This window comes from Talpa occidentalis, unplaced genomic scaffold (assembly GCF_014898055.3).
Source record: "Talpa occidentalis isolate TD23 unplaced genomic scaffold, MPIMG_talOcc4v2.1 talOcc4.3, whole genome shotgun sequence".
In the NCBI taxonomy this organism is placed as follows: Eukaryota; Metazoa; Chordata; class Mammalia; order Eulipotyphla; family Talpidae; genus Talpa; species Talpa occidentalis.
The window spans coordinates 136302953-136375041 of record NW_023603184.1 but is presented as its reverse complement, the minus strand read 5'-3'; positions in this window follow the sequence as shown (position 1 = coordinate 136375041).

Below are 72089 nucleotides of genomic sequence, written 5' to 3'. Positions count from 1 at the left end.
GTGATGGGAGCTATGTATTTGTGTTTAAACTTCAGGAGCTCAAATGCATTTGAGAACAACACCATTTAATTTTTAGTACTCTGCACAACCACTGTTCTTTGGATTGGACTTTGGAAAATGGATTGGACTTTGGTAGGGTGAACTCTGCCAGTGAAAACTGCTGGTCTGTGTCTTCTTTGCTATACCTTGCTCAGGGTCTAGGTAAATGGGATTTTCTTTCTATAAAGAAAATCAGGGCAAACATGCTAACATTTTTGTTTTTTGAGTGCAATCCAAAGGTGGTGAGATTGAGAGATAATAGATCAGCTAGGGAAGGACGAATGAAAATCAAAAGTGGTACATTATGGGGTTGACCATGGCTTTACAAGAAGATACACAGTGAGTCTTTTGGTCTTGGTATATCATGGACAGTCCTTTGGGAGAGTGGAGATGAAGGAAGAATTTACCATCTTTGCCTTTTACTACCCAGACTATTTCTTTAGGCAGCTTCTGGGAAGCCAGAAACTGTATGTATCCAACTGGTCAGACCTGGGTGCGGGAGTTAGAGTCTCCATACCATTATGACCTCCCACCTTAGCAGGCATGCTGGAGACAATGTCAAATTCCAGCTCTGACTCTGGGGAGGCCGAGCAGGCTGGCAGTCTTATTTATTTTATTTTTAAATTTTCTTATTTGAAAAAATATTTGAGATGGCTGTTCGTTTTAGAAGATGAGGTGATATAGCAGATCAGCCAAGACTCTCTGCTGAGCAAGCAACCAAGATCCAGGGGGCAGATGGGGCCAGGGAAAGTAAATTGAGTCTGGGAAAAGAACTATATTGAGAAATAGAAATGGATATGATCCCCCTCTTGAAGGAGAGTGCCCCAAGTTACTTTTTTATCCAGTGTCAGACCTTGTGACCTAGGCATAATGGTAGAGAAGGGACAAGACAAGGCAGATAGTCAGAAAACCAACCTGTTATCCATCCCACATCACTGGTTGGCATCTTGGTAAGGTCACATGCAGGTAATGGAGAGTGGACATGAGTCATTTTATGTTGTCTCCCAAAGTACTGATCTCTACCTGGGAACCACCCTCAGGGAGGCCACAGGTTGCTTTGCGAGTTCTGCTTTCAGACTATGACAAGTTTATTTTGGTTTATTCTTGGATTATCTGCTTCTGGATACCCATGCCTCCTTTGGGCGGAAATCCTCCTTTTCTTTGTGGTCTCTGGCCTGACACTTGGCTGGCCTGGCCCAGCTGGGAGGCCATCTAGAGTTACATCTTTGATGGGGCTCACAAAGATTGTTTTCTCCAAGCTTCTCAAGTGTTTTGCAGAAGAAAAACAAAAAGAAAAAGAAAGGAAGGGAAAATAACACCTCCTCTTTTACCACATAACTTGGGCAGGGACTCAGTGGCTTCTAACTACATCTGTGATCTACAGGGACAGAGTGATCCTCTCCTTCTGGAAGAGGGTTGTCTGAGAACCACATGGCAAAGCAAGGCCAGGTGAGGACCAGAGGCCTGCCATTGGTCATAAGGTTCTAGGGTTAAACCAAGTTGCCTGTGGAACTCCTCTCTATTGTCATTTTCATACTGGAAGCTGCTGGGGAAGCAGCATTATCCAGAAGCTTGGCTGAGGTCACACAGAGCTTGCAAAGAATTGTATTCAAACATAGAGATGACTGAATCCAAAGTCTGTTAGAATTTCTTCCTTATCCTATAGGTTGATATCTTTCCTCAAGGCTCTCAAGCTTGGCAAGCAGTGATAATGGGAGGCTCCCTTAGGATCTCAAATTCTCTATAGATTGAGATATACTAGTGTACCTGGAGGTGAACATTACTGTGTTGAGATAAATTTAGAATTTGAGAAACTTGACATATGTCAAGGTTTTCTGCACTGTGATCCTCTCCTTCTCCTCCTAGGAACTGCCCCTCCTATCCATCCACTACAGAGGTCACTGGGGCCATTCCATGGTCTCTGAGCACGGTGGTTTCTAAAAGAAAATCACAGTAGAAGGAAATGGTCTTATTTATTCTCGCTCTGGTTAGTAATTTTGGGATTCATCAAAGTGCCATTTACTAATGCCCCCAGATACACAGTCACAGCTTGTTTAATTGCACTTCACTTCATTGTACTTCACAGATACTTCATTTTTTGACAAGTTTTAGGTTTGTGATAACCCTGCATTGGCCAATCTAGTGGTACTATTTTCCTCATAGTGTGTGCTCACTTTCTGTCTCTGTCACATTACTACTCATTGACAATGCACCTGGTCACTTAATACCTCTGATGTTATATGGAAGGAGATTCATATTTTCATACCTACCAACACCTCATCCATCCTGCAGCCCATGGATCAAGGAGGAATTTTAATTTCCTGGCTTTATACTTAAGATACATATTTCTAAGGCTATAGCTACCATAGGTAATGATTCATCTGATGGTTCTGAGCAAAGTAAATTGAAAACCTTTTGGAAAGGATTCACTATTCTAAATGCCATTAAAAACATTCATGATTTGTGGGAAGAGGTAAAAATATCAACATTAACAAGAGTTTGGAAGGAGTTGATTCCAACCCTCGTGAATAACTATGAGGGGCTCAAGACTTCAGTGGAGGAAGCAACTCAGATATAGCAGAAATACTAAGAGAACTAGAATTAAAAGTAGAGTCTTGAGATATGGCTGAATTGCTGCAATCTCATGACTGAATTGTTGGATTACTTCTCATGAATGAGCAAAGAAAGTGGTTTCTTGACATGGAATCTACTCCTGGTGAAGATGCTGCAAACATTGTTGAAATGACAGGAAAGGATTTAGTATATTATATACTTAGTTGATAAAGCAGTGGTAGGGTTTGAAAAATTCCCTCCAATTTATAAAGGAGTTCCACTGTGGGTAAAATGTCATCCAACAGTGCTGTATGCTACAGAGAAGTCTTTTGTGAAAGAAGAGTCAATCAATTCATGTAGCAAATTTCATTGGTGTTTTATCTTAAGAAATTACTACAGCCACCTCAACCTTCAGCAGCAGCCCCCACTCCATCAGTAATCAGCCATCAGAAATGAGGCAAGACCCTCCACCAGCAAGAAGATTAGGACTTGCTGAAGGCTCAGATCCTGGTTAGTATTTTTTAGCAAAAAATATTATTTAATTAAGGTATGTACATTGTTATTTTTAGACAATGCTATTGCATGCTTAACAGACTACAGTATAGAATAAAAAATCTTTTATATCCACTGAGAAACCAAAACAATCCCTGTGACTTACTTTTTGCTTTATTGCAGTGGTCTGGAAGCCAACCTGCAGTATCTCTGAAGTTTGTCTGTAAGTTAGAAAACATGAAAAAAAAAAAGCTTTAATTTTATTTTGCTTTGTAGTACCTCCCAGTATTGCTTGACAGACAGTTCAGGATATTTTTAGCATACTTGTTATCACATCTAAAAGAACCCTAGAATCAAAATTCTCTAAAGAAGGTTCTTACCCCCTAGATATGCAATATTAGCTAGAAATATCATGAGTGTCCCTTGGTATTTCTTAGATGCTGGTTTATTTCAGAGGCAGAAGGAGTTTACTTCCTTTTTATAAAGACCAATATGACTTCCTTTTGGAAAATTAGAAAACTATACAACAATAAAATGTTGGCTCTGAAAAGGATCTTTGAGAGCATCTCATCTAGTAATTTTCAAATGTGTTTCATGAAAACCTAGAGCCTCAGGAAAGAGTTTCAGGGATACCACAAGCATTGATTTTATTTACATTTTATTCTGAAAATTAGGTAAACTATTTAAAAGAGTCTAATACATACAACACATATATACCACATTTTAATGCAGTTGAAAATGCCAAAAAATTAACATGTCGCCAGGTTGTTAGGGTAATGCTGGTTGCTATAAAAAAAATTAGACAATGGATCAAGTACATTAGGAGAATAAATTGGTGGTTTTGAATGTGGAAAAAGTCTCCTTCAAGCAGAGATGCAGGGGCCCAGGCTGCTTCCAGCCTGTGGCTCTCTTCTCTTTTGGACCCAGGTTTGCTGTGCCCTCCGCATGGAGCAAGCAGAAAGACAAAGAAAGTGGAGGACTGTGTGTCTAAGGCTCTCTGTGGCCTGTGCACACCCCTCAACTCACATGCTATTGGGTAGAATCTGTCACATGGCTACAGTAGCTGTGAGGGACTCTGGGAATTGTAGGCTACCTGCTAACCAATCTCTGCCTACCAGGTCACTTGGAAATCAGATCTGTTTATCTGAGGAGTAACCATGTTTCAACCATTTATCTGTGTGAATCTGAATCTTGACACTGTGTAATTAAATCTAACATAAGGTGTCAGCTTTTATCCATAGCTCTGGATCTGATATTTTTATATTCATCAAATATAAAGCCTCATTAGTTTCATTGCTTATCTCATTATGAAGTGAATAGTGTATATTTGAACTTAGGCTATATGGTATGTTAATAAAATGCTACATTTACCTATTCTATAAAATATGAAGTTCTGCTGCTGAAAGATCTTGGAAAAAATATTGATCAGGTTCAGTCTCCTCATTTTATAATAAATGGAGACCCAGAGAATAGGATAATTGCTCAAGGTCATATATTGATAAAGACACAGCTGATATTTGAACACAGAGTTCCTAACTCTTAGTCCAGTGTCTTTTCTTCTATTTCAACTTGTTCCAAGGCCTCATGGCCTCATAACTTGGATAGTTTCAACCCATTTTCATTTTCTCAATCTGCAAGTGAGAGAACAGCTGAAGCTTGAGGGTCATTAATTCATTGTTAAAATTAAATGTCTTGCATTTTTGGTCCAGCTGCTTCATGACTCAACACTCTAGGAACATTTATTGGGCATTTATTTTGTCTGTGCCGCACATTGTGCTGGGAGCCGAGGGTGAGATACCTTTCCATAAGAGGCTTGCAGTCTAGCAGAGGAACCAAGCAATAAATAATGGGACAAAAGGGTAAATGTATATATTTGCAATAGGTGCTATGAAAGAAAGAAGCAAGAGGCTGAGACAGAGAACAACTGGGTAGGTGAGCTCTTTCAGATGGGGTGATTAGGGACCAGTGGGCTCCTTGGCCTGATCCCGGACACATTCCAAACTTGGCCTTGTCAATGAGCCACGTTCCTGGAAGGAATGGCTTCCTTCCCCTCTGGACTTTCCCAGTGAGATTCTTGGCCCAGGAATGTAGGTTTTCAGTGTTTTGTACAACATAAACAACATAAAACTGTCAGAAGCTGCAGAATGTGCACAAATGTGAAAATAAGCACAAATAATTAAAAGATGAAAGTGAGTCAAGATTCTTATAAGAACTAAGAAAAGGGCTCTCCCTGATGGCTGATGAAGTAGCTAAGCAAATAGGAAAGACAAATAGCTTTTCTGTGTGTTTTAAAGGGGTAGGTCGAGGAAAATTTTTATTGAGTACTTATGGACACACTCGTCGCCTTTCCCTTCTCTCTGAATTTTGACTTCTGCAACCTGTCCAGAACCTTCCTATGCAGGTGAAAATGAAGACTGAGGAAGTGAGACCATGCAGGTGATGGGGTACTGAGCAGACTCAGACTGTGGAGTAGTGAACACAGAAGTATGTGTGCTATGTGTGCGCATATGTGAGGTGTGTGGTACATGTATTGTGTGGTGTATGAGGGACGTGTGTGTGGTGTCTGTGTATGGTGTATAGGTGTGTGTGTGTGGGGAGTGTTTATGTGATATGTGTGGCGTGTGCACATGGTTTGTGCATGTTTTTGTGTTTGGTATGTGGGGTGTGTGGGTTGTATATGGTATATGAGTGGTGTGTATGGCATGTGTATCTTGTGTCTATTTGGTATGTGGGTGTGTGGGGTGTTCACAGTGTGTGTGTGGTCTAGGGTGTGTGTTGGGTTAAGCACATGCTGGTGAGCTGACCAAAGGACCTGAGAGCTGAGGCTGAGGAGGAGAGTGTCATGGGTGTTACCCTGAGCTTTGCTAAAGGAAGATTACAAAGGGAGGAAGCATGTGACATTTAGGGTATCCAGATGCTAGCTATGAAAGATACTTTAAAGGGCACCTGGTTGAATCTCCTGTTTCCTTTGTGGAACCACAGAGGCCAGAGAAGGAAGTGATGCACTTGGGGCTCCATGATTGTCAGTGATTGGAGCCGTGAGTGGACCCTCGGTGTCCACATTTGCACGCATCCTGTGAGGGATGCCAGGGGTCTGAGTGAGGACACTGCTCCTCAGAAGCCCTGGAGTAGGGATTAATTTCAAATTAGCAACAAGTTCTATTCCAGCAGACAGAGTCACACCTTTCACTGCTTTGGGGCTGTAATGATATGGCTGATTTGGAAAAGTGTCAGAGACTAAAACTAGAGCCTGAGGTGATGGAGGCAGCCTGGTGGCTGTGGGGGTTTGTGGTAGCAGATGGAAGGCTGGGTGAGAGAGTGCTGTTGTCCTAAAACATCTCAAGTGAAATTGTGACCCTGGTGAGATCCAGGTGTGTACCCATACTTTGTGAGTGCCGAGATACACTTGCTATTTTAGTAAAATTGACTCTTTTTTCTCCTCTCAAAATATTTGAGTAAGTCATTTTATTTTGGATGAAGGTAAGAAGTCTAACATAATGATTTTTTTGAGCCTTTGAGGGAGCCACGTCATATTTTTTTCTCTCTATCCACCCTTCTGACTTCAAGTGCCACTCTCTGTGGGGGCCTCCTAAGTACACACTCCTCTTGTGGGCACCCCCAGTTGGATACCCATCCTCACTCCTCTCAGAGATCTCAAAGCTAACATCATTTCCTGGTCTTAGGCTGAGTTCTCCAGAAAGCAGAGTCTGAGACAGAGTTTCATCTGTTGTGTCAGGCAGGGTTCTCCAGACAAACATGACCAGTAAGTTGTGTATTTTCTATAGTAAGTTATTTTAAAAAAATTGGCGTATGCCTTTATGGAGACTGTAAAGTCCTGAATTGACAGTGTGAGCTGGCAGCCTGGAGATGCAGGGAAGAATTTATGATTCAGTTCAAAACCCAAGACCATCTACCCAGAGGATCCCCTCTTGCTCGGGAGAGGGCAGGCAGTCTTTAGTCTGTTCACCCCTTCAACTGGTTAGTTGAGGCCCAGCCACATTATGGAAGATTATGTGCTTTCCTGGAGGTTCATGGATTTAAATGTAAATCTCATCCCAAAACAGCCTCACAGAAACATCCAGAATGATGTTGGGAACACATATCTGGGCATCATGGCCCCACCAAGTTGACACTTAAAACTAACCATCACATGTATGGATAGTTTATTTGGGAGATGGGCACAGGCAGGAGGGACTCCAGTACAGAGAAGGATCTCTGGCCATGGGCAAGTGGGTGATTCAGCCTGTGGGTTCTTCTTTGCTGGGGGAGCACTTTTCCATCAGTTGCCATCCTCTACTGGCCACCCAGTGGCCATTCAGTCTCCTGTACTTCATGCGAGTATTCAGTGGTTGCCTGGCAGAGAAGCCCTGGTGCCAGAAGCCCAGGGCAAGAGCTCAGGCTGGAGGGGAGGTGCACCAGGTTGCATCTGCTTGAAACTGGTTGTGCTCCCGTAACTGCAACTGAAATCTTGGCTGAAGTCAAAGGTGAGGCTGAGAGGCTCCAGAGGGAGTGTGGAGGGTGGGCAGTATGTGGGGGGGTAGGGGTACAGATGTCTTTCCCCCAATAGTCTGCTTCCCCTGAAACTCCTGTTTTGGGGTCTGACGCTGCAACTTTTGGCCACCAAACCTTGGAGCCATTCTTGATTCCTCCATTTCCCTTACCTGTCATATCTGATTAATGCCAGTTACTTCCATTCTTGATCTCCTTAATATCCTTCATATATGTTTTCCCTCTCTCCAAACCCTGTCTTGCCACTGACATCCTTCAGAGCCTCATCAGTTCTCCTCTGGATTCTTGATGGATCTCTCTGCCTCCGGATTTGGGCACCACCCAGAGGAATCTCTCTAAAATGCCTGTCTGATGATGGAAAGTCACTTGCTTAGACCCCCCTCAACAGCTCTGAGGGTTGAAGACTACATCCTTCAACCTCCTCTGTGGCCCACAAGGGCCTTTATAACCTGACCCCTGTCTGCCTCTGACTTCTGTTCCTTAGATGCTCTGTGCTGCCAGGGAAGAAGGCTAGGAGGCTGCTCAGGGAAACTTGCTCTGCCATGTTCGGATGCCCTCAGCCTGGAATGTTCTCCCTCGCCTGTGCTCCCCTGCCCCCATTCCTGGTTCACTTGGTCAACATCTACTTTTTTTTCAAGATGGCTCCTATGTTACCTTTTAATGAAATCTTTCTGAGTCTTCCAGATGACTCTCCCTGCGTCTTTAGACATCTTTCATCAGTTTCATAGTATTTAACTGCACTCACTCTTTACATAGCTGTCTTTCTCCATGATTGGGCTGTGGTTCTGGCCATCTCTTTGTATCCACACTGTGTGGATACAGCCTGGCACATAATGGATACTCAGTAAGATGCTTGCGGGAGAAGTGAGGAGGGCCCAAGAAGGGGCCACCAGAAGGGCCCGTGGCCAGACCTCCTGTCTGAGTTCTGGGAACCGAGGCACATTCTGTCCCATGGAGCAGTGTAAGGACAGGTGAGGGGCTTGTGCACAGGAACGGAGTGAGGGACAGACCATGCTCTACAAAGGGGGAGACGTGTGCTGCTGGGGAGCCCCCTCCCTGACGGCCCAAGTATTAAGCAGCTGGTGCAGGTCAAGCAGCAGCCGTTCTAAGGCCTCGTGGGGCAGGTTGTGTTGGCTGCATCCCTAAGATCCCTGGGTTTTAGGTTCTGAGAATTTGTTCCCTAATCTCTGCTTACAGGACTCGAAGAGGCTGGAGTTTGCATGAAAGGGGCCTTTGTCTGATATGGGAATGGCTTTGGGGGCTAATCTCTCCTTGGATGCATTTTAATTCACTTTAACGACTCTGCCTCCTGTCAGACTTTGCTTCAGCGAGTGGGTTTGTTAAAGAGATTAGAAAGAGTGGGCCTGAGCTCCAATCTAGCCTTCCTCCGAGGGTGCTGTTGCAGGGAAGACGGTGTTCTGCAAACTCCATCAGGGTGCTCTGGGAGTGAGCGGGAGGCAGCCGAGCAGAGAGAAGGAAAATGATCTATCTAATAAACACATGCGTGTATAAACCCTGTGTGAACCTACACCAGGCACGTCCCCGGCCGGCCGCCCCTTTCCAGCCTCCCCTCCTCCTGCAGACCCTGGTGGGAGCCCAGCAGACAAGACAGGATGATGTCATCCCCCGACACTGTCGTTTCTCTCCCTTTCTCCCTCTCCTCTAGTTTTGTATAAACACAGCTGTTTGTGAGGAATGCTGGCTTGGGAAAACATAAACCAGCACATTAACGACCTTTCCCTACCACACAGCCCTTCCTACTGAATGTGGGAGATTGGAATGCTTTCAGCCCCGCAGACCCATTGTCCTCCAGTCTGCAATACCAGGCCTTGCAGCTCTCTGTTTGGGGCCTGGGGTGACTGGACTCAGGGACCGTGCAAAGCCCTGCAGGCCAGACTGGTTGCAGGTGACACCTGAGGTCACTGGCGGGAAGATTTCTAGAGGAAGGCAGAGAGGGGAGTTGGGCTTCTCTCTGAGGCTTTGGGATACAGGGGGAAAATAGGAGGTATGAAAGGACTCCGCTGGAGATGCCAGCTTTGCCCACACAACTGCCAGCCTCTGGGAAGACAAGGGGAACAAAACAGCTTTGGTGGGCCTTGGCCCCCAGCCTCAGTGTTGAACTAATTGAACAGGGCAACTCCACACTCATCATAGCTGCCCCTTCCCCTTTCCAGAGTATTCAGAGACACAGCGTGGGGCCAAAAGCCTTTTGTCCTTTTAAGAAGTAGAAATGGCTTGGGCTTTGGGCACCTCTAGCTGCTAGCTAAAGGGTGAATGAAGCCTGAATTCATGCTGCCCGATTTCTTCTACAATCCAGTGGTCCTGTGGTCACAACAATTTATTGGTGGTGGTTTTCCATTTCCAGATGGTCACCTCTGGCCTTGGAGGTTAGGATGGTTTTTACTCAAGCTACTGAACTTGGCATTTTGGTCTAAAGCATGCTTGCTTCCTGTCCCCTGCCCCCATCCCAGATACTACATCTTACGCATGCCCTGTTTTCCTGCTCCACGGTAGAAGTAATGAGTTCTCCCTGAACCTCCTTTTCCAGGGCCAGACTCCCTCGAATGTGTCCCAGAGTAGCGGTTGGTGGAGAATGAATAGGCCACAGTGCTAGAGAAATGGGCTGGGTGGTGAGTCAGTGGACTTGAGTCTCTTGTTGGTTTCCCTGGGGTTAGAAGACAAGCCTTTTCCATGTTAAGTGCATCTCAAAGGCCAAGTTCCTGGGGGCCGCTGTGTAATGTTTGGCTCCTGGTTCCCTCTTTTGCCTGCAGTTTGCCAAGGCAAGTGTAAATCTACATCCTTACACTTTTACTTGGGCACCTGCCACATGTCAGGCAGGGTGCTGGATGCTTTGCATCTGTTCCTGTCTTCTCCTTGCAACACCGCAGTGTTATTAAACAGTGCTATTTTATAAAGCCACTAAAATGAAGGTTGTTTAAGAAACACTACCCAATGAATTCATGATGGAGCTGGGATTCACACCAGTTTGAATTTCAACTCCACGCATTTCCAGCAATTCAGGAGGAGAGAGAGAAAGGGAAGGAATGCTCAGAACACACCTGAGAAGCAGAGATGGCCGAGGCTTATGTGAGGTGATTTGAAGGATAAAAAGAACATCTCTCACCTCCCCAAATGTCCCCCCACCCCAGCCTGAAATCTGACATTACAGTCATTCCTTTGAGTTAAGTGTTGCCCTCTGGTTTTGCTCTGTTTTTGAAAGCAAGTATTTCTGGGATGGGAAGTCATGTAGTCAGTAAAATGCCCTGTTTAAAAAAAAATATTTTCTTTTAAAATGTTTTACTTTAAACTAATTGTGCTCCTTGTAAAGTAATCCTTAACAGTACAGGGTTTGTATCAGAATAAATGTCTGGGAAGGGGCCTCTTAAGGGAGCTGAGAAGTGTTATTCTTTGACATTTACTACTGTAAGCACATTTTAAGTAATTCCTAGGAACTGATAAAATCTGTTAAGGAAAAAGGGTTTTTCTCTTTTTTTAAAGTAGAATATCTCACTCTTCTGAGCTGGAAAAAAGATAAATCTGGGTGTTAACTTTCTGAGATATACCTACGTCGTTGTAATTGCTTGCAATTCTACTTCAAAGAGGGGAAAAAGTAGAAATGTGAAAGATATTTTGAAAACTTCAAATATTATAAGATGACATTTCTAAAAGCACTTGGAAAAACCCTGGCATTAAATGAATAGAAGCTATTATTATTCCTTCCAGAAATTATATCGACAACAAAGGAAGAGAGTGAGAAGAATAGTGTCCTAAGGCAGCACTTCCCAAGAATTTTCTGCACAACCCTAGGCCCCAGGCTGTCAATATGTGCTACATGAATGCAGAGTTTTCTCATTAGATGCATTTGGAAAACACTGGGTTGTGCAAAGTTAGGCACGTTGCTTTGCCATAGGAGTAATCAGAACTTTCAATAAATAATTATGTGTGTAATTTCCCCAGAGGGTGAACTGTACAGCGTAGAGGGTTTCCTAAACCACCACAGAATCCTTTTTGGGGGCATTGGGGGAGCTGACATTTCAAAAAACCAGTATTCCCTGGGACACTGAAAAACACAGCCTTATATATTCATATTTATTCATAGGCATATTTAGACTATAAGCATTTTGGGTACTCAAAGTTTTAGAAAAGCAGGGCATTAGATGCCTAATTAAGCAGGATGGAGGAGCTGTAGATCTACAAAGGAATATTCAAATGCATTCCAGTGAGTTAGAATGGGGATTGGGATAAGGAAGCTTTTGACTTGGCCATTTCAGTCCATTTCATCTCTTAGATCTGCCAAGGTCCCAAGCTTTGGTGGAATTTTGTGGAGGAGACAGACACTAGGCAATTAGTAGCCCAGTCCCCTGACCCTGCTAGGTGAAGGCTCTGTCTTGGGTTTCTCTCCCCTCCAACCCTACCTAGACATCAGTGTTGTTAACCTTAGCAAATCCCCACGTCTGTCAGGCCGAGCCCTCCGCTGTTGGACCTGCTCTATGATGTGGCAGTTCAAATGATCTGTATTTAAATCCAAGTTTTGTCACTTAGATGAGATGTAAGCTTGGCAAGTTATTTCTCCATGCCTCATTTTTTCCTCATCTGTAAAATGGAGGCGCAACAGTACCTATTTACTTAATCTTGAGGATTAATTTATATGACGAGTACCTGCCATGCAGTGAGAGCTCAGTAACTATCACCTACTGTCCTTATACAACGGAGATACAACTGAAAGGGAAAAACTCCCCTACTTTTCTCTAACTATGTGCATGTGACTCCTTCCACATAGAATGCCTGACCCACCCCCTCCTATGCCCTCACAAACAACAGCAAGAAGTCTCTCAAGCTACTTGCCTGTGAGAACTGGTTCTTCCAACTTTCTCTCCTCTAAATCACCAAGGCTCCGAAGGTTTCTTAGCTTCTAACAGTAGGCTTGTATTATTGTGTAATTTATTTTATCCTTGGAAAGATGATTTATTTATCTTTAATTTTCTGGTGCTTTTTATGATACCTTCATTGACTAGATCCCATAAGTGTTGTTTGAAGATCTCCCTTAGTGAGACTATCCCTTAAGTCCTTACCTGTGCACTCATCACCACACTTTTTCTAATTTGGCAAGGATTGATGAAAACAGGCCCTGGGATAGGCTCAGCGAGGAGGTAGGGGCAGAAGTTAGGAAGAAAGAAGAGGATGAAGTATGCACTATGATTGTCTATGTCCTACCTGCCCCCCATGACCAGCAAGTGTCTGTGTATTTTTTGGTTATTGTTAGAAAAGTAGAAGTCAATCAGAGATTATTCCTGCCTGCAGTCACACTTTTACTTTTCAGACTGTGTGTCTCCACAGCTGTTGCATCATTTCTTTCATTCATTCAATAAGTATTTCCCGGGAACCTATGTGTGCTCAGCACTGCACTGGGGTAAGGACATAAGCAAGAGCTAGTCAACCCTCATCTCTTGCCCTCCTGAAATTGCAATCTGATGAGGTTATGATCAAATAAATAAAACCTGACATTTCCAGGTCTCATCTATAGTGTTTATTAACTGTCTGACGGGATAAAAAAAGACAGTTATTGTCCCGCTCAACCCACGTTAGGTAGGGCTGCTGTGTTGGGTCATCGGGCCATTATCCTGTGCAGGATGTGAAACTTTACCCTGATCAAGGGTTGAAGAACAGTTCTGGAAATCATGTCTGGTACCTGAACTGGTTCTGCTTCCAGATGGAAGAGTGCATTTCTTCCCAATTTCTCTGCCTTAGGATGGACAACTTCTCTGACGTGTCTCGTAGCTGAGCTACCTCTCTCTGAGCTCTCATAGCCTTTCACATGTACCATGTACCGCTGTTAGTATTTTTGCCAGCATTTGTATGTCTGTCCTCCTGCTTTGGGCTTTTTTTGGGCTGGTATCCTGCGCTTGACATGGAGTCTGGAACATCGAAGGTATTTAGCAAATGATTGCTGGGAAAATGAGAACTTGTCCAATATGATGCTTTTAAACACAGACCCAGAAATTACTTCTCAACTTCCCCTGTGTCTGAAATCTGAACCCCATTAACAACCCCCTTTCCCTGACCCTAACTTGAACTTTAGTCTGCTAAGCTGAAAAGAGGGAGAGACAGAAAGGGAAGAAGGGCAGCCGCTCACTTAGCCCCATGGGCCATTGCCCCCTCTTGCCCATGCATTCCAAGGCAATCAGGAGCCAGGTGGAGATGGCTGCTGTGCACCCTGATCCCTGATGGGGTTGAGAAGGCCTTCCTGGAAACCTAGGGGGCCCACAGGGTGAGCACAGGGCCTGCTGTGACCTGCAGCTGAACCCCTGAAGTCCTGTCTTAATACCCAAACAGCTGCTCCTGGGTTGACTTGGGGAGGAAGCACTGTGTGAAAGGCATAACCCCCAGCGTGCTGAAGGGGGTGGGTTTTGCAGGCTGCGATCATTTCTGAAGAGCAGGTTCACTTTCCCAACCGGGGAGACTTGCATCAGGAAGCTCCACAAGTCCACGAGAATGCTCATAGTGGAAGTGAAACATGGAGGGAAGACCAGCTGGGAAGCACTCCTTTCCCTTGAGACAAAGGCGAGGAGAAGAGAGAGAGAGAGAGAGAGAGAGAGAGAGAGAGAGAGAGAGAGAGAGAGAGAGAGAGAGAGAGAGAGAGGAGAGCAACAGAAGAGGGCAGGGGAGGAGAGGAAAGGGAGGGAGAGAAACACTAGAAATATTTCCATACCATCCAGACAGGTGAAAATAAGATATACGTGATTCTCCTTCATTTTTCACATTCTCTGATCTGCTCTGATTCTGGGTCACCCTTGAGAGACAGGTAGAGCTCCACAGAACCGTTCTGGACACTGAGAGCAGTGAGAAGCTACTTGGCTTGTATCTTAAATTCCAAAAGTCTCATGAATTCTGTTCTAGAAGATGTTATAACCAAGAGCATGTGGTCTCAGTGACTTTGATGATTCGCTCTCCCAGCACCCTGTTTTTCAGAGGAAGCATCCATATGCTGTCATCTCTTGTCCCAAGGGAATGGAAAAAATATTTGGGGATGGAGTCCTGGGAGTTGGGACAAGTGTTTGCTTCTTGCATCCTTGGTGAAGAGGAAGAATTTGCATGTGCTTCCCAGGCCCCAGAGTGTGCTTTTGTTGAATGTCTTCACCCTCACAAGGCTGCCCTCAATGCTCACTGTTGCCCAGGGGCCCTGGCTGAGGTGCTAGTGATGGGAGGGAAGCTGGAGGAGCTCCGAGTGCAGTTCGATGTGCTCCTCCCAGGCAGGGTGTCTCACTCTTGGAACTGAGCCTTGTCTGCACTTGGCAGAAGTTCTCAGGGAAGGAGCAGGAAACTTGCTGTGTTCCAGCACCATCTTAGGTCTGGGAATGGGATTCATGGAGTTCCAAAGGCCAAAGTACTGGCAGAGGGCACTCAGTCAGGACTCTGTGAGAAGACCTTGGCATATTTTGTAAGGTGTTGCCCGGCTGTGACCTGGAGGCAGGTGGTAGAATCTGTACCTCTATAATGAATTTTTCTAGTGTCAGAGGTTCTGGCATGTCCATTGAGCTAACCGCACCTGTCTGGTAGTGGTTTTAATACCACTTTCGGCCTTCCTCTCTCCTCCAAACTTGATTCTACTTTTGATTGAGAGGGTCAGGGGAATAGAGAGAGGATGAGTAGAAGAGAAATGGATGAAGTGTTGAAACTGTGGAATAGACTTATTAGATGGACTGAACATCAGCTGGACAAATATCATTTAACAAGTGGAAACTGAGGACTAGAAAACACCACCTTCTTCAAAAGTTAGAGACTCACTAGGGCAAAATCCATTTCCTGGGATTTGTTTTAGAGACTCAGAGGAGTGTGGAGTAAGGCACGGGGGCCCTGTTCTTCTGGGACTGTGGGTACAGCACCGGGGGCAGTACCTCAACCTCATCCAAGTACACCATGATCTACAGGGTATCATCTTATACATCTGCTTAAATTGACACTAATCACTTGTTGTTTCCATTGGCAAGAAACAGAAAGAATCTCACACTGAAATAGTGGTAGAGATATTAAAATCTGACATAGAGAAAGTGTAGGGGCAGGATGGACTCTGACAAGGTATGTTCATTTGGGTCTGTTTCTTTGTGATTTGATGAACTCGTTTCCCCTTTAAGGGCTGGCCTGGACTCAGACCACCTTTCCTGATGGCTTCAAGATGACTGCCAGCAGCAGCTAGGACAATCTGCTTTCTTATTTCACATATAGGCAGCTAGCGAAAGCATCATAAAAATCCTTCCCCAGCGTGCAACAAAAAACCCTTGCCTTTTACTGGATTGACCAAGTTGAGTTACATGCACACTTCTGGGTAGGTAACTGTTGCTAGGGGAATGACTTTGCTGATTGGCTTCATCCTAAATTCCTGAGCCAAATACCATCAGGGAGATGAGGTTGCCATACGTGCGTTAATATATTCAGAACCCATATTTGAAGGCACATGGAATAAGGGAGGGAGATGGACCCTTGAACAAAACTGGGCTCTCCTAGGAAGGGAAAAAGGTGAGAGATGCTAGATAAATATCCAAGTGAGTTCACTATACCTGGCATTTAAACACCCCAAAGAGAATTGCTGGTACCCCTGTGCTTACAGGGTAGATTTCATTCCTCTTCTTCAGTTGTTGGTCTTACCCATGCTTAGTTGACATGTAGCTGCTCCCTCTCCCTGGCCCACCATGTTGCGATGCAGTGGTCTGTTGGCTTTGCTCTATGCCCCAGGCATAAGCTACAGCATTTTTGGTAGGAAATGACTATATGAAGCCATTTTCTTCTGAAGGAGCCATGTAACTGACAGGCTACAAAGAGCTTTCTAAACCGCTTGCCCAAGGTCATGCAGTCTTGGGTGCCAAAGCCTGCGCTAGAAACAGAACTTGTGGCTCGTGTTCTGGTGCCCTTCCCATAGCACCGGGGGATGGCAGTGTGGTGGAAATGGCCTCAGTCCTTTGGAAGTAAGGGTATATGTGAAGAATGCAACTTGTGACCTTGGGCACATTCCTTAACTTTTCTAGCCCCTGGTTCACTTTCTATTATAATAAAGGGATCTTATTAGAACATATTGAAAGTACCTTCCAATTCTAGGAATCTATGAATAGTTTTAGATCATGGTTGTCTTCCAAGAACCTGACAACGCTTGTTCTATTAGATCATTTAACTGCAGATTATTTGTTTAAATAGTTTCCCAGGAGTGACCCAGAACATCCTACATAATAAACCAGTTGTTAAATCATAAACAATAAGGACAGGATTCATCATCATTACGCTTCCCAACTGAGGTCCCTGGGGCCTCTGGTTACTTGGACACTCTGGCTAATGGAGTGTTGTCAGGGATTCCCTACGTGGGTGACCACTTTTCTAAGAATTAGAAAGCAACAGACCATAACAAACACTAGAGCTCTTGTGGAAAATATGTGCTTTTTTTTTGTGAAATAGAACTGTGAAATATCAGAGAACTTTCTGTTCTTCTTTTACCTCCTTTCTTATCTTAGTGCTCTTGTTACACACCCCATACCTTATTATCTCTGAATTCTCAGCTCCACTAATCCCCTCCTTACTAGTGGTGACTTAGAATGTGTATTGGTTCCTTGGAGTATTTGTACATAATCTTAATGAAAGCACTACTCCTAAAGGAATATATGACTAATGCAGTTTTGGTCCAGTGATAGCCCAGCATAATATTATAGGGACAAGGAAGTCTTAGGCATCTCAAAGCATAGAATCCATTCTGTTTCCCAGGAGGGATTGGAAAGTTCCAAATCTCAGGCCTCCTTTTGGATTGTTAGTTGGTGCTACAGTGGGTGCAGGACACACAGGAGAAGAGGACAAAGGATAACTTGAGTTCCAGAAAGTTTGTTTGGTGTTCTCATGTAATCCCCACACCATGCTTTTGTACTACGCTGGTGAAGAGAAATAAATGGCTTGCATATACACACTGCTAAGAAGAAACAAATGCAGAACTGTAGTTAGAATATGATTTTATTTGTATTCACCAGGATAGTGTAAGCTAGTCTTAAAAAATATGCAAATACCAAATCTCAGAGGCTTTAAAGTACCTGGGGTTATTACTAATTTCTTGTTACTCTCCAGTGTGGGTCAGGTAGCTCTCTAGGGTGAATTTCTTCTAAGCAGGGACCTGGAATCCTTCTGGAACCCATGAGTCCATCTTGTTCTCCCATAATCTCGGGATCCCTTATGTCTAGCCTTGGGGATGAAAAGGAAGGAACATGGAGAAGACATGCCTCCTCATAACTGCCCTGGGCCAGAAGTGACATGTGATTTCTGCTCACACTCACACTGGCCATAACTCAGCCACATGTTCCACACCCTAATTGCTATGGAAGCTGGGAGACATTGTCTTATGGCCAGGGTCAGGTAATGTTGTGTTGAACACATGGTAGGATATGATTTCCGCTACTTTGCTTTTGTAAGAAAGAAAATAAAGCTCTGTGTGTATGTGTGCATGTGTGTTTATTTATAGAATTGCATAGAAATAAGTCTGCAAGGATTTGCATTAAAGTCTCCTCTAGGGAAGGCAGTGGGATTGAGATGTTAGGCAGAACTAAAGGGGGCTTTCAGGATTTAATATTTTTTCTGTATTAACTTAAACATTTTTATAATGGGGTGTTTATGAATTAGCTATATTAAACAAAAGCCTCTTCCCCCGTTACACATAACTTGTCAATGATTTCACAGCATGGGAAATCTGCTGGACTCCAAAATATGTGCTGTTTCATTCTTCAGATTCATTCAGCATGTCCTCCCACGTTCTCTGCTTTTTAGGAGGGTTTTTCTCTAGTCTTCTGGGGGCTGGTGTTGGTGGCGCAGATGATTTAGTAATTCCCTTTTGGGAAGGAAGAGTGGCGGACTCACTTTCTCACACTAAGTGAGTGGGCATAGAGGTGCCAGGAAGGATGCTGGGATCAGTATTAGCCCTTTTTCCTTCCAGCCCAGTGATCTGAAGCTCAGAGGGAGAGCCGCCTCAACCTGTGGCTGGATCCAGACTCTCAAACTATGACATCGAGAGTCTTTCTTTCTTTTATGCTCTGTTTTCATCCTCGGGGGATTCCTCTTAGGGTGGTGAAATGGCAAAGTCTGTTTTGGGTAAGGTCAGATGGTATCCCCAGTGGAAAGAGCTTTTTTTTTTTTTACAAATTTCATGTAAAAACTGGCCTGTTTTGGGCATGTGCCATCACCGCGACTTCGATTGGCGAGGTCCGAGCTCCCTGCCGGAGGCAGGGAGGACAGTGGAGTCAGGCTTAGGACCTGACCACAGGACTGGGTGTGTGGGAAGGGCTGGGTCCCCTGGGCACATTTTCAGAGGAGACAGCTGCTTATTACACGGTCACAGGTCTGGTTGGGGGACAGTTCTTTCCAGGAAGGTCTTTTGGATTCTGTGGTGAAATCGCAGGAAAGCAACTGTGTACTCATGAGGGAGCAGCCTGCTGTTCCCCCTTTGACGACACAGACCTAGAAAAGGTGAGGGTGCCCCAGTATACATGGTGTTATGGGTTAGGCCCGGCTGTAAGGTGTGGGAAATCAGGCAGGGATGGGGATGTCTGTGTTGAATTTTGTTTAGGCAGCTTAGATGCAAATACGGCCTCGGTCTGAGTCATTCTTGCCCTTATAGCTCAGGAAGGTGGAGGAGGGCCCAGCAGGAGCCAGGATCTGCAAATAAAGCCGCCATCCGGTGGACCAGGCCCTTGCAGCACCTTGAGGAGAGCATGGCACTGTGGTCATGCTGGTCTCCAGGTCACGATGGGGCTTTGGACTTGCCAGTCCCTGCTGTGGCTTTACCATGGCATATGTTGGCCCGCAAGGCTGACAATGTACCCCAGCGGGTCTCTGTGTCACCTATAGAGGTTGTCCTCCTTCTGAGACATCCTAGTAGCCTGTGCCTGTCCCCTTTTCACCTGTTGAGCCCCTGGGATGTCACCCATACCTAGCTTTGCTCTACGGACAAATGACGCCCCTCTCAGAGAGACCCGAGACTCCTTCATCCCCACCCACACCACCCCCATGTCTGCCAGAACGCCTCTAGATGGAATGATGGGACAGGTGGCCCTTTGTTCCCAGGGAGTAATTCAACGACTCTCATCTCCTCGCAGGCAGAAGGTAAAACATCTATGGGACATAGCGATTCTGAGTAAAAGCCCACGATGGTCCCTGGGCATGAGTTAGAGTAACCTAACTTTATGAAGGCCACATGGTGGTTTAGTTCACATGTTAGTTTTGGTGACCAGATGAGGTGACCAGGCCCAGAGCTTGGTTCTGTCCTGGCCACGCTTTGCCTCTGCAACTCCACTTCCTTGATGCCTGCCTCTGAGTGAAGCAAGAGGGTGAAAAGCAGACAAGGACAGGGAAGGCAAGAAGAGCTTGGGCCTAGGCCTGTGCTCATCCGTGAGGTTAAATAAGTCTGTCTTTTATTATTCACTGAGTTAGGATGCCAGAGCCGCTGCATACCTTGGGGTCCTCCTGCTAGTCATTTCTCTTTGTCCTTCTTTCTGCAGAGTTGCTAAGAGGAGTTTGAGGGAAGCCGTATCATAGGGCACACTGTGCCCAGCCACCGAGGGGAGGGAGGTGGTGGTCATGCAGACATTTTATCCTAGAAAACTCCCAAGGGCACTTCCAGGCTCCTTGGAAGCAATTTTGATTCAGTCCGTGGAGGGGTGTTTCTTGTCCAGAGGCTTCCTGGCTGTCTTCCGAGACAGAGAGCATCCATCCTGTCAATGGGAATGATCAGGCAGGGGCTGAGGACCAGCAGACAGGGAAACAGTGGGCAGAGCCCCATGTAAGAGTGACCTCTAAGGGCTCAGCAGACACCGTGAGTCTGTGATGAGACAGAATGACCTCAGACCCCAGGCTATTGGGCTCCATTGCTGTCCTTTCTCTGATCCTGCTCAGGCTTGGCTGTCCTTGCTGACATCCGGGCAGTCTGGGCAACAGGCCAGGCCAGGCCAGGCAGACATGCAGGATGCATGGACCTGCTGGGACTACTTCTTGGATCTCCATCAACACCTGCTTGGCTTCATCCCCTAGATGAAGAGCATTCCCACATGCTTCTCCACTGAGCTCTGTGCACACTTCCCCACCACCTACTCCCCCAAATCCACAGGGCTGCTTATTTTATTTCTATCCTCAGTGAAGACACATATGAGAAGGAAGAGGCTCTGATGTTCTCCCAAAGACTCCAGGGAGCATACTTGCAAGTGGTAAAACTGGAGAAAGGGATTTTTAAAATAATTTTCTGTTATCAACCCCAGAGAACACTGGGAGTGAACACTGGGTGGGGAGAGCATGAGATTAAGTAAGGCGGGAACAGGCAGGAGTCTGGCTTTTCTCCTGCTTGGACATTTCATGCATAATCTAGAGCAGAACCCAGTGTGGCAGAGCAGGAGGCCACCACATATGAGAGTGTGTACCCGAGCTCCCTGCAGCTGTACCTGAGTGGTACCATTAACTGCTGGACTGTTGGGCTAGCAGTGAACTTGAGGGCCGTGAACTCGAGAACCTCGCTGGTTGGAGAAAGGATCTGAGGGCTGGAGATGCCACAGGAGCTGGTGGCAGGGCCTGGACAGGCCTCTGGCCTCCTTCTATCCTGGGCTCCTGTGTGAACAGGATCCCCAAACGTCTGAGCTGCAAGAGACCTGCCCCCAAATAATCTGTTTCTTCCCCCACAGTACAGGGAAGGAAATTGAGACTCAGAAAATGAGATGGTCATGAAATGTGCAGAAAGATGAAGTTCTTGCTCCATGTAATACAGCAGTACAGGCAGGCGAGGGCCACCTGCCCCCTCCAGCTTCATATCACCCCACAAACACCCCCTGCACAGCATCCTTCCATTTTTCCAAAGCGCTTCCACTGACTCCATCTCACTCCATCCTCACCTCAGCTGTCTGAGATAATGAAGGCTCATGACAGCAATAATTAAGGGTTTTCATTGTGATAGCCCCACGTGTCCCTGCACTGGTTGGGCGGGTGCATACCTGGTGAGGAGGACGAGCATCCCCAGAGAGGCCTGGGCATCGTCCCCATCCTAGGCCCCCTTGCTCATGCCTCCTCGTGGGAAGAACATGGTCTTCTGGTACCGCCTGCGCCACTTACTCATCTCTGCCGAGTTTGCAGCCCCCTCACTGGCTAGATGCTTCTCAGTCTTGGTGCTGGTTGGAGACCCGGGGGTCCTGTTAATCAGTGGAAACTTCTGAGGTTTCTGTCACCAGGTGTCTGTGGGACCTTCAAATGCTCCGTGACCTTCAAGGTGAAATTGTCGCCTCACTTGGCATTCAGTCCCCCATGTGATTGCGAAAGGACCCTTGGAGCGCAGTCCTCCAAGTTTCCATTTGTCCCTCCTCAGGGACTAGATGGTCTGGCTGGGAGGGTCTGGGAGGAACTGTGCCAGCTCTGTGCCTCGGCCCTACCTCAGGTTCTGGTGTTGGAGCTCATGTGGTGCTGTGTAGGCGCCCAATTTCTTGTAGGGTGGTACCGAGCCCACTGTCCCCCAAGCCTGGCTCCCCTCACCATCTGCTGTCCTCACATGCCCAATCCCTCCCCCTCCCCAGGTGTGCACTCAGGACCTTGTGTAAATCACCCTGACACACAGAGAGGTGTCCCACGCTCCGGGAAGGTGATGTGCGGCTCCCCTTGGGCACCTGTTCCCTCACCTCCCCCACTCTCACTGTCCAGAAATTCTCCAGTGTTGTCCCCAGCCCCCGGCTGAAGCTGTTTCCTTTTTCTAGCTGCTCGGATGGGCAGCAGCCCCTGGCGGCCAGAGTGACCCCCAAATCTGCTGTGGTCTGTGCCACTCGTGTCCTGAAGGACGCGCACATTTGTTTCCACTTACCAAGCACTGTCCCACCCTCCCTGTCATTGGGGCCTTACTGCTGTGAAGTACGTTGAGCGGGAATTCCTAGTGTGGAGATGACAATTCGAGGATGGCACTGATGCTTGTAGAGGTTGAGACTGAGCCAGTGTCATAAAGTAGCTGGAGGTTGGTCTCTGCGCTCCATCCCTGCCTGCCTGCTGGGCTGTCCGCCCTCACTTTCCTGAGCACCTATCGACTTTCCTTCTGGGCTTTCCCGGTCCACACCTTCATGGCTGCCTTGTTGCCACCCAGGGCTGGTCTCTGTTCCAGAGTTCTGCGTCCCAGAGCAAATTGACACCTCAGCCGCCTTGTGGCCACAAACACATACATGAAAACACACCTTCCCTGAACCACACACACACACCCCATACACCACACACACTATACTACACACATGCATAAATACGCACACTGCAATACACCACACCCTCACCACACATCCCGCACACCACACACACCACACACCTGCACAAATGTACACACTACAGTACATACTACAATACACACACCATACACCCCACACCACACACACCACACACACCACATACACACCTCCCACACCACACATATGCACAAATACACACATAGCAACACACATACCATACCACATACCACAACACACACACAAACACACAAACCACACCACCCACATACACCAAGCCACACATAGACTACCAAGACTGAGCAGATGATAGACAACATTGTGAGGAAGAGAGGGACAAAGAAAAAGACCCCTTAGTAGGGAAACAAAGAGAATTGGAGAGCAGAGGAAAGATGGGTCAGAGCAGCGGGAAAGAAGGTAGGTGAACATGAGGCCAAAGGGATAATAGACCAGAGCTTTGGAGTCAGAAAGCCAGGGCCCTAAATCTACTTTCACCACGTACTGGCTGAGCTTCAGGAGTAAGTCACATAATCTCTGTCAGTCCCGCTTTCCTATCTGTAAAGCGGGCATTGCTTATTTAATTCATATTCCAGAAGTATCTTCCAGGTGTTTGGGACATGTCAGTGAACAGAACAGTAGAAAAATCCTGTCTTCTTATGAGTGGAGATGGAAAATAAAATAAATTTAATACACCAAGGATTGAGTCTCCTCATAGATAAATGCCACCAGACATCGGTCTGGGGCTTCTGGGAAGTAGCTTCAGGACTGCTACATCTGAGATAATCAGAGCGGTGCCTGGGAGCCGTGACGTGTGGGGACACATATGCTATCATAGGGTAGTCGGGGCAAGTCTCACCAAGGAGATGCTACACAAGCAAAGATCTGGAGGAGGTGAGGGAAGTCACTCAGATGCCATCGCCAGCACTATGTAGGTGTGACTGTGGTCTTTTGTGGGAAAGTGCCCTGTGAGTGGTATAGACTGAGCTGACAAAGAAAGCAAAGCCATTTGTCCTGGCAACTTGGGCGGAAATGTCCCCAAGAAAAGAGATGCTGGCCTTTGGCCCAGACTATGCTGGACCCCTCTTTTGGGGAGGAGCAGCTTAGAAGACCACATTCCCAGGAGAAGGCAAGGTATTCTGTTCCAGGACATGTCACTCCCAGGGGTTCAGCATTTTCTGAACAGACAAAACAAATAGCCCCCAAGATCCCCAGAGGATGGTCTTATTTTCAGCCTAACAATGGAAAGTAAAACAAAATCCTCTTTTCTCAGACAACTAGATGAATATGTTATTATTCCTGACAAATGCAGTTAACAATAGCTCCTGATAAGAGATCATTTTTGTCTCGGTGGCATCCTGGTAGACAGTTTCATGAGGAAAGTCCAAGGGGGAGAAAGAAGGGCCTGGAGGTGACCAAGTATCCTGGGAAAGGTTCTTTGCCAGGTGCAATAATATATATATGATTTTCATGAATCTCTGAATATTTAACCCATATTACAAAACTAGGAAACTGAGGGCCAAAGGTTTCCATGTTGGCAAGTGGTGCCGTAGTTAAGTCTGTGTATTTCCAAAGGCCACATTCCTTACTCCACTGCTTTCCCCAGTGTCCATCGTATTAAACCATTTATCATTCTATCCTAACATTGAGTTGCATTTTAATTACTTATTTGGATATCTGTCTTCCCAACTCTCTCATTCCTTGTTGTGTATACCATATGCCCTGAGAAGAACAGGACACCCATATTGGTCTCTGTTTGGCTCAGAGTGGATGTAAGGGGTCCTCCTGGGAATGCACCGTGGCTGGGTAAAGGATGGCCAGCTATCTGTGCCTCCTAGCTAGCCCTGTAGTTTATATTCTTTGGAGCTGGGTTTTGAAATGGGACTTTAGATCAGAATTACCTAATAGATTCCCAAGTGCTTCCATATGAGATTCTGACTTGGTCAATTCAAAGTAAGTCTGAGAGTCTGCATTTTAATGAACACCATTATCCTCTGAGAACATGAAGCTAGAGTGGAAATTACCAGGCTGGGTAACGGTCTATGTGGTGGCATTTCTAAGGGCAGTGGTCACAGTTCTTCATCTGATCTTCTGGAAAAGGACCAAGGAGCAGGTGGCTCTGCTGGGCCCTGGAAAATGCCCAGGTGGCCCCTTCTCTGGCTCCAGTGACAGGTCGGGACCTGGATTAAAGCAGAAAAGAACTTGGAGATCTGTGGGAGGGGGGATTCATGCACTTCCTTGTTGTGGGCAAGCCTTCTACTCCTGCTCAGAAATGGCCTTGTAATTCCTCAAAGAAAGGTGGGGGAACTTGCCAAGAACTTGACTCTGTCCTGGAGATGTGATGTGTTATGCAATGGAAACCTCAGGGATCTTTCCAGCCCTCTCCCCAGGTGGGCCTATGGACAGCCGCTGCTTATGTGGATGTGCTAGTGTGTGGTCACGAGCGAGACTGGACCCAGGTCTTCTCATGTTCATCTCGGTCCTCCCTTACCACCTGTCTTGGAGTCCACAGACGTCTGTATGGTGACCTTATGCCCTGTGTCCGGCTGTCCAGCGTGGACCAGCAAGCCCGCTCACTCTCTGAAATTGGGTTGGACCTGACCAGTGAGGGACCCTGGGATTTGCACCTCTAGTTCCCAAATCCTCAACATACAGCAAGAGTAAGGAGCTGGGCCAGTACATCCAGAGTAAGAGCCGGCCCCACCCCTGTCGCCATACTCCACATCCTTCCGTCCCTCCTTCTTCTTAATGGATTAGAATATAAAAATAAAATTTATTATTTAAAAAAAATAAAACAAAAGAATCTGAAAAAAAATAAAATGAATAAATCTTTAAAATAAAAAAAAAAGAAAGCCTCAGATTCATTTTTTTTTTTTTTGAAGTTTGGCATATGGTGTGATTTTGGATGGCAGCAGGCAAACAGTTTAATTGTTAACATATACTTACTATGTGCCAGGCTCTAGGACTCTAGGTATATTTTAATTATTAAATTCCCCAACTAGCTCATGATGCAGGTACTGTTATCGTCTCCATTTTAGAATGAGGAGGACCCAGGGAGGTTAAATAACTTTCCTGAGACCACATTGCTGGTGCCTGGGGGAGCCGGGTTTCAAATCCAGGCTTTAAGCCAAAGCCTGTGCCTTTCTACTGTTCAGTGTTCCAGAGTTCTTATTTCAATGTGTATTGGAAAACAATCAAAATAGCAGTTGGGAGATAGATGCTCAACCCAACTTGTTGTTGGATCTTGGATAAGACAAGGAACATTTTTGAAAGGAAAGGAGCTTAAGGAATACTTAATTCAGGTCTTGCAACTGAAGCCCTATGTCATCCCCCCCTGTTCTGCTGGGAGTGAGTGGCTGAATTGGGGTGGGGTAGGTTCTCCTGGCGCCAATTCATGTCCATTGCTTCCCCCTGATGTTCATTTTGTGGACTTGATGGGAGTGAAGTTTTTCATAAGTTAATTGCATAAACTCTACACACAAGTAGTTGAGGTTTAGAGCCAGGCATACACGGTGGTTTGTTTTCCTGAAAAAAGTTAAAATCAATTTCTCAAAGTTCTTTGGTCAATAACACAATTCGGAATCCGATGGGATTCCTTTTAAACCACCATGAAAATGTATGATTTGCAAAGCATGTGATAAGCACAATTTTTACATGTTCCCAGTTTTTTGTTCTGTTCTTCTTAAGGCTCTTCTCCCCATGGGCTGCTTCCTGGGCTCACTATCTTCCTCCCCTGGCCAGTGATATTCACATTAAGCAAAGGATCTACTTAACAGCACCTTCTGTTCTGAAGACCCCAGGATAGTCCATCTTAGCTTCATTTCAGGACACCCCCCCATACTTCTACTGCCTCATTGATCATCCCAAATGGCAGAGAACTGGGATTAATAACACCTTGGTTATTTTATCTATTTATTTGGTGCTTTATGCTCTGGAATTACTTTCCTGGCCATGCTTTCCCATCCCTTTGTGGTACCTCAGTTTCCTCATCTGTAAAATGAGGATTTGATTTGATGGTCACTAGTAGCTTATTACTGATCCACTAGTATTAACCCTGAAATATTGTTTACTTCCCTCTTCCCTCATTTTATTTCCTCTCCTTCTCAGATTCAGCTGTCATAAGCCAGCAGTGCAATTTCCAATTCCCCAGGAAGTCCTCAAATAAAGCTTATTTTTCAGTGGGAGCAGGAGGAGCTGCACATTATTCTTCTTCAAAATAATGACAGAAGAAAAAGAACCAGAAAATCCAAACAAAACAAAAACGGAAGCAAATCAAAACAGGAAAATCCACCCTTGCAAGAGAGGGCGGGGAGAAAGGTCAGCACCCATCACATTCTGAGGACCCTTCAGGCTCATCCTTTGTGGTTTTATTAGAGATTTTACAACAAATAAATGAGGAGGAGAAGCTGCATGGTGCTGACAAAGAGGGCTATGGCGGGAAGTCACTCCTGCCCAGTAAAGGCCCCGTCTAAAAATACCTGGCGCAGGACCTCGCCATTTCCATCAACAGATGGACACCATGGGCCTGGCGGAGGGCAGAGGCAGTGGGAGGAAATTGTACCTGACAATGATAACAATCTGGCATCTCCCAGAGCTTCACATCCTGGATAAGTCCAGCCGGCTGTCCAGGTCTCCCGCTAGTGCAAACGAGGCGGCTGTAAATAGAATTCACCTGGCTCCCCTGTGGTAGCTCCTCTTGGGGTGCCCAAGAAAATCTCTTCCTCTTGACCCCTCCCCACCTTCATGCCTTCTGCAAAGGGGAGGTAGATGAGGTGTGGAAGCTGATGGTGGCGTGGAGGAGAGGGGCCTTGGGGTCTCCCTGGCTGCCCTCAGTCCATGCTGCAGCCCAAGCAGATGCCCTGTGGCGTGTTGTGTGCCTGCACAGCTGGCTCTTAGGAAGTCTCCCTTCATTTTGGAGATGTCACTGAAAGCCCCCCCAGGGCTCCCAGCCAGGTTGAGATAGAGCAGGAGCAAGATCTTAGACCTCGAAGAACCTAATTCCAAGCTGTTTTCTGCCTTTCTGCTCAAGGTCTCTTTATTTATTTATTTATTTTTTTAATAGAGGCATGTTTTATTTATTTGTTTGTTTGTTTGTTTTGTTTATACAAGCACTGGGTACAGTCAGAAGCGCGGGAGGGTGAGTGAATTCACCAGAGCCAGAGCGGGGAGCAGAGCAGGCAGAAGGACCGAAGTACACTGCTGAGGGGAGCAGCGGGCGGCAGGAGAGGTCTGCACGCCATGTGGGACTCTCCTCCGGTGGCCGGGGAGCAGCTGGGGATAGAACTGGCGCTGCAGAGGCCGCGGGCAGCTTCGCAACCCAGCGCTCAACCGCTGCGCCACCGGTCTCTTTAAAAGGGACATTGGTACATGGTAGGAGGGAGTAGAATTTGGAGACCTGACCCTGATTCTTGGTCTCATTCTTTGTGTCAACCTGAGTACATCACTCCCAGACCAGGTGGTTTCTCCTGTCCTTCCCAGCCCCAACCAGTTTAACAAATGGTGGCTCCCTAAAGTTCACAGCTGGATCCAGAGGCAGGGGAATGCCTCTTGGGAAGTCTGAAAGGCCCTGCATGCTCCTTTGTTTTGGAACCCAAAGGCTGAGAGAGTTGATGGGGGAGGGCATCCCCAGGGTGTTTCTGGCAGGGCCCGAGTGCTGCTCCCCAGGGTTGGCTTCCTCCCTGCCTCACGTGCCCAGAACATGCAGCTCCTGCAGACAACTGTGACGGGAGGACAGTGGCTCTCGGCGGCGCCGTGTGCTTTTCTAGGCTGTTATGTTTCACGGCATAATTTATTGAAGTCATAATTTGTAGAAGAATCAGATGGGATCATAGTTTTTTTGCTCTATTCACTCTTGCTAAAAAGAACAAACAGGGCCTGAGTGAGGTGAATGGAGATTCTGTTTTCCAAAGGTGCTGGGTGAGTTGAGCTGTGGGCCTACTGTCCTGAAAGGGAGGAAGGGTACTGCACTGGCCAGGATTCAACCTGGGCAAGAGCAGTTATGTTGACTCTTTATTACAAGGAGAATTTAATAAGGAGAATTGGTTGGTTTTTGCTGAAGTTGCTGAGAAGCCAAACTGTGAAAGGGTAGCAGAGACACTACTTACCTTCGGCTGGAAGGACAAAGCGAGGGAAGCTCGAAGATGAGATGTGGGCAGCTGAAACCAAGGCCGGCTTGGACAGTGGGCATGGGAGCTATGGAGGAGACACCACGGCTGCTGGACGTGCTTCCCTGGGATGCAGAGAGAGGAGGCAAGACCCCAACACTCCCTTCGAAGTTCCCTCAGATCTTCCAGCAGTGCCCCACATGGGATAAACAGCTGGAAGCCAGTGCCTGCAGAGCTTTGGGAATCAGAGCCTGCAAAGGTCAGCTTGTGTGACCCAGTTGAACAGGGACTGATCCAGAGAGCAGTGCATGGGGTGGGGGGCCGGCCAGCAGGCCTGTTTCTAGATGTGCACTGAGAGGTGACATCTTCTGCTGAGCAGCACGAGGTGCCAGGGTCTGAGCCTGAAGTGGAGCCGTGCCCGCCTCAGGGAGAGATGCCCGTGCCCTGCCAGGTGCAGAAGCAGGCAACTTCCTGCCCTTGGGTGAAGCCGCCGGGCTCGGGCGGGGAGCACCTTAACAAAGGCAGCATCCCACGCCAGCTTCCTCAGCACCATCCAGCAGTTCCTCCAAACGTGATGGAAAATGAATAAAACCACGAAGAATGTGGCAATATTTCCACTCCACTTGTGGTATAAAATGGACAAGAGATTCTCGTGTTTTCCATGTCTGGACTTCACCACCTGATTTTTAGGTTTGCTTGAATGTGGCTTCCTCTTTTCCAAGGGAAGCAGGGAGTTTCAGCTGAAAGACCCAAGGTCCTGGGCACTTTAGACCTTTTGCTCCACCTGAGAAGCTTGTAATTTTCTGTTCTGCTGTTTACCATATTGCAAGGAAGACAGAAGGATTTCTTCAGTCTCTGTTCTAATGACCAAGGAGCCCCTAAAATGAGGGACATTGGAGACTGCTTTTCTAGAAGCTTGTTCTCTAGGGTTTCTCTGTGTTGGGAATTCCTTTCTACCCCTCCTTTCAGACATGGACAACTCATGTCATCAGAAATCTTCAATTAAAGCCACTATGTATTGAATATTTGTTACTACCAGCTACTATGAGACTTCCTGGAGGGCCAGGGTGAACCATGGACAGTTCTGCCACTGGGTGGTCTCCGTGGGACTGGCAGTCAGGGGGATGCCTGAGCACAGGCTCCACTCCTCCCTGGAAGAGGATTGGGCACCTCTCTGAAGGCATTCTCTGAGCCCACAGCTGTTGCTTTTTTTGCCTTTTTGCAGTGGATTTGGAAACACCTCCCCCTACCAGGAAGCTTCATAGACTCCTACAGTCTTTCTAAGTTCTGTGGGGAAAATCTAGATTAACTACATGGAGTGATTTGCCATCAGAGACCTGGAAGGGCTTCCTGGCTGCTTCCCAGTGGTGACTTAGATGTAGTGTGGAGGCAGGGGGTTGCTCAAGATGACCTCTAGAACCTCCCTCTACCTTCAGAAGCTCTGCCTTAAAAATGCTGTGTTCACTTCTTCCCTCCTGGTCTGACAAACTCAGTTTCCAGACTGCTGCTTCTCACGTTGATTTATTGGGTAGTCGAATGGAGCAGACAAGGAGGAGTTCTCCCTTCCTATTCTTATACAGCTGTGCTCTGTGGAGTCCCTTCTGTATTCATTGGAGGGCAAAGCTGGCCAGAGTTCCACCCAGAAGCATTTTCCACACCAAGGACCAGCATATGGTCCCAGAAGGCTGATAGGCAGCAAATAGGAGTGAGAGAACAGGCAGAGGGAGAGGCCTATTCCTACTAGTATCTGGAGGTTCAGCACCTACCTGTGGAGAGAGAAGGTAAGGTAGAAGGGGGCCAGAGGGGGCTGTTGTGCTGCATGGTGCCAGGGCCAGGCGGGCAGGATCGTCTTCATCTGTGTCAGGCAGCATGATGCTAGTAAGTCAGGATCAGAGAGGTTTGCCAAGGACCGCTGGGTTCTTGTCTCTTCCTAAAAGCCTCTTGCACATGCTGGCTCCCTGAGCTCATTTGGCTTTGCCTCCAACCCTTCTTTTAACTGTTCATTAAACAATAAGACAAAGATGTCAGACATTTGTTCAAGCATTTAATTGCGAATTAACACTGACTTCATATCCCAACTAATTAACTAGCTGGTGACTTTGGGTAACTTCTCTGAGCTTCAGATTTGTTACTTACAAGACATAGTTACCCCTGATATCTTCCTAACATGACTTAGGAAGAGTAAGGGGATATGTGGCATGCCCAACACCACCCTGTCTTATAATGGTTATTTGATAAATATTAGATCTTGCGTCAGTGAGGTTCCCACAGGAAAAATATGGTGTCTTAGGTTGGGACCCCCAGAAGAAAACCCTGATATCATTTTGAATGTGAGTGATTTATTTGGGAGATGATCCCACGGAGCACTGGTGGGAAGTGGGGGAGTGAGACAGGGAAGAGGAGGAAGCCAACGCAGGGGAGATTGGTGAGTGGGTTAGAGCTGTGGGTTACTGGGGCTCAGCCCAAGTAGTGACCCCTGGGGTAGGGTGTGGATCACATTTCAGAGTGTGCTGTAGTCTAAGTGGCTGGCCTATTTATTTATCCACCTAATTCCATTTATTGCTGGGAGATTTTTTTGGGGGGTGTGAAGCCTGTGTAGCAAACTGGTGCTGTGGCAGAGCACACAGGCCCTTGCTGTAGGGAGATACCTTAATGAGGATGCTGTAAAGGTGTGTGTGCTGGGGTGTGCATCAAAAGCTGGCAGCACCCACTGTGAGGGTGTATTCAAAGAGGGTGACTCCAAGAGTTTAATGAAGGTCTATTTACATGACTTAAGTAGGTTAAGGAAACCAGTGAGGGATGTGGCAGCACTGGGGCTACTGTGTAAGAGCTGGCTAGTCTCTGAGGGTCTGGGGAAGTGCGGAATCATCGGGACCCAGTGAGATGGAAGCAGCAGGAGGAAAAGCAGCTCTGTCCTCAGGTAGTGGCAGGGCAGCCACTGCCAACGCTTGGGCAGGAAGGGAGGGAGCAGGGAATGCATATCTAGGCCGCTTGGTCTTCCTGCCATCCTTACTGTCAACTCCTAATAATTGAGCCCCAAGAAGAGGGCATGGGGGCTTGCTTCTTGCATTCCCAAGACAGCGTCCTCTAGGGGCACAGTGGGGAAGGCAGCTGGGCAGCCCAAGACCCAGCCTAGATGCCTTTTCTCCTCTCTCGCTTGTTTGGACAAATCATGTCTTACTTTCAGTGCCATAAAGGTATTGTAAGGTCCCAGAAGACTGTGGCTGTGTCTGGTTTTGTGATCTCCCTTGTCCTAGCACAGTGCCTCGCCTGCGTTGGAAACCTAAATGCTGCTTTAGTGACTGAGTAATGGGAGCCAAGGGCTGCTTGAGGGAAGTGGGTGAGTTCTGGGGTGGGGTGGTCTTAGGTCTGAGGGAAGGGGTATGGTTTGAAGTGGTTCCCAGGAGTACTAGTCCTGGCTGGGCCCAGCGAGGTCTCTGGGGAGCCCAGAATACCACGCAAGGAGAGTTCTTTGTGGGATTTCTTGCACCTGCATCACTGTAGAGACGATCATCTGCCCTTTGCCCTCTGGTTGGCAAGGTGACAAAGCATCTGGGGAGCTCTCCCGAAGGACAGCCAGGACTTCCCTCCCCCACGTCATTATATCACTGCACATTCCAGCTGTGGCTCCACTTTTCCTGTGTTTAATTTCAGTCCACTCATTCCAGCTATTATTATCATGGTGATTATTATTTATGGAGTGCTGACAGAGGGCTTGGCAACACGGCAGATAAAGAGATGCTACAATTCGTGCCTTCCAGCTGTTGAGACTACCGCCACCTCCTTTTGTTCTGGAAATTCTGAAAGACTTCACCTCCCCTGTTAGGTATTGGATGAGAGTTAATAAGGCAGCATTTCCCAAGGAGAAGAGTGTGTATCCTTTATCATTATCAGTTTGGGAGCCATAAAAATACAGATTCTGAGGCTCCACTCCAGACTTAGTGGGTCGGCATCTGATCCAGAGCTCCTGGCCCGGGGCTCTGTAGCTGATTTTGTTCCCCAGGACCTTAGGTCTAAGGAGAAATCCTACTCCTGGGAACCCATCGCGTGGAAAGGAAAAAAGACACAGGCAGGATATGAACATATCTGCTTTTTTGGATCTGACAGGCAAGTCACACAGGGAAGATAATAAGAAAGATGTGAAGAAATGCTCCTACCTTTGTTTTCAGTATGATATGAGTTAGAAACCTGTGCATGATTTGCATGGGTTTTAGACTCCATGCCATTGAAAGTAAAGGGTGTATGTGAGAGAGTAATAACATCTTGTAAGTAATCTTTATCAAGAAACCATTGTTTGTAGAATGTGGCCATTCTTTGCTGGACATTGCTGGACATTCTTTGAAGTGGCTTCCATGCATAAAACCCATGCTCTACAACCTCTGTTAGTTTGTACCAATAGTATCCCATTCTGCAGGTGAAAAAACTGAGTTCTGGAAAGGTCAAATTGGTCTATATTAGAAAGCAGGCAAGTGGAGTTGGGATTCAAAGCAGGCAACTGCCCTCCTGTACATATTCTATGCTGATGGCTCATGTGATAAAGTCAGGCTGTATTTGGTAAAATGTTTCTTATTTTTAGATCCACTATTCATGGAAAAGCTCAGGGGTCTTGGGTGTGCTAGTCTTGCTCGTGCTACCAGGGACATGCGAGAACTAATAGTGTGGCATCAGAGACCCTCAACTTGATTGTGTTTATCTCTTTATCTGTAAATGCAACTTTTGGGGTTTGTGCAAGTTGCTTTGTGAATGTAGAAAGGGTGGTTCAACTCAATTAGGCAAGTAGGGAAGGTGTTATCACGGAGGTGACTCTTGAGAGATGTGCACAAATTCTTTGGGCAGAGAAAAGGGAGAAGTGAATTCCAGGGAAAGGAAACTACACTGGTACAAATAGCGTAGGGTGAGGAATGAGGCATCTTAGAAGGACTGTAGTATTCAATTCTGCAGAGAAACTGGCTTGGGACCAAATTGTGCCAACCTCCAGAGGCAATGTGGGCACTTGAGCTTATTTTATATGTATTGAGGGACCACAGAAGGGATGGTGGGTGGTGGGTCTAGTGACAGTGGGAAAGAGTTGAAATTAGAGGAAGAAGAGAAAGGAGTCCAGAAGACCAGCCTTAGGCTGTGTGTGGGGAAAATCTCGGTAAGAATGATGAGGACCTGGCCTCATTACAGTGAAGTAAAGATGGAGAAGAAATGTACTTTAGAGATGTTTAGGAAGGAGGCTGGATTGTAGGGGTTGATGGAGAGAGAAAAATATGGGCTGACTCTTGGGTTTCAGGTTTGGAAGACTGAAAAGATGGTAAAGCTGATGTTCAAGTAGAGAATGTAAGAGTAGGAGTATGTTGGGGGAGAATAAAGGATTTGGATTGTGCTATGTTGCATTCAAAGGGCCAAGAAATTTGAGTTGGGAACATAGGAGGGAGATCAGGGATGGTGATATAGAAACAAGATTTATTTTTTATTATGGAAAATATGTTGCTATCTGATGATTCTATTTGAAATTTTTGTGGACACACACTCGCCTCCCAACTGGAGAAGTTCCTTTGTTTTTTTTTTTTTTTTGAGGGTACATTAATACTTTACCAGTTGACTAGTTGATAGAGAACATATGTACCAGGTAAAACATTACTCAACGGTGATTTTTAGAAATGCAACTTATTTTTCAAGGTTGAGCTCAACCACCACTTTTACCGATGGTTTAAACTTTCACCCTGCTTCTCGGAGTAAATTAGTGATTTCTGATTTAATATTCGGTCTATTCCAAGTTAGTCTTTTGAAGCAGAACTCAGTTTTCCAAATATTGTTTGTTTGGTCTATCCTCATTCTTCACTGGTGCATGTGAGCAGGGGTAAGCGAGTGTAACATCAGACTGGTATAGAAAAGGATCTAACATGCCTGGAAAACTTATTTGTATATAAATGTTAATCTCAGTGTATTTTAATCTGTGTTTTCCCTCCTTCTAGCATCAGAGATAATTTAGGAGAAGAAAGTAGAGTTCACATCATTGATCGCAGAGTGTAGACACAGACTGCCTGGCTTCAAATTCCAGTTCTGCCACTGCTAGTTGTGTGACTTCAGGTAAGTTAGTTTCTTTTGGCTTCACTTTCCTTGTCTGTAAAATGGGATAACTACAGGACCAGTTAGATATTTTCATGAGAGTGACATGAGCTAACACATAGAAAGTGCTTAGAACAATGCTCAGCACGTGAAAACGTTACACAGTTTCACATTGCGTGGGTTCTCTGCCTTGCAGGATGGAATGTAGGAGCTACACTGAGCGCAAAGGCTCTCACCACTGTCTTTTGTAAATGCCTGAAGCCACCAGGAGGTTTTTTAGTTGTCTTAGAGAGGGTGAAGATAAAAGGAGGGAGCAAATGTCTTCAGAGAGGGGCAAAGCAGAGATAGTAGACTTCCCCATCATGGGTTGGGGGTGTCCTGGCACCACCCTGGTGGTCTTGGAGAGAATGGTGGTGTGTGTGTGTAGGAGGGAGTGTCACTGGACCAAAGAGACTAATTAGGCCATCCCAAGGGACATCCCAGTAGGTACCTTGTGGTTCCATTACCCATGGTAAGTGGGGCCTCTCCAGTGTGGGTACATATCTGGGGAGAAGCCTCTTATAAAAATGAGAGATAATTTTTATTTGATCTTTTGCCCTTCTGGTTGGTTACGGACTTAGAATGAGAGACAAATTGATTTAAAAAAATGAAAGGTGAGGCCACTTGTCACGCACGTGAGTTAGTGAGCTCTTTCAACTCCATGGCCAGTTTCCGTAGGGGCATGGAGTGGAGGCGCCAACAAATATAGCCTGTATGACTGTTTTTACTTTTAGTAGAAGAAAAATGCTTTCTCCTTTTCCTTCCTTCTCCTCCCTGAGGAGAACTGAAACGGAGGGTCCTTGGTCTCTGAATTTAACCAGGTGGTCCCCAGAGCAGCATCAGGCAGGAAGACTGAGCCTCCACTTCCCTCAGACCCCCCAGGACTGACTGCCCTTCTGTGTTCCACTTCCTGTCCTTGTCTTTAATGCTCCCTGCGCGCCTGTTCCACAGCTGGTGGCCCTCCAGTCACCTCCCGCCCTCCATCACTTCCCTGTTGAAGGGGGCTTGGGGAGAGAGGAACGGTGCTACATCAACCTCAGACATTTCCTCTCCGGTCCCCTCAGCTGCACAGCTCAGCTGTGTGTCCTCTGGCACCTCCAAAATCACACACCTGCTTGCCAGATGTTTGTACCTCTAGCTCAGCAAGCTGACCGCAGCAAATCCCTGAGACTGGAGACAGGTATTTAGTTGAGGGCAACACATAATGGAGTTCTTGGCCCAAAAAAGACTTGGAGAGGTCATCTTTTCTATTTTTTTCTGTCTTCAGGAAGGGTGAAGCTAAACAATCAGGTTCTTTGTGTTTTAAAAGATTTAATGGAAGAATCCTTCCCCTGGGCTCATTGTCAGGGGCTTTTCTTTATGACCAACCATATTTCTTTCATTTCTTTCTAATTTTAAGGGAGATAGGCTAATACCATGCAGAGCTTATATATAATAATCGTTCTTCCTTTTTCCCCAAGATAATTGTTAGGAAGGAGGAAGTATAGTGGTGTGGAATGAGCACTGTCTAGGGGGTCACACAAGTCTGTGTTTGAATCCGGGCTGAATCACATACTTGCTATGGCTTACTTTAATGCCCAGGTCTCAAATTTGTCTTCTTTAACTTTTGGGTATTAGCCTGTCTAATGAGTTATAGGGATTAATTGGATAATGTGTGTGCATACTTAGCACTAATACTGGTTCAGAAGTCCCTAGCAAGTCCCTAGCAAGTCATAGTTACTGCTACTGTTGTTATTATTTTTTGCTGTTGCTATTATTGTGGAAAGTCTGTCTCTTAATTCAAGCCAAAAGAAATTGACGTCCAGCATTAATCACCATCATTCCATTTATGTTGAGTGCTTGCTAACCGAAGTGTTGTGCAAAAGAAGGCAATCCACCAATATCTTTGCTTCAGCCCAAGGTTTTCTTTTTTTTTTTTTTAATGTTTATTTATTTATGCATATAAGAACTGGGATACAAGTCAGAGGTGTGGGGGGTGAGAGAATTCACCAAAAACAGAGTGGGGAACAGAACAAGACAGATTCACTGAAGTATGAGGTACACTGCTGAGGGGAGCTGCGGGTGAGTCAGGAGAGGTCTGCTGTGCCGGGGATCGAACTCATGCTGCAGAGGCTGCAGATAGCTTCATAGGTTGCGTCTTAACCCCTTGCACCACTAGGAAGGCCCCCAAGGTTTTCTTAAAGTGCACTTGTAGTCCACCTGTGTCTGAATTACCTGGGATACTTGTTAAACCCGCAGAATCCTGTGCTTTGGTATACCTGTTGATTAAGAATCTGTTAACTGGTCCAAGGAATTAGCTTTTGTGAAGCACTCCCAATAATTCCCATCACCTTAAAGTCTGGGAGTCACTTCTTAAGGTCTTTTAACAAGGTTAGATAGTTCATAGGTGAGAGAAGGTACATCACCTGGGGTTCCCTGGTGCACAGTGTAGGAGTTTTACCACCTATGTGTTCCTTTGCTTTTCCTAGGAGCTGTCAGTCAGCTGGTGCTGCCTTCCTGGGATCACAGAGGCACAGAATGCTAGCATTTGAACAACCCCAAAGGTCATATCATTCAGTCTTTTATCAGATACAGAATCCCTTTTATAGAAACTTAGAGGGTTGACTGTAGATTTTCCAGGGTTGGGTGAAGTGGAATAAAAGAGCAGCTGCCTAGGAACTGGGAAACATGAAGAAAGATGTTCGGCCGTGGACTGGAGAAGCAGGGAGTATTGATGGAATGCTTGTTATGTGCAGAGGCCAGCAGTGGTGGTGGTGGGAGGACAGAGGAAGGAACAGATGTATCTTGGTGTCCTCCCCATACTCAGCATCTGGACAGAAGGGGAAAAATCTAGTCACTTATTCCAGCATTTTCAAATGACCAGATATTGGATGCTAGGTTTTTAGGAGTTCAGAGTCCTTATTTAGGCGTTCATATTGGAGAGTAAGGGAAACAAATGGAAATGGACAGGAAGTAAAGGGAAAAATAAAATCCAACAAACTACAGGCCAGTGTTGGTTATTAAACTAATGAATCCTTTTATGGAGTTGCGCTGCATGAAAAGCCTTGGCTATACAAAGGGTAATCAAGCATAAACATAAATATATCCCTCAAGGGGCAGCATATTGCATGGGAAGAATAAAGGTATTGGAACAAGATTCAAATTGTAAGTCACCTTTTAGTAACTGTGAGAATGTGGGAAATGACTTAATCTTACTGGGTCTCAGATTTCTCAACTGTAAATGGTCAAATAACACCTACCTTTCTGCTTCTGGTGATGATTAAATTAAATGATATGTGAAATGTATCTGTTACAGTGCCTGTACTTAGAAGTACTCAAGATTGTTATAATTTGTTTCTGGAACAGGGACCATAACACCTTCCTAACTGTTTGGATTCAGCAGCACCATTGTATTCAGCTAAAGTTGGTTTTGGTGTTCCAAGAGCAGGGTGACCTTGACTCTTTATTAAAGACTGGAGTGTGTGCTCACCATGCTTTATTCAACTAATAAACACACAGCCCAGAAGTGACTGCATTTTTTGTTAGATCCTAGAGATTGTCCTTAGAGCTTATCAAGAGTCCCTATCTAATAATCTTGAGTTATGCCACATGGAGATGGAAGCAATAAAACTACCCATTCTTCCGAAGGACAAAATGTTGTTTGACTATTTTTCCTCATCCTCACTCAAAAAAAATAAAGAGGGCCTCCCTGGTGGTGCAAGGGTTTAAGTCTCAGACTATCAAGCTATCGATAGCCACTGCAGCAAGATTTCGATCCCTGGGCAGAGAGCTGACCCACATGGTGCAGCAGACCTCTCCTGTCTCCTCTGCTGCTCCCCTCAGCAGTGTATTTCAGTCAGTCTGCCTGTTCTGTTCCCCACTCTGTCTCTGGTGAATCCTCTCAGCCCCCATACCTCCTGGCCTAGACCTCAGTTCTTATATGTATAATTAAAAATAAATCTTTTAAAAAAAAGATAAAAAATAAAGAAATTGAAAAAAAATCACATGTAATTCTTCCACTTTAATATAATACCCAAGAAGTTTCTGGTGATTTGAGGGAAGATGGAATAAGTACACTTGAGCCTGTATCTTCCATTAGTGTATCAGCTCCTAACATTAAGCACTCTGAATGTGACTTAAGCTTTTGATCACTGAGGCATCCATTTCAAATCCATCCATCTAGAATAAACTTATTATCAGCTGCATGACACAGCTACTTGCAAAACACCCAGGTAAAGGACCAGGCTTCCCCTACTCATGAAATTTCCTTTGAAAAGCCCTGTGTAACCTAGACAACTTACTAGTTGAGTGACTTTTCCCTTCCTGCAGCTTAATTCCTGCTCTCATGCTTTAAATTCACCAATCAAGAGTGAACTCTGACACCCTAGAACTCTGACCTTCTTAACCCTAGGAAAGCTTCTCTCTACTGAATATTCTGCTGTGTGGTCCTTGGTGTGTACTGTACACTCTGGAAGCTATGAATAGTTTTCAAAGTTTCCTGGTGGTTGTTGCTGAGGTGCATCCTGCAATCATAATAACTCCAAGGACTGGTCCAGTCACAACACTGGCTCTGGTTGGGAAGTGTCTGTGTGGCCATCAGAAGTGACATGGACTTGGACATTTCTGGTCAACAGTATCAGTGTTAACCACTGAGACCTGCATTCTACCCAATGAATTCAAAACCTGACCAAAATTCTTAGGAAGCTATTGGAGACCTTGGAAAAGTAAACAGTTACAAGTGAATTGGTGGTGGAAAAGGTTAGAGTTTGTATTACCACTGAGCAGGCAGTAAGTTCATAATTTCCCCCACTTCTGTTATTTCCCTAACTTCAATCAGACTCAAACCTGGAAGTGGGATATAGACAGGAAGAGGTTGAGGAGAAGCTCTCTAATTCTGGCTTGAGTAGAAAAGAAAACTCATAATATTCAGAAAGTACAGAAATCACTCACTTTTATTTTCTCCACTTTTAGTCTTTTCTTCATTTTCTTTTGTCCCAACTCAAATGATTTCATGGCAGCAGCAGCATTAGGAGGCTGCAGTAACCTAAAACTCCAGGGAAACTCCTTACAGAGAACTCCTGGGCTATTATCTCCTGATGGATGCATGATGTGGACTTGACCCTAAATAGCATTTTAAAGGATGAACTATGGGATACAGCACTATCCAAGACCCAAATAGGCTATAGAGACTTTGAAAACTGAGCTAATATTGGAAACACAAACCCTACTTGGAAGTTGTCATCTAAAACCTACTGGTCACTTGCTTGATAAAGTGAAAATAATACTCATTCTTTGTAGTATTTACATACAACTGAGAATGTGTGAAAATAATACTCAATATGTTCATGATTCAATCTAAAATTACTTGGCATACCAAGAACCAGAAAAATCTAAAGCCATTAAAAAAACCCAAAACAATCAAAGAAAGTCAATATGTAGCTAACCAGAAAAATCTAAAGCCATTAAAAAACAGTTTTAAAGCAGTTACACTCTTGATATGAATAAAAATATGGAAATTCTCAGCAAAACAAACAAAAGAAAAGAAACAAATAGGAATTTAGGAAAAGAAACATTTGTTAACCCCTTAAGAAAAATAAATCCTCTCTGGATGGGATCAATATTAAAATGGAAGGGGGACTTGGAATATAGAGAGAGATAAAAATTAATTATCCAATCAGAATAACAGAAAAATAAAAGGGCTTATAAAAGAGAATAAGCCTCAGGAACCTGTGGGGAAATAACAAAGGTTTAGATATTCATGTCATTGAGGCACCAGAAGAAAAAAAAGAAAGATTATGAAGCTAAAGAAATAGTCTGAAAACTCAAATTTGTTGAAAGTCAGAAATCTACAGATCCAAGAAGCTCAGTGAATCTCAAGACAGAAATGCAAAGCAATCAAAACAGATAAATCATAATTAAATTGCTGATACCAAAGATAGAAAAACCCTAAAAGTAGCTAGAGAGAAATGCTGCATTACCTGGAAGAGAGTAATGATCCTAGTAACTGTGGAGTTCTCAAATTTTGTACCAGAAACCACGGAGTTAGAAGTAATTTGGAACAACATTTTTTTAAGCCCTGAAAGAAGAGAACTGTCTATTTGGAATTCTGTATCAGTGAAATTATATTTTAGGAATGAAGGCAAAAACAGATTCTCAGATAAAGGAAAAAGAGAAAAGTTTATCAGCTGATTTGCTCTAAAATAACTGCTAAATTAAGTCTGCAGAAAGAAATTGTAACAGAAGGAAAGCTGGAGCAGCAAGAGTGAAGCAGAAATAATACATAGCTCAGTAAATTTAATAGGACACTCTCCTTTAAAATATGCTATATGATTAACCACAAAGAAATATAATATTGACTGATGAAATTTTCAACTTATGTAGACATAACATATAGGACAACTATGACATGGAGGGAGGAAGGGTATGGATTCATAAGGTGGGAAGGTTTCTATATTTTATTTGAAGTGGTAAAATATTAAATCTAAGTAGATTGGAAAAGTTAAGTGTGTATATTGTCACTTCAAGAGTAACCACTAAAAAACCTATACAAAGTGACCTAGTGAAAAAACACAATAGATTAAAATAGAACACTGAAAAATGTTCACACAAACCAAAGGAATCAGGAAAGTAGAAAGGGAGGGGCAAAAACCAGAGGGATCAAACAGAAAACAAAGATTAAAATTGTAAGTATATCCATAATTATAAAAACTCCCTTTAAATGAGCTATCTATACCCATTAAAAGAAAAAGAATTATCCCTTCCAGCTCCCTCCATGTTGTTGCAAATTGCATGAGTTTATCTTTTTTGATTGCTGAGTAATATTCCATTGTGTATATGTACCACATCTTCTTGATCCAGTCACCTATTTTGGGGCATTTGGGTTTGTTTCCATAGCTTAGCTATTGTAAATAGTGCTGGTATAAACATAGGGGTGCAGGTATCCTTTTGAATTAATGTTTCTATGAAATAAGCCAGAAAGAAAAAGAAAAATACTGGATCATCTCACTCATAGCAGGAATTTAGAAAACCTAAATAAGGGACCAGGAAAAAGACTAATTATAATAAAGTAAAAATCAAAATCAACAAGCAACTATAAACCAGAGACACACTATGGTGGGGAGAGGTAAGGGGGAGAAGAGAGTAGGCTCAAAACCAGGGTGGTGGGAATTGTATGGGGACTATAACCAAGATGAAAATGCATACATTGTGAAAAAATGAAAAATGATGTAAAAATACATAAAATTAAAAAAAGAAAAAGAATGGAAGATGGTTTCCCAGGAGAATAGCACCTAAAGGAAGTATGGTGTGGCTATGCTGATGAGACAGTAAACTTCATAGAAAAATAAATTGCCAGATAAAGAGGATCATTGCATATTACATAATGATGAGTCAATCCAAAACATTTTTGTCTTTAACAACAGAGCTCCAAAATACATGAAGGAATAAATTGACAAAAAACTATGTATATCACTTAAAGGGAGTTTTTATAATGTTTGACATGATTGGATATAGATTTATAATTTTAACTGTAAAGAGAAATTGACCACTCTGTAATTATAGTTTAAAGTTCTTTGTGAAAGGAAAAAAGGGAGAAAGCACAAATACACAGAATCATAAATGAAAGAGGAGAAATCACAACGGACACAGCAGAAATCAAAAGAATAATCAGTAACTACTATGAACAGTTATATGGAAACAAGTTCAACAATCTAGAGGAGATGGACAAATTCCTACAACTCTACAATCACCCAAAGCTAGATAAAGAAGAAATAGAACACCTAAACAGACCAATTACAAGCAGCGAAATTGAAATGGTAATTAAAAACCTCCCCAAAAACAAAAGCCCAGGACCTGATGGATTTACAAATGAATTCTACCAAACATTCAGAGATGAATTAGTGCCTATCCTTCACAAACTCTTCCAAAAAATTGAGAAGGAAGGGACAATACCAAACACGTTCTATGAAGCAATATTACAAATACCAAAACCGAATAAGGACAACACAAAAAAGGAAAACTATAGGCCAATCTCCCTAATGAACACTGATGCAAAAATCCTCAATAAAATTTTAGCTATCAGAATCCAACAATGTATCCATAAGATAATTCACCACGACCAAGTTGGATTCATTCCAGGGGCACAAGGATGGTTTAACATCCGAAAATCAATCAACGTTATCCAACACATCAACAAAAAGAAATATAAAAACCATATGATAATATCAATAGATGCTGAGAAAGCTTTCGACAAAGTGCAACACCCATTCATGATAAAAGCCCTTGAAATTCTTGGGATACAAGGAACATACCTCAACATCATAAAGGCCATCTATGACAAGCCAACAGCCAGTATCATTCTCAATGGTGAAAAGCTGAAAGCAATTCCATTAAGATCTGGAACAAGACAAGGATGTCCACTCTCACCACTGCTTTTCAATATAATACTGGAAGTCCTAGCCAGAGCAATAAGACAAGAGAAAGACATCCAAGGAATCCAAATAGGAAAAGAAGAAGTCAAACTATCACTATTTGCAGATGATATGATAATATACATAGAGAACCCCAAAATCTCCACAGAAAAACTAATTCAACTCATCAATCAATTCAGTAAAGTGGCAGGATACAAAATCAACACGCAAAAGTCAGTAGCCTTCCTATACACAAACAATAAATCTGAAGAAGAAGAAATCAAAAAAACCACCCCTTTTATTATCGAAACAAAAAAAATCAAATATTTGGGAATAAATCTAACAAAAGAGGTAAAGGACCTATACAAAGAAAACTATAAAACACTGTTAAAAGAAATAGAAGAAGACACAAAGAAATGGAAAGACATCCCTGCTCATGGATTGGAAGAATAAACATTATTAAAATGGCCATCCTACCAAAAGCAATATACAGATTCAATGCTATTCCAATCAAAATCTCAATGGCATTCTTCAAAGAAATAGAACAATTATTGATGAAATTCATATGGAATCACCAAAAACCCCGAATAGCCAAAGCTCTCCTGAAAAAAAAAGAAGGAAATGGAGGCATCACACTCCAGACTTCAAACTATACTACAAAGCCATAATCATCAAAACTGCATGGTATTGGAACAAGAACAGACATACAGACCAATGGAATCGAATAGAAAATCCAGAAATAAACCCACAGATTTATGGTCAACTAATCTTTGACAAAGGAGCAAAGACTATGCATTGGAGCAAAGAAAGTTTGTTCAATAAATGGTGCTGGGAAAACTGGGTCGCTACATGCAAAAGAATGAAGCTTGACCACTACCTCACACCATACACAAAAATCAACTCAAAATGGATTAAAGAACTAGACATAAGACCTGAAACCATAAAATACATAGAAGGAAATATAGGCGAAACACTACGGGATTTGCACATCAAAGACATCTTTACAGACACATCACCCAAAGCAGTGATAGTGAAGAGAAAGATAAACAGCTGGGACTACATCAAATTAAAGAGCTTCTGCACAGCAAAAGAGACAATAACAAAAACAAAGAGAAACCCCACCACCTGGGAGAACATTTTTGCACCCAACACTAATGATAAAGGACTGATCACAAAAAATCTGCAAAGAGCTGATGAGACTCAGCAACAACAAAGAAAAATAATCCAGTCAAAAAATGGGCAGAAGAGCTAAAAGAAACTTCTCTGAAGAGGAAATGCAAATGGCCAACAGACATATGAAAAAATGTTCAACATCATTTGTCATCAGGGAAATGCAAATCAAAACTACCATGAGATACCATCTTACACCAGTGAGAATGGCACATATTAAAAAAACTAGCAACAACAAATGTTGGCGAGGGTGTGGAGAAAAAGGAACTCTTGTGCACTGTTGGTGGGAGTGCAAACTGGTCCAACCACTATGGAGAGCTGTGTGGAGATTTCTGGACCTACTAAACATAGAGCTTCCATATGATCCAGCAATTCCACTCCTAGGTATTTACCCAAAGGACACAGAAACATCAATTCCAAAGAGCACCTGCACTCCTATGTTTATAGCAGCACTGTTTACAATAGCTAAGCTTTGGAAACAACCCAAATGCCCAAAAATAGATGACTGGATCAAGAAGATGTGGTACATATATACCATGGAATATTACTCAGCATTCAAAAAAGATAAACACATGCAATTTGCAGCAACATGGATGGCACTGGAAGGGATCATGCTCAGCGAAATAAGCCAAAAAGAAAAAGAAAAATACCGGATGGTCTCACTCATAGCAGGAATCTAGAAAACTTAAATAAGGGACCAGGAAAATGAATATAAGAAAGTGAAAATCAAAATCAACAAAAAACTATGAACCAGAGACACTTTTTGGGGGTGGGGGGCGGGAGGGGAAGGATTGGGGTCAGAATTGGGCGTTTGCAATTGTATGGGGGAATATAAAAATAAAATTTAATATTTAAAAAAAAAATAAAGTTCTTTGTGATTTGATAGAACTGCTGAACAGAAAATCAGCTTGGATATAGAAGAACTGAGCAACCCCATTAGCCAACTGGACATAATCCTCATTTAACTGCACTCCACTCAGTAACAGCAGAATACACACTCCTTTTTTTGGTGTGTGTGTTTTTAAGCACCATATTTAACATTTAAGAAGTCATTATCAAATACCTCTATCTGTGAAGTTAATACACTTTATTAGTTGCATTTTTTCACCATGGCACCATTTATTTATGGTTTGACTTCTGTGTGTGAAATGTATCATTCTAGGAGTTTGACAGACGTGTGGGTCCATGAAATCAATACCCAAATAGACAGTCTTTTCAAGAACACATCAATTTTCATCAAGAGAGATCGTATCTTGGGTCATAAAACAAACCTTAACAGATTTAAAAGGATTAGAATCATACAAAGTATGTTTTATGACCATAGTGGAGTTAACTAAATAGCAGGAAAAAAATTCCAAAACATAGGCAGAAAAGAGAAAACTTTTGGACTTTGAGTCTTGTAAACATTTCTTGGATACAATACCAAAATATGGCCATAAAGAACAAATTGAAGTTAGAGTTCATCAAAATTTAAAACCTCTGCTCTTTGAAAGATTCTGTTAAAAGAATGAAAATTCAAGTCCCAGTTTGGGAGAAAAAATTTGCAAATCACTTATTTGATAAGGGACTTGTATACACAATATATAAAGAATGCTCAAAAGTAAATATAATTAAAAATGAGCAAATGATTTGAAATGATTTCTCACCTAAGAAGATGAACAGCTGGAAAATAAGCATGTGAAAGATATTCAACATCAGTAGTCACTAGGGGAAATGCAAATGAAAACCATAATGAGATATCACTACACTCTTACTAAAATGGCTAAAATTAGTAAAAGGCAAGAATAGTCAGGATTCCAGCCCTTCTCTGGGCAGGGAGTGAGAGGGAGTGTGCCGGGAGATATGGGGTGAGTTAGAACGATGGGCCCAAGGTGCTAGTTCTCAGTTGCTGAGTTATTTCAAGGTGTTTGCTAGAGGTGGGTGCATTCTTATCTATGAGATCTTACATTTCCCCCTTGGAGCCAAGAGACCTTCATTTTGAGATACTCACTTTCTTCTTTTGGATGTTCCTTAGTCCTCTGAGAAGGAGACGGTGCAAAACCTAGGTGTTTCTGCTTTAGAAGATGGGATATTGCCTAAGTAGCATAAGGGAAGTTGGGAGTTTGCAAAAATAGGAAACCCAACATTACAAGTTATGGGCTTTAAGTCTTCTTTTGAGCCAATATGTCAGATGATGAAAAGCATTATGAAGACAATCAGAGGAGGGTAAGAGAGATGGATAGTGACTGGGGCAAAGGGCTGGGAAGACATTGTTTTATGGAGTGGTGAGAAATGTATCTCTGATCAGGGGACTGAGGGAGGGGAGGGAGTAATTAGGTAGAAATCTGGGAGACCAGTGTTGTAGGGGAATGGAAAAGTAGGTGGAGGACCTGAGGCAGGGTCCTGCCTGGAGTGTTTGTGTCATAGTGTGTTGTGTTGCTGAGGGTGACTTGATTGACAGGATCCTGGCAGGAAACAGAGCTTGTCTTAGGCGCTGCGTCAAAGGGGAGGGCAGGGTGTTAACGGGGTGTCCAGGTACCCAGAGTGGACCATCATCAGCTCAAAGCTGCTTCCATGCCAGGGCTGAGAGGCAAGGTGTGGGGGTGACATCATTGGAGTGGTGTGGGAGAGGGCTCAGGAAGGAGAGCTTTTTGGAAAGAGCTGTGGTTGGGGAGGTGCTATCTCTGCCAGGAACAGGTTGAAGCAGAGAGGTAGTAGGGAAGAATATTCCTGATTTTTCTTCCTGCTCTGGTCTCTTACAGAGACCCTTGCACTGATAGACCCTTGCATTGAGCAGAGCAGAAAGGCAGAAACTGGACCTAGGAGGTGGGGCAGTGATTGTCCAGCGCTGAGAACAAGAGGAAGAATGGCTCTTTGGTATAACGAGAAACAAGTTGCATCTAGCTCAGAGGCATTGAGTCAAAATGTGAAGGTAGAGCGCTGTGAATACATCCGCTTAGGTGTTGCAGCAACACTCTGGGCAGGTGGTCCCTGCAGGGGAGACTGAGCAGTCTGGTTTGTGAGGGTGACATGATCATTTATATGGTCAGTAGAACCAGCTTCCCACCCCATTTGCCAGTGCACACACTACGTTGTAGTGTTAGGTTCTCTCATACTATTTTCTATCTTCCCTAATTCTCATATTCTCACTTAGGAACTTGCCATACTTTTCTTTTGCCAGCTTGCTTTCCCACATAAGACTCTTAGAGAAGAATATCATTCAGTTTAGTTCAAGGGGAAGCTTGGAATTTTTTCTCAAATTCAGATAAGCTTGATCATGAGGACAGGAGATTTTAAAAATAATGAGATGTCCCGGGTAATAGGCAGTTCTGCTCTGAGCCAGAAGCAGAAAAGGGATGCTTGCAGAAGTCCCCATTCACCCAGAGAACCAGCGCCTGCAGTTCCCAGCCAGGATTTGGCCTGAGACACTCTCCAAATGCAGTATCTCCTCAAAAGGTGGTGCTGCAGATTAAGGAGAGACTTTCCAGAGCAGCTGGCTCCCAGGCTCTCAGGAGAGGCACACTGGCCGGCTTCCAGGACTCCGGTGACTCTGGAGCTCACTCTAGGAGTGCCAGTGCATCCTGCAGGCTTGGGGCAGTGCCTCTCTCTCTGGTCTGCTGCCCAGTGGGCTGCACTGGTCTGTGGAGGGAAGAGAGTCTCAGGGCCTCCTCAGGTTTGCACCATTTAGTCCTTGGGGAAGGTCTGCAGTCAAAGCAGGCAAGCAGAGAGGGCACACAAAGCAAAGATGGAACACCCTCCAAGAATTCGCCTGCCTTAAGAAAGCCGGCAAGTGGGTAGCCTTTTAGTGAGGGATAGGGGATCATGGTGATCATGGACAGCCAGTTGAGAATTTTGTGGTCCTGTATAGGAAATGTGACTGTTGCCACAATAATACTCATGGAGACAACTATTCCTTTTTCAGTTTTTAAAAACTTAGAGGGCTTCCTTGCTCCTCCCTGGTCTGGTTCCATTGGCCTGAGGGTCCCACTTTATTTCTCTTCCTTTTCTCCTCAATAAACTTTTCTTTCTCTAAACAAACAAACAAACAAACAAACAAACAAGAAAAAAAAAGAAACTTAGAAAAAGAATTGATTTAACCCTTTCAATGTTAGTTCTATTCAAAAACCTCCTTTTGTAAGTGGCTTAGGTTAGTGAAGTGTCTTTGGATAGTCTAGAATGGAGATTATCAGTTGGGGTTTGATGAGGTGGGCTGGAAGTGACCAGAATAAGTAGAAAGATTTGATCTTCATTTATTCTTGCAACTTACTCCAAGAGATGTTGGATGTACACAGAAGCGGGATACCAAGAACCTGTCTAGGAAATGACATATTCAGCCCTGGGTTTCTTACATGTTGGCATAGGCTCTCAAAATCAATTTTAGAGTGATCAAATGAAGTCTGAGTGAGTTTACTATTTAAACAAGACATTTCTCTTTCACTTTGCAAGGCTTCCAGTTTTTAGTGGAAATCTTGATATTTGGGATTGCTTATGTGTAAAGTGGAGTCAATATTATAACCACACATTAGGATTAAGTTATAAAAACATGGCCAAAGATTTAGTTTTGTCTGGTCCTTTGTCTTGTTTCTTTATAGTCCATATGTGAGTGAAATCATCTCGTATTTGTCTTTCTCTTTCTGACTTATTTCACTTAGTATAACCCCCTCCAGTTCCATCCACGTTGTCACAAATGGTAAGAGTTCGTCTGTTTTTGTGGCTGAGTAGTATTCCATAGTGTGTGTATACCACATCTTCTTTAGCCACTCATATGTAGCTACCCAGTTGTCGGGTAATGTTTTTGCATTCTTCAGGTAAATACCAAAGAGTGAGATTGCTGGATTGTATGGTGTATCTATTTCAATATTTTGAGGAACCTCCGTACTATTTTCCCTAGGGGCTGAGCCAATCTGCATTCACACTAACAGTGTACTAGGATTCCTCTTTGGTGAGAATATGGGGTGGAGATCAAAGGAGAAAGACACAAAATGGTCTTTGATAGAAGATTATGGGTACTTTGGTGATGGGTGTGGTGTGGTAGCAAACATCTGAAGAGATGTGATACTGTTTTCCTCTAAATCATAGACAGTGTTATGTCAAAAAAAAGTTAGAGGAGAAAGATGTAATAAAGGATACTTTATCAATGTTTATGAAATAGAATATGCAGTCCTGTGTCAAGAGCTAGGGAGGTGGACATGGGAAAATATAAGGAAGGAAATAAGCAAGATTTTTGGAACAGAGTTGCACTGAATTATAAATTTTCTTTTTTAAAACAGTGAATTAGAGATCACGGCCAAAGTGAAAGGGGATAAAAATGACTGGAAAGAGTAATGAAAGAAAATCTACTGGAGTTTATAGGCATCAAATTCACCGATGCTAGGGTGGAAGAGGGACAAGCAAGTTAGCTGTGGCTTTTATATTTCCAAAACTATAAAATACCATGACCAAGAAAGACAGTCTTCATTCACATTTTTATTGACTTTATGCACTTGTCTTTATATCTGTGTCTTTCATGATCAGTTATGGAGAAGTTGTTGAATTTCTCCAAATGTGATCTAGGAATAAAGAATGTATACTAATACACATATTAAATTTCACACTTGGAAATTGCTGCTAAGAAACAAGAGGGGCATTGATAAGAATTCTTCAGGCAGTCTCTGTATATTTTTTAGATCAAAGTTTTATTATTTTAAAATTCTTTACTCCAGAATTTTTTAAACATATTACACAAAAGTAGAAAGAATAGTACACACAGTCTTCACATACCCTACCTGGCTGCAGTGACCAATTCATGACCATCCTGCTGTCATCAGTGTCACTTTGTGTTCCTCCCATTTAGTGGGAAGCAATCTCAGATATATCATTTAATCCATGAATATTTCCTATGCACCTTAAAAAAAGACAACGACCCTTGAAAATCTCTCAAAACCATGATTACATAATTAAAATTAAGTTCTTAGTATCATTAAGTCTATCGTCAGAGTTCAAAATTTTAATTGTTTCACAAATAAATCTTCCTTAGTTGGTATGGATCCCAATTAATTTACCCAATGCAGTTGGTTGTGGACAGAGTTTGTTTTCAGACTTTTAACTTGAAGTAATTATACTCACAACAGTCACAAAAATGGTACGGAGAAGTATACCCCTCCCTCAGCTTCACCCATTGGCAACATCGTGAGCTAACTAGAACCCAGGAAACTGATATCAACTCAATATAATTTGCTAGACTACAGGTCCTATTAATATTTTTTAAAAATATATTTTCTTTTATATAATTCTTACATCATTTTTCATTTTTGCACAATGTATGCATTTTTCATTTTGGTTATATTCCCCATAAAATTCCCACCTCCCTTATTTTGACCCTAATCCTTCCTCTCCTCCCCCTCTCCCCCGTAGTGGGTCTCTCATAGCAGGAATTTAGAAAACCTAAATAAGGGACCTATTAAGATTTTAACCAGCCTTACATGCACTCATTTTTCTTGCATGTTTCTGTGTGTAATTCTATGCCATTTTACCCCATGTGCAGTGCATGTAACCACCACACTCAAGACATTGAACTCTGTCACCACAAAGGAATTCTCTGATGCTAGTTACACCCTTTTAAAAGTCACACCCTCTCTTACCTTCCCTAACTCCTGGCAACCATGCATCTGTTCTTCATCTCCACAGTTTTGGGTTTTGGAAGTCATACATATAAAATCCTGCAGTATATGGCTTTCTGATTTCTTTGTGTTTTTAATGGTTTTAAATAATTTTATTTTAGTGAGCTAACATTAGGAGCACAGGGTCATGATTCTTCAAATGTATGTTGCCACACCACACCCACCACCAAAGTACCCATACCCCTCTCCTCTCCCACAGTCCGTGAGACCCCCTCTACCCTTTACTCCCACCACACCCCACTTCTTCTGGGAACCTCAGTTTTGCTCTCTACCATGAATTGGGTGAAGGCATGCCTTCAGGGACTCAATGGTGAGTTGAGATTCATGAGGTCTAGCTTTTAGCAATGGGAAAATGCAGCTGTAGAATGAAAGATCAACTCTTGGAGTCAGTGTTGGTCTTTGTGGAGGTGGGGGGGGAAGGGAGAGATGGTTGGGATTGGAATTTGCTAGCTAGAACTGTAAATCCTCTCTGTGAATTGGGTGCCAACCTGAAAGGGACATTTAACTACTATGAAAGGCAGTGTTTTCTTCCATAGCATCTATATAAGATGGTGATTAATGTTGAAGTTTTTATAATAGGCCTGGTTTTCAGTGTTCTATCCTGAATCCCTCTTAATTATTAACATAGTGCAGAAATTGTTACTTTATTAAATATAACTCATACAATCATTTAGTTACAGATTATAATGAAAGTATGTTTTAAGTCCTTTTGTCACATTGTACCATTTTGATTTGGGTGGAAAATGATGGCTACAGAATGTGCTGTATAGAAACACAGTTGACATGTGGCCAAAATTATTTAGGAACAATGTCATTTCAGTCATATTATATTTTCTCTGCCAATCTCCCATTGGGGAAAAAATTAGCGGAATAATTTGTGGTCACTGGCCAGGATCCACTAGATTTCATTCTCCAGTGGGACAAGCAGCCAAATCCGCTTTGTATACTCTGTAACCCCAGAGCTTGATAATGATAACAGCTAATTTTACTGAGTGTAGAGTATGTGTTGGATGCTTTGCTAAGCACTTTGTGTGTTATTTTATTTGATCTCTTGAACTCTGCAATGGTATAGTCAATTGTTTCTTCTGTGGTTTACATGAGATCATGTTCCTCATTGGTGGTAAGGCTAGGTTTGAATGGAGGAATTCTGGGTGAAGGGCTTGAACTCAAATCATTGTGCTAGACAGCCTGGCATAACACTGGCAAATGTTTATTTAATATGTGTTGAATAAACAAATTTAAGGGTGGAAGGAAAGTAAGTGGCTCAGCCAGCCATTCTTATCTTTAAATGTGGTATCAACTGGACCACATCTGCTGAACTGACCAGCAAAGAACTCAGGTTCAGAAAGATAATCTGACACCTCTCTATTTGGCTGCAGCACATGTGAGAAGCAGGAACCCTTCAGAATGCCCTCAGTGCTCCACAGGTTAGCAGGGGAGAGCCTGTATTGATCTAGAATGCAGGGTAAGAGATGACTGATGCCCTACAGACAACATCTCAATCTTTTTAACACAGACCCAGGGACAGGAACAATAGAGGAATTCTCTATCTATTATAGAGACTGGAGCATGGGAACTCATAGAGGAAGGGAATTTGGCACTTGTCCTTTCTCAATGGGATGTGACTGCTCCTCTCTTGAACGAGCAGAGCCCTTGCTTTGTCTCTCTGCTGTTTGTACATCCTCCTTTATCTGGCGTGCTACTGTTTGGGATATCTTTGTTTTCCCATTGTTTTAAGGCCAGAAAGTTCTCTGGCTCATATTAGATGTTAAAAATAAAGTAAATCAATGTATAGGTCATTTATATTTTAAAATAACCTGTTTTTTTCATGTGTAGTTTTAGATGTACAGAAAAGTAACAAAGATAGTACAGAATTTCCTCACTCCCATAGAATTTCCCCTATTGTTTATAGCTTACATTATAATGGTAACTTTTTTGCAACTAATGAATCAGTATTGATACATTTTATTAGCTAAGTCTCACCCTTTATTCATATTTTATTAGTTTTTTCCTAATGTTAATTTTCTGTCCCAGGATCCCATTCAAAACATTATGTGACATTTAGTCATCTATGTCTCCTTAGGTTCTACTTGATGACATTTTCTCAGACTATTTTTCTTGTTTTTGATGATGTTGACAATGTTGAGGAATACTGCCCAGATAGTTCATAGAATTTCCCTTAATTTGAGTTTGTTTTTTGTCATCATTGGATTGGGGTCATGAGTTTTTGGAAGGAAGACTACAGAAGTAGTCTCAACACATTGTATCAGAGTATGTCCTATTAACTTGCCTAATCATTGATGGTGTTGACCTTGATCTTCTGGCTTTGGTAGTGTTTTCCACTGTAAGCTTACTTTTAAATTTTCTCCTTTTCCATATTGTAATCCTTATAAGCAAGTCACTAAACATACCCAACATTTAAGGAGTAGGAAGTTATTTTCACTCCTTGAGAGGGTAGCATCTACATAAATTACTTGGTGTTCTTCTCTACGTGGGGAATACATATGTCCTCTCCAATTTCTTTCTTTCTTTATTTGATAATTTATTGGTATGGATTCATGGATATTTATTTTATACTTTGGGATATTTGATCCAATACAGTTATACATCCCTTAATGAGTGGTATATTCTGAGAGATGTTTCCTGAGGCTATTGTGTCATTGTGTGAAATCAGAGTGTACTTACTGAAGCCTGGATGACATAACCTACTCCACACCTAGAATGTGTGTGGGGACCATGGAAGCATATATGTGGTTTGTGTTTGACCAAAATGTCATTATGTGGCATATGGTCATATTAAATGATTCATTTTATTGCACATATTTTTTCAACTTTGGTTATTGGGAATTCTTTCAGTTGGTTCCTGTGTCTTTTTGACATACCCCTATGGTTTTGACTTTTGAGTACTCCCTTACTTTCTGGCACAAGATGCTCCAAACTCATTTTGTATTTTCTCTGCCCCAATGCAGAAATCAGTTGTCTTCCCCAGCAGACTTGGTTTCTTTTGTTGTCTAATGGTATTTGAAAACCAAGATCTGGATGTCAGGTGTGTTTGTTGTGACTGGAGTATCTTTGCTTCTAGGTACTCTTAGTGGTCAGAGCAAGCTGACCCACATATTTACACATACCTAAAATTATTTTCAGACATACCCATGAGTATCTATATTGAGTTTATGATGATATTATTGACTCATCCGGTATCTCAAGCTTCATTCTAGCCTTTCCCTCTCCCTTATCTGTAACCTCTCATTCAAGAATTAGAAACCTGGCTCTCACAATCTGATATCTATTTATTTATTTATTCAATTCCAGGACAAATGTACAGTGGTTTCAGAACTGTTAACTCATGTTGCCATGAGTAACAACTTTACCAATTTGATTATCTTACAGTGTTGACTCTAATTCACTTGTTGATACAAGTATTTTAACATCAACATATTTTCCCCAAGAATTATCCCAGTCAATGCTACTGTATCACCACCACCACCTGCTAATGTTAACAGCTAATTTTATTGAGCACAATCTTTCTAAAAAATATTGTTTCAATGTGGATGTACTTAACATCACTGAACTGTGCACTTAAAAATGGTTAAAATGGTCAATTTCATGTTATGTACATTTTACTACAATAAAAAAAACCTGTTTTATCTTCCTCCAGATATCCCAGTGAATTCATTTCCAAACCTGGCTGGTTATCAACATCAACGTCTTTGTAGTCTGAACCAAAAATCTGTATTTTAAACAAGTTCCCTGGGTGACTGATAGCCATTGTGCTAATGGACTTTTAAGAAAAACAATATGTAACTGGGAGATTGTGGGACCCTTGTCTCCAGTTGTATTTTCAGCATAATGGCAGATAGAAGGTCCTCTGGATGCTGGTTGCAGAGCCAGCTGTCCCCTCTGGATTGATGAGGAGAGGTGTGGCTTCTCCATAGGCTCACCTGAGAACCTCCCGAGGTCCATAGGCTTACCTGAGGGCCTCCACCAAACCTGGCTCCTCATCACCAGCCCAGTCCTCCTGCAGGTCGGGCTTGGCAGTCCCTGCTCTGAGCTTTTGCTTCTTCTCCCACAAAGGTTATGCTGAATTGCAAAAATTTTGGAGTTGTGCTTCCCCTCTCCGACCTTCAGCATGCCCTAAGCATGTCAGAGTTGCCACATGAAAGAAAGCTGCAGAGCAAGTTGCCAATTGGATAACCAAGTGTCACCTCCCAGCCCACAATAAAACCTCCATTAAAACCCTTCATTACATTTCCCAGTCTGTAGAGCAGGCTTGCCTTGGACCAAGGATTGTTGAAGTTTGTTCCAACATGGCTCCCCAGGCCCTTGCCTGCGGCTGTCTTCTCTGACTTCTGGGAGGGCTGTAGCCTGACAGCACCTGGCTTGTGTAATTAGATCCTCTGGCTAAACCCTATTTCATGCTGGAGTCACCGAGAGGAGGCTGCAGTCACTAGATGCTGGGAAAGCTTGAAACTGTATGCCACGGCATGCACTGCACTGAGAATTTATGTCTATAAGGGAAAACAGAGCGAGACTAAGCAGCTATCTTATCTGAGTAATTTCAGGTGTTTTCCAAATCACTTGGAAACCACTTTCACTTTTAAGGATACTGGTTATTTCACCAAATTTGATGAAAATAGGACTTTACTTTTGCCTGTATGAATTGGGATTTATCCTTTCTTTGCTATTTTGAGTGTAGGTCAGTCAGGTAAATAAATTACTATAATCTAAGCAGGGAGTGTGGGGGAATTGTGGACAAATCTGTGTATTCACACCTTTCAGAGGTCAAGACAGCCACCGTGGGGCACTTGGGAGAGAATGTGGGATCAGAAGACACATTAGTCACTCATTTGGCTCAAGAATCTTGGGAAAGACATGCATCCTCTTTGATTTTCTCTTTCTTTGATTAAACGGAGTTCAAAAGATTTGTCCAAAAAGTAAGTAAATGAAAGCTATGAAAATATTTTGTGACCTGGGACCCATGAGGTCAGTGTTATTAGTCGTAGTTCTACTGGATTAGATAGTCGATAGTATCCCTCTGCTGTCTCTGCTGTGCTCTTTGCTTGCCTTGATCATTCCCTGTTCTGTGTGCTCACTCTCAGTAGTTTTCACTGCTTGTGGTACAAAACACCCTCCCATCCATACTTCCCTGATCTTTAGAATTATCTCTCTCTCTAAAGCTATAACTCCACACTCATCTTCGTAATTACACTTATTATCTACTTCTCCCAAAATTCATCCAAATGCCACTCTGGGGATGGTATCTTTTTACCAGCTCCATTCAGATGTCCCTACCCTGCCCCCTGGAGTGCTCTGTGCCCTCAGCTTCCCAAGAATGACTTATTTCAGAGTCCATGTCCTACTTTGACCATAACCATGACCCTTTCAACCATTTAGTCTTCTCGAAATGTAGCTCTCACACCACTTTGTTGCTTTACATTGCTCATGTCATAAACCCTGTCCCTCTGACAAAACTGTGTGGTCCAGCTGCCCAGCACAGTGTGAGATCTAGGTGCTTTAGCACTTGTGCAATAAAAAAGTGCATTGACTGGGTTGCAATGCTGCAAGCTGTAGGGTTATATAACTCCACTCTCCATGACACAGGTTCTTTATCCAATGCTCCCTCTGTTTTTCAGTTCTGATTGATAATATCACACCATAATGTAAAGAATTTCTTCAGGTTAGTCCCCCTGAATGCTCCCTTGCCTCCTCCAGCAATTAGCTCATCTCAGGCATACTGGGAGGGAGTTCTCTTCTTCCTTATTTTGCTACATGGCCTTCTACTTGCTGTGAATTCAGGTATCTGGGAAATGACTCTCCATGAAGTTTGTGTGTGTAGGAGAAGCTACATAGTAGCGTGGGCATCTGAAGTGGTGTCTGAGAAGAAGTCCTGGGGGATATTGATTGTCAATAAGTCATATGGATGATCACTGTAATGCAACATAGATGCAATATTTGAAATCCTGTGCATGAATGGGGTACACTGTAGGAAGACTGAACCAAGACCAACGCTTTCCCTGTGCTCTGAGTTGTGACATGTGAAACCTTCCTCTACCCTACATAGGAGTGTGAGTGAGATCCCGGTCAGACGGATTGTTTTCCAGTCCTATCTCTGCCAATTCATAGCTGTGGGACGTGGGAGTATTTGCTTGACTTCCCTAAGCCTCAGTTGTTTTTTTTTTTTTTTTCTGATGGATGATGGTGGTATTTATCTCAAGAGGTTTCTTAAAGTTAACTATGTTAGTGTGCACAGGAAATGCTCAGTAAGAGTTAGCTATCTGAACAGTGGGTTATTGTCTTACTTTACAAACAATCCCCTGCTCTTAAGTATTTACTTATCCCTGTTTCTGCCTCAGTAGTTCTCTTTACCTGCATGGTCAAACTTTTGGAAGCATACACTTCAGTGTCTCCATTTTATCTCCCAAACCCTCACCATGACAACTTGGCTGCCATTTTCTTCTTCCCCTCCCCTTCCCTGTCCCCTCCCCCTTCCCTTCCCTCCCTTCCTCTCCTGTCCCCACTTCTCCCCCCCTGCCTTCCCCTTCCCTTTGTTTCTTTCCTTCTCATTCATCAGCATTCATTCATGGAGGCTTCATATTTTCACATAATTGGCAACATTCTAGTCTCAGATTCATCAGGGCACCTTTGGACCTTTTACTCTTTAAAGAATTTGGCATTGTTGAAGACCCTCTCTTTCTTTTTTTAAAAAGATTTATTTATTTACGCATACAAGGACGGGGTTACAGGCCAGAGGTGTGGAGGGTGAGAGGACCCACCAGAGACAGAGTGGGGAACAGAACAGGCAGACTGACTGAAATATACTGCTGAGGGGAGCAGCGGGCGAGTCAGGAGAGGTCTGCTGCGCCATGTGGGTAGCTCTCTGGCCGGGGATCGAACTCGTGCTGCAGTGGCTGCGGATAGTTTCATAGGTTGTGTCTTAACCCCTTGCACCACCAGGGAGGCCCCGACCCTCTCTCTCGATGCTTTCTCCTTTCTTATCATTCCCACATTCTTTCTGAGAATTCCCACATTCTCAGTATACCATTCTGTCTTTGATTCTTTTTTTTTTTAATAAATTTTATTTTTATATTCACCATACAATTGCAACCCCTTATTTTGACCCCAATCCCTCCCCTCCCCGCCCCCCCCCCACTATAGAGTGTCTCTGGTTCATAGTTTTTTGTTGATTTTGATTTTCACTTTTGACTCTGCCTTCTTTGATTAACTTCCTTCAGTCACCTCTGGGTCCCTCCTTGGCTTAGCCTCCTTGGTCTCGTCTCTCTCTAAGGGCATTTTCCATCCAGTGCTTCAATTTGACTCACTCTAAAGATAGGTCTGCATGTGCAACTCTGCACAGCATCAGCTGCAAGATGAGCAGGACATCCAACTCAGTCATGTATGGGGTTCTGTTGCCTGTTACTAGGTGAGCAGGAAATGGGCATCGTGTTTCTCTTCTAACAGACTCCCAAGTACAAGCTACTGCTTCTTTTAGTGCTCAGGTGTCCCCTCCACCTCTGGAAGAATCACTGGGCTTACTGGACTTAAGGCACAACTGAATCTGAGTTTCATATAGGGTTCCTCCCTCGGAGACTTGCAGGGGTCATTTTGCTTCTGCTCAACACTGACTTTAGGGCCTGCATTTAGAACCTCAGCCCCATCTATGCTGTAGTGCACGGACCTTCAAAGCAGATTCCTGACTGTCCCTTTAGTGGAACTTTCTCTTGGACCCCAGACCATTATATCCACCTGTGACAGATTCAACTTTTCTATACTAATTTACTCCCATTTTAGTCTCTTAGTCCCATGCCTTCTATGTTCTTTATTGGCACATTCTGGAAAACTTTGAAATGATATTTGATCTTTTTAATCTCAATGCTTCTTTACTTTTAAGGATACTGATGGTTTCTTTTCTGAGTTTTTCTAGCTTTCCAAGAAGCCTCTTCCCACAGTCCTTCCACCCTCTATCCCCTCTCCTTATCTGGACCAGAAAGTTCTGTCTGGAGAGCAGAACCAATCCTACCACACCTTTGCTCAGAGACATTTCATGATTCTACATTGAGTACAGATGGAAGTCCCAGGACGTCAGTTTATTCTTTGAACAGAGTGTAACTTTCCTGTTGTTAAAGCTTTGCCCAGGATTTTCACTCAGATTGGAATATATTTCCCTCTTCTCTTATCAAAATCCTTCTCCGCTGTCAGGGGCCATCTGATGAAACTTTCTCTGTAAAGCTTCCTTTGATCCCTTGGTGCAGAATTGATAACTTCCAGCTGGGTCCCCATTGCATTTGGTGGTCACACGCAGCTCAGTGGGGCCATGCTCACTCCATAGACTGTCTTCCCTGTGAGGCAGAGCGCAGGGCCCACGACACAGTGCCTTCGTCATGTCTGAGTCCCTGTGTTCCTTCTACTCCCTGTCAGGTCCAGCCCAGTGATTTGTACACAGAGGCTTTCCCACAAATGTTTCCTGTTGAAGTGAATTTATTTCAGGCAATTTGGGACTAAAAGGTTTTCAGGTTGCAGGTCTGGTTCTTTTGAAAAGAACTTTGAGACTCTTGTCCTCTTCTAAAGCAGACCAACCTTTAGGGAGGAAAATCCTGACTGCTTGACTGTGGAGTGTGCTATCCCCACTTCACATTCCCTTGGAGTCAGTGCCCAGGTGTAACTGGATCCACGGTCCACACCTTCTGCACCCAGGCACTAAGGACTTGCATAGAAAATGCTGGCTTATTGTAGCACAGAGAAGCTGGGTAAGATGCCCAGTACTACACAGCAGGAGGGAGGGCACCAGTCCTGCTGTCTAAGTTCAGGCTTACAGCAGAAGTCTTGACTCTTTTCAGATCACATGTCTTCTCTCCCCTCTGGCCATTGTCTCTGCTGTGCCTGTCTCCCACTGTGCTTTTGGGGTTACATAGGAGGTGTAGGGAAAATGGATCAAACCAGGCTTTTATTCTCTTTCCCGCTGCTGGCCTCTAAGACCACCTGCAGCCTTGCTTTTTCTCCCAAATTTTGTTCCCCACACCTGATAATGTGTTATTGCAAAAGGCACTTGGGAGCCAGAGCATGGGCATGCGCACGCACACCTCTAGGTAAGGACACTCTGGCCAAGGGGCGTAAGCACAGGCATGCGTCTGCGATTACAAACACCTGGGCTGAAGGCACGGGCAGTGGGGCGTGAATACCTAGAAATACGGACACCTGGGCGATCACGAGGAGTGCACGCGAGAGAGACAAGAGAAGCCAGAAGGAGAGTGTGGGGATGGTGGGGTCTGGTAGGCTCACTTGCTACTGGCCTCCCAGCCCCCTGCTCCCCTGCCTGCTAGTCTGCTTGTACCCAGTTTTCTGCTTCAGCACTGAAGGCCTGTCAAATCTTTCATCCATTTGCCTGAATCAACAATGAACCTGGACTGCTTGCCACGACAAGGAGGTAAGAACAAAACCCAAGTTCATAAGGAGTCTGCTGGACATGATGATTATTTGTCAGACCAATTTTGTTCATCTTTTTATGTCTCTGCTTCTTTTCAGTTCTTTGTTCTTGGTTTTCATTTCTGGCTCCTCTTCTGCCTACCACTGTACCTTTGGCGTCTGAAGGATCACTCTTCTTACTTCCTTACCCACTTCCATGGTTTGACTTTGCACTTTTATGCTGACAATTCTCACATCTCTATCCTTGGTTTAGACATAATTCATGGCTTCCCAGATTCACAAAACCCCTTCAGTTCTATCATATCTTATTTTGTAATCCTATCACCACTAAATGAGCTGGGCAAAAGATTCTTATTTCCATCACACTGATGAAAATACTGAGGCTCAAACTCAAAAGTTCAACAATGTGGCCACCTCTTGGCAGGAGCAGGACCTGGCTCCTTGCTCCCTGTGTAGGGCTTTGAGCTGGCAGGCGTGACGTGGACCTGGGTATTCAGGACCAGGCCCAGAGCTCTACCCCAGACACAGTGTGCCACATCTTGGAATGCTTGTCTCTTCTCTTTGGTCCTCAAAAAAATCTCTTCTTAACCTTTCTCTTACCGTGTGGAGCCTATTTATTCATGAGACACTCAGCTTGGATGTCACATCTGTTTACTTGTTTTCTACTGCAAAAATCCCAGCTGATTTTATAGGCAGGCACACAGGACTTGGATTTTGAGAGTTGCTGGTGGTGAGAGAGAGAGAGAGAGAGAGAGAGAGAGAGAGAGAGAGAGAGAGAGAGAGAGATATGATCACTTTTGGGCTTTGCTAGATTTAGACATCAGGATTTGGGGGAAGTGTCAGCTTCTAGGCATCTTAGGACTCATCCTAGAAGTCAACTTGACTCATTCTCTGTCCTGCTCGGAAGAGGTCTGCGTGACTTGCTCTCTTGCTCATGTTCCCTGAGCGGGGAGCATTTTATCCTCTCTGTTCCTCATTCCCACTGAGCCAAGTGTGGGAGCCAGACCCAACTGGGGAGGGGTACTCCCTGTCTTCTGCATGCCTCTTCCCTGTTGCTCAGAGTTCTCAGGGGGTATGCACCCCATTCTGGATCTGCATCAGTTCTCAGGAATGCCATTTATCCTTAGTTTGGGCGAACCAACAGCTGTTGGTTTGAAGCACAGTTGTAAGTCCCAGTTGTTTCCTTTGGCTTCACATTCTCTGTTCTCAGGGCTTATGGCCACTGTGCTAATGTTGGCACCATGTCAGTCCTGGTTGCACACAGGTGAGAGACTCAGAGGACCACGGTGGATGTAGGTGATGTATAGATGTGTAGGTATGTGTATAGATGTGTGAGTCCAGTTTCCTCAGTTTCCCGGTGAGGAAGCAGAGACCCCATCTGGTAAAGAGGTCCACTCAGGGCCACACACACAGTTAACCAGCAGAGCTAGAGCTCAAGCATTCTGAGCTGACATGGTGCTTGTCATCTGTAACCAGGTAGGGGTAAAATGATGAAGTTAGTGTAAGAGAACCACATGTGGGATGGGATGTTTGGCTCTTTAGTCCTTTAGCAGAAAGTTGAGGCTAATGGCTCTCATCTAGAGCTTCAGAGACTGCTGATGCATTGCTAGTAAACTGTGTGGTGAGTACTTCCATACGGAAGTTTTCAGAAGGAAGGTTGGGGGGAAAGGTGTTCTTCCCTTGGCTCAGGGTCACTTATCCTGCTGCTGTGTGGATCAGCTAGCATTCCCTACCTGAGATCCTGGAATGGGCAGATCTGACATAAGGTGTGACCTCTCTCATGGTCTTATTGAGGAAATTGGGATCATAAAAATGAAGGTGGCTGAGTATTCAAGCCAGATTTACCAATCCAGTGGAGAGCCAGATGACATTAAAATGTGCCCTCATGGAGATTGATTAGCTTTAGAGGATAAACCCCCTTGAAAACAATGTACCCTTCACGATTCTACCCACTACTGTTGCTGACCACCACCATTAATCCTCCACCTTTCCATCTAGTAGTAAAACCACTTCTCTGTCCTGTGTCAGGAAGCAAAATTTTTGGGAGAAAGTAAGACCTAGAGGAGAATAGATAAATGCCTGCAGGGAGGAAGGCAGAGCTCAAATGCAAAGGGACTGCATGTGGGGAAAAGGAATGCCAGAAACAGCTCCCAGTTATGGGAAATCCAGCCTCTTCCTCTGTGTAACTGAGCCACTGTCTGCTTCCTGGACAGCAACCTCCATCCCTTTCTCCTCATGAATGGTCTGGAGATGTTTCAATTGACCTAGACCATCACACTAACCAACCTAAGTTCTTGAATCCATGAATTCCATTTCCATTACTCAAGGTCCTAGAAAGAATTGGCTCAAAGGGATCTTGACAGTTAAAAACTTTGAGTATCCCCCCTATTACTTATCTTTGTGGTCACTGAGCTCCAGATGACTGGTTTCAAGTTTTTGTATTTATCAAATGAACCCCATTATTCTCATTGATAAACTTGACTAAATATAAAAATCTGAACTTACTGTAGAATTGATCTTCCCTTTTAATTATTATGATTCTTTAAACATTTGCATTTTTTATTGACATTTAATTGACATATAATATATAAATTTCAAGTATACAACAATATTGACTTGACATTTGTATATATTGAGAAATTATCAACTCAAAAAGTCTAGTTAATATCCATCATCTCACAGTTATAATTTTTTCCTATAAAAAGAACACTTAAAATTGTTTTTTTTGAGAGCTTTTAAGCTTTACTAGTTTAGTAACTTTAAAATATGTAATATATTACTATTAATTATAAGTAACCATGCTGGGTATTACATTTCCAGGAATAATTTGTTTTATAACTGTAGGTTTGTGTTTTTTTTAACCACACTCATTTTACTTATCCCTCATTGCGTACTGTTGTCTATTTTCTGTGAGTTTGGTTTGGGGGTTTTTATTTGCTTTAAAAATTCTACTTATAAATGAGGTCATATAATAATTAATTTTTCTGACTTATTTCACTTAATGACCTCAAACCCTATCCATGTTGTCACATATGCAGTATATTTTTTTATGGTTGGATAATATTCCGTGTGTGTGTATCACACCTTTATCCATTTGAGTTAGTGTTTTTCATTTTCTTTGGAAAATATGCAAACATGTTTGGAAGCCACTGGAGAAGGTGGCCAGACAGCTCCTAGCCTGGACTTAGGATTCTAGACCTCAGCAATATATGCCAACGCTACAAACAATTGAAAGACTGCCATCCTTTCTCAACACTGGCCTGTGCTCCCTCCCATCACTGCAAGGCAGAAGGAAAGGGATAATGCAGCCAGTGGTGGGGCTACTCTTCTCCCAGGAATTCAAGGTCAGTGAGATAATGTCTGTGGAAGAGCCTCTGCAGGGAAATCTCTTGGCAAATACAAGGGGCACTCTTGTTATTTCTGGGCCTCCTGGAGCAGCCCAGGTAACTCAGTCCTTTCATCTTAATGGGCGGTTGGTGCTGCGTCTAACTCTTTCTCCCAGAGTTAAGGTTTTTCTTTAAAGAAATAATTAGCAGGTACTTTTAAACATCTCCAGTGACTCATTCTTCTTTGAAATACTAACCTGATGTTGTCTCCTTCAGAGAATAAAATAATGATGCTAGCAATTTATTTCATAGCTAGAGCCAAGTCAATTAGCACATGCCCCATGCCCAGAACTTAAAAAAGACCTCTCGTCTCTCTCTCTCTTTCTCAGTTCCAATGTCCTGAAAGTCCATTAGCAGGACTTTTCCCTTGAATGCCCTTTGCTTGGAATTTCCCTAATAGGTAAGGCGCTGGGTGAGAGGGATCAGGCCACAGTGCTGGAGTCTAGTGTACTTTGAACTACCCATCTAACAGACAAGAGGAAGTTTCTGTAGGCCTCGAGTGAAGGCTCCATCTGAAAAGAGATTGGAAGAGGTTCCTCTATCAGAATTTCACAGAGTGTTTCACTTGCTTTATGATGTCTCAAGGACATAGCAAGGGTCTGTAACTGACTGGAGACACATTGTCCTTTGTAGTTGTATAACACAAAACCTTATTGATTTCCCTTTCAAGAGCCCATTCTTTCTTTTTTTTAAAACCCATTTTGATTCTCATTGCAGTTTTTCTGGAGTATGAAAGGCAGGGATCATTATCCAAGACTCAGATGAGGGAAACAGAAGGCGCTTTGGAGAGCAATGGTTTCCCATTTTACAGAGGGGAAAATTAAGTCCCAGAGGGAAAGGAAAGTGCCTTTTAAAGGTCATCAAATGGATTTCAGCGGAATGGAGACTAAACCCAAAGTTTTCTGACTTCTTTTCCTCTCCCATGCATTAGCTTCACATAACAAATTTTTACTGTATTTATCAGCAATCTGGGACAGGTCTGGAATGATAGTCTACGATCTTGGTGCTGTACTTACATTTCAGGTAAAGTTGAAATCTACTGTCATTTGGGTATCAAATTCCTATTGTGGGTTCTGTGAGAATGAAGAGAGTGGTCAATAACTTCACCTGTGGCATGTGTATCACTGTAGTTCTTTTTCTCCAAGTTTTCTCTTTCTCTTCAAATGGAGGGCAAACAGGACTCAGGAGTCTGAGGAAAGTTGATTATTTCTCATGCTCAAAATCCTTAACTATTTGGTGAGTTGGAGATTAGACCAAATACCTCAGTTGTTCAGCTAACAGAACAGAGAACTGATAATATGGAAGTGGAGTTTTATTCCATGGAGTGTGTAGCCAAAGATCATCTCATGCTACTATTAGATATTGGCTTAGGGGTACCTGGAGACCCCAAACTGTTAAGGTGTGCACATTCTAAAAGGGGCTTCAGCAATTTTGTGTGCACGAAAGCAAAGATAGCATACTCTTAGTGTAAATTATTTTGTAATAGAATTGGTGTGTATAGAAGGAGAAGAAAGTATTCCAACTAGGTTTCCCTGTAAAACTCAAAAAATTACCCATCCCCACATAGGCAGATAACAGCCAAATAGGCTCAACTCAAACAGTGCAGCTAAGGACCAAAATCTTGCCACAAGTCTAAAGCACCTTCTGGCAAGGAACCATAGAAAGGGGTTAGGAATGTCCTAGAGAGCTGGGATAGGAGGGGAGAATCAAAATTGAAAATGTACCATATAATCCATGATGAGGCAAAAATAACAGATGCCATTATCTCTGCTAAGGACTAGGAACAGCCTCCCCATATATGTCTCACCCAAGTATCTCTTCCAAGTGTCTCTACATATTTCTCTTCCACATGACTCTCCCCCCTCCTTCATTTGACCTCAATTTATATATCCACCTCACTCCTTCCCAGCTGTCTCCCATTCAGGAAGTCTGGTTTATGGCATACTGGGAATTGTAGTCCAAGGTGCTTGAGATCTTGGCATGGAGATGGGGCGGAGTTCATTCAGTACATCATTCACTAGCTCAGAATTTTCTCCTTGCTATTCCTTTGACACTACCCCTGACATTTATCAAACAATTTTGCCTATTTTTGTTCTAGTCTGTGACCTATGTATGAAGCTTGAGCCAAGTGCTTAAACTTGCTTATAAATGAATAATGAAATGGAATATGGAGTAGAAATAAAAATAAAAGCTACCTTCTAAATTGTTAAGAGGAGGAATACATGAACTATTAATTGCATGTACTGCATCTGCGCGTAATAAACAATCCATAACAATTTTTATTGCCACTATTTCTTGGCATTGCTGCTGATTTCTTAATTCTCTTTAAGGATTAACCATGATGCATCTGGTGAGCTAGATGGTGTGTGAGTTGGTGGTAGAATATGGGGTCTGTGATTATATGTTCTTTGCTTTCCCTTCTTATATCTGTTAACCAGCATTGTAGGGCTTACCCTGGACCATTCATCTGTGCTTTCTTGTGTGAAGGACTGCCAGAGTTATTCTCTCAGATAGATAAGGACAACAGGCCAAGCTCTTTTCATGGCCAAGCCAGAAGAAATCCAACTGGAGGGGGAGAGCTCACCACTTCCATGCTTGTAATGAGAGCAACTCTCTTCCCTCACCCAGGGCTAAGTTATTCTGAGGCTATAAAAAGTTCCCTGTCCACTTCAAAGGACTTTTTATCTGCGCATCCATACAGATCCTGTTCAACTCTTCTCATTTTCAAAGGCAGAATGAAATCCCTTGGCTGAACCCCCAGCTATGCTCTTACCTTCCTTAAAATACCTTTAACTTCAATTAAACTGATCCCTCTTGGCTCTTTCTAGCAAATCGGTTGTCTTCACAGAGTTCCCTGACATTGTCCTCACCCCCAGCCCCCTTCAACCCAGTTTCTAACATGTCATTCTAATCCGCAGGCAAATTTGTGCAGAGTCAAGCAGTGCAACTCAACCAGGTCCTGATGCCACTAGACTTTTTAAATCTTTTATTTCAGAACATAACCTACCCTAAACCACTTCCCTGCCTTTGAAAGGGGCAGTAAATTAAGCATTGACATAGAAATTAACAACCTGTTTTTTTTGTCTTTCTCTGTCACTCCCTGTATGAATTTGATCAAATCTGGGTTTCATTTTCCTAAAACGAGGGAGGTAAGTACAACCATTCACAATGATCTGTTACTTTGCTGTTATACTTTTTTTTTCTAAGTCTGTTTAGTGTGTTTTCCTTGAGGGATTTTTCCATCTCTGTATCCAAATTTCTTGGAAAACATTTGTTGAACGAAGGTACCCAAACTCTTTTCTAGTAAATCTTTCCATTTTATCCATTTCTACCCATCTGTGCTAATGGCTCTGTGCTTCCTTCACTTCTCTTAGTTCTATGATTTCCCAAACACTAAATGACCTACCTCTTCCAGTGAAATAGGTTCCAGGTGGTCCTGCCCAATTCTACTGTAAGAGGTAGATCGAGTGGATGCTGAAGTCTCTGGCTTTCACCCCCTCTTTCAGGTTGGGTGCAGTCAGGGCCACACTTCAAGGTGAAGTATCTGGCTTCCCAAGTGACTTTGAAAAGGTTCAGTGATGCATTCCAGAAGATCAGGAGAGAGAACACCTCAATGACTGAACCTTGACCTTTGGGAGAGAAGAAAAAGGAGGGGTATCTGCAGATAAATTGCTGCTTTTCACTTTTCTCTAAGGCTCTATTCTCTAGGTCTGATGTGACTGAATGGCCTTTTGGGATTCTACAAAGCATATGAAACTGTGGCTGGATTGATCATTGCTATGGTCTAAATATGTCTCTTCAAAATATGTTGACCTCCAACGTGCAAAATGATAGCTATTAAAAGAAAGGGTTGGGGCCTTTGGGAGTGGTGTAAATCATGAGGATGGGCTCTCATGAATGGGATTAGTGCCTTAGAAAGAGGGTCCAGAGAAATCTTTAGCCCCTCTACCATGTGAGAACACAGCAAGAAGGCCCTAGGCATGAACCAGGAAGAAAGACCTCTCTAGAAGGTGATCTTGCCTTGGACTTTCAGCCTCCTGAACCGTGAGACATAAATTTATGTTTGTTATAGGCTTCCCAGCATATGGTGTTTTGCTATTGCAGCCTGATTGGACTAAGAGAGCAGTATGTCACCTTTGCTTCTCATTCTTTCTTGTCTCATCTTGTTTCACCTCCACTCTTGTTGCCATAGGAGTGTATCTCCCAATAAACTATTAACATCTAAGTGTCTCCTCAGATATTGTTTTCTGGGGAACCCAAGTTGAGAGGCCATCTGTCCAAATCAATTTACCAAAATCCTATTCATCTCCACTGGTTCTTGGATAGTTAGAATAGAAAAGCCAATACTTTTCTATTTTAATGATTAATAAAATGAGATCTATAAAAAAATGAATTGTATAAAGTAAGTGGTGAGACTAACACTAGTACTCAGGGCCCCTAATTCCTACCAAGGAATAGGATCATGGCAAAGGTGCCCCCTAACTTGCGGGTGGTGATTCTGTAAGTGAAAGCTGTTCCAAGTGGTGGCTTCTCATTCTTAGATGGTCCCTGGGAAGGACGGTTTGTCAATGATGTAGGAAAAATAGGACAAAAGATATTTTGTCCAGGGAAGTTCCATCTGCTTTTGATCAGGAAAACAGACACCACCCTGGATGGGAGTAAGAGTCTAGGAATGTGTCATACACAGGGACTTTGGGAGCAATGCAAGATGAAACGGTATCTTCACTTTGTCATTTGGGCTTAACTGCTATCCTGGTTAAAAGCATGGATCTGGACAAGACCTTTCGAAGGGCCCCTTAGAGCTAACAAGTGAGTCTTTGTGTCTGGCACCATCTGAGCTAATTCCTCTTTTTCCCAGGGATGAGACTAACAATTGTCAGTATGAGGGTTTATCTACATACTGTTGTCTGTTTCTAGGATAAGAGAAGCAAAGAGAACAAGGAGTTTATAGAAATGCAGAATGGAAGGGAGCTTGGGATTCATATAGTTAACCATCGTACTTTATGCAGATGAAGAAACCAGAGACCCAAAGGTCATGTGACCTGACCAGGGTCAGGCAGCTGATTGGGACAGATCTGGATTCTGAAATAGCTTAATTTTCTAATTGAGAAGGGTAATTTAAAAAAGAAATGAGTCTTCCAGAATTCTGGACAGAGCATGAATCAGAAAGTAGATTATTTCCCTTGCTTCTTCCCCAATCTGAGGACAGCTACACTCATTGGTGAGTGTACCCGCTTCCATCCTCATGCTAAATGTTCGAATGTTCTGTGGCTCAAATACCACATCTATTCTTCCTTCTTTTGGTTCCTTCCTGAGTTATTGTGAGAAAATAGTACCATGAGGGAGCTGCTAGAACATTATAGTGACTTGGCCAGTGGGTCTGACAAGGGCTATCTTACTAATCTGGCAACTTGGGACTCTTCTGGGTTCTTACTTTCTTATCTGTAAGGTAGGGATAAGTATATCTAATTCACAGGATGGCAGAGAGGAAGACTTGAGATAATGTATATCTGAAAATGTCAGCTAGTGTCCTAGGAACAACCCAATTGGGATGATTTGAGAAAGGTTTACTAAAGGACTCTATGAAGGTGTAGGTAGAATTCAGAGAAATCGTATGGATAGAGCAGTTTCTGGGCATTAGCACCAAGGAGGGGTGGAGTGAGGCAACCTGCTAAACACCTAGGTAAAAGGATGAGGCTTGGGAGTAGTTGCCAGAGCCTGAAAGGAGAGCCTCAATTGTCTGTGAGAAGGCTTTGGATAGGAGCCCCTGGCCTTCAATTAGAGGAGGCATCCAACCCAAGGTGACCCTGGAGAAAGGGAGCCAGGGAAATAAGCACCCTGACCTCCCTCTCTGATCTTCTGCCAGGGCTCTGTTGGCTGAACCCAAGTGGGAGTTGAAGGCCATGGGAGTCTGCTGATGTAATCCATACAGGTCAACCTTGCAGGGCAGAGAGCAGGGTGGAGAAAGGCAGAGTGGATCTGTAGGGCAAATGGAAACTATTTGGCAGATAACGTGCTTATTAAACTATGAAGTACTTAACCTAGGGTAGTGGATTCTGGGCTGTGCCATCCACAACTGAAGCTTGTGTTTCCCCGAAGCATCGTTTCTGGCTGATTGCTAGCTGTTGATTCCCTCTCCAAGACTTGGCCTTAGGTCTTTTGTCACCAAAGTCATACCCCTTCCCAAAGACAGCCCACATCTGTGACTGGTCTATATGAAACATATAAGGATAAATAAATTCTAGGTGACTCAGAAGGACCATCCCAGCTGCAGAGCTCCCTACAGGATGAGCTGAGGTCTTTGTTGCAGCTCCATCATGGTTCAACTTCTCTGCCTAGTACTGCTTCCTCCTTCTGTCCCCTTCCTCATCAATGTCAATCCTGAGAGTATATCTCTGAATGCACATCTTCAGTGCTGAGTCTGCTTCCTGGGGAACCTTATCTGAGACAGTAATGCACTATTATTAGTGACATGTAGATTTGGAGCAACCACTGTAAGCCCAGCCATGCATGGAAGCTACTGTTGTAGAGGTTATAGGGTTGTTTGGGGCCATCCATGCTAATAAGTCACATAGGGGCTGGAACCCATTCTGCACAACACTCCCTGAGCTGTTTGTCTTGGCCTGGGGTTGCCTTTTTCTAATTTACACATTTCTGTATGGGTTCTGCAGCCTTGGCCTTAGGCACTTAATTTTCAATGAAGTGTCCCAAAAGATGACAGAGAAAGGAAGAACAAAATATCTGGGATGAAACTGCAATAACCTCTAGAAAATTAAGAACAGTTTGTCTCTTCTCATAGATTATAAGAAGGTGACATTGAGGATGAGACAAACCTCCTCAACAGGTCTTAAGGAATTTAGCTTATATTTGCATCCCAGTTGGTCTCACTCATCAGAGTGAGTTGATGGCTTATAGAAAGGGGTGGGGTTCATATCTAATTCTAAATCGAATTCTCTTGCATTAGAAATTTCTTATTTTCCTGACAGTTAGAAGCCAATTACTCCTTTCCATGGTCACTGGAGAGGATTGCTAAGAACATTATCTTGTCTCCTATTACAAGAAAATGAACTTGAGGAGGGAAGTAACATCCTCTGTGCTTTGTACCTCTAGACTATAGCTCGAGCTTCCCAACTCCATGTCCAGTGCTCTTATAAAACCATGTCAGGCTTCAATCCCATTGAAGTATGTGCCGCTTAGTGGATGGTGAAGTGTGGAGGAAAGGGAGCTAGGGAGGAGGAGGGGAGATTTCCAGCAGACCCAGCTCATCCTCCTCTTGACAGTCCCAGAACACTGTTAGTGGGTGTGCTTCCTTCCCTCCTTGGCTTCCAGAACAGACACCGCAGAGGCCACAGGACCAGACAGAACTGTGTCTTTGATGTAGCTCCAGGGAAAGGCCACTCTCCTTGACCAGTGGCTGGAGTTCTACTTTATGTAGATGTTTCCTGTCTTTCCTTTTCTTAAAACATCCCTGCAGGAGATAAACTATTGCACATTTATAGTTTCGGCATGCCAAGAACACCCCACTAGCTCATCTCATAAATCCCACCAAACCTCCATCTGGTAGCAAGTCATGGCCAGTCCTGCCAGGCCTGGGGCAGAGCCAGAGTCACTGATAGGCCAGCCCAGAGCCATTGGCACAGCCACTCTGCACCCCTGGGATTGTGTTTCTCCCCTCCTGTCTACCCCCTGAGCTTGGAGTTACAACATTCCCACAGGCAGTCAACTATTACCTCCAAAGAAAATTTATATTCATTCTCTCTTCCCCTTTCCCCACTCCACCCATAATTCCACCCTGCTTTGTCATTCGAAATTTACATTACATGCAAGCTCTTTCTAGTCACTGGTTCAGAAGTCTCTGGCCAGGTTCATGCCTCCTCTCTCAAATCATAGTACTTAACATTTATAGATGAAAGTTGTCTTCTTAGTGAGCCACGGAACTTGGACAGATGCTTCCTGCATGCTAACTAGGTGTCTTTGCCTGCTTAGAAGTGGGGTGGAAGTTCTGGGGTCCAGAGCAGGTGGAAGCACTGGAAGGCATAGCTACTTTCTCCTT